The sequence below is a fragment of the Monodelphis domestica genome, chromosome 3 (genome assembly GCF_027887165.1).
Source record: "Monodelphis domestica isolate mMonDom1 chromosome 3, mMonDom1.pri, whole genome shotgun sequence".
Lineage (NCBI taxonomy): Eukaryota > Metazoa > Chordata > Mammalia > Didelphimorphia > Didelphidae > Monodelphis > Monodelphis domestica.
In genome coordinates, this window is record NC_077229.1 from 535443942 (window position 1) to 535516030 (window position 72089).

The 72089-nt window shown below is 37.5% G+C and overlaps 1 protein-coding gene across 6 annotated transcripts; it reads left to right on the forward strand.

Moving 5' to 3' along the window:
* The first annotated feature begins 20508 nt into the window (after positions 1-20508).
* On the forward strand, positions 20509-54117 carry RGMB (repulsive guidance molecule BMP co-receptor b). 6 transcript variants are annotated; one of them, XM_007486584.3, is made up of 6 exons: positions 20509-20768; positions 21032-21219; positions 22354-22450; positions 25661-25905; positions 31005-31513; positions 50900-54117. In XM_007486584.3, exons 3-6 carry the CDS (start codon positions 22446-22448, stop codon positions 51569-51571), a joined length of 1431 nt encoding a protein of 476 aa, XP_007486646.1. In that variant the 5' UTR covers positions 20509-20768; positions 21032-21219; positions 22354-22445; the 3' UTR covers positions 51572-54117. The 6 variants fall into 6 exon arrangements, with proteins under 6 accessions (XP_007486646.1, XP_007486644.1, XP_007486645.1 ...); XM_007486583.3 differs by having other exon boundaries at positions 20517-20768; positions 20967-21219; XM_056825027.1 differs by having other exon boundaries at positions 20553-20768; positions 21109-21219.
* The last annotated feature ends 17972 nt before the right edge of the window (positions 54118-72089 follow it).

Below are 72089 nucleotides of genomic sequence, written 5' to 3' on the forward strand. Positions count from 1 at the left end.
GGAAGAATGATCTAAATTAACTAATTAAATAAAATTTTTAAAAATAATATAAGATTTAACAGTCATAACATAAAAAGAACACAGGACATGGAACACAGCGTTTTCCCTCCTCTTTCTTATCCATTCCCTCCTTTTTCTTATCCCCTTGTCCTCTTTTCTCTTAACCCACCCTTCCTTCTTTCATTCCCTCAGTCCCCCAAGGAGATTCCTAGTCCTTCCCTTATCCCTCCTCTCTTCCCTCCTGTTTCTCTGTAAGTTCTCTCTTCCCTCCTATTTCTCTGTAAGTTAAGAATTTTTTTTATCCTTCTAATTGTATATGTTGTTCTCTCTTTGTCCCAGATCTGATGAGAGTTAGGTTCTAGTATTCCCACGACTTAACCCCCTTATCCTCTTCTCTGTGGCAATTCTGCCACTGATTCTTCCTCCATATGAGATAGTCATTCCATCTGGCTTCCATCTGGTCTATTCCACTACCATTTTGGCTCATTCCATTACATTCCCTGTAAAAATTAAAATTAATCTCAATAATAAAAATATTACATTTTAGGAGATTTACTAATGATCATTAGAAATCAAGGAATAAAGAGGATACAAAATAAAGACCACATGCCTATGGCTGTTTAGCCATTCCAAAGTCTTCACTCACTACTGTCACCATGCTGACAGGAAACTAAATTACAATAATTTGAGGATAAGAGGAAAAGAGAGCAAAACCAATGATTGCTAGGCGCATTGACAAAAAGCCAGTTAGAGGGCAGTCCCCTTTGGCATAAGACTATACATACAAAACAAATGCAATAAACCCCACACAGTTCAAAAGACCACATTCCAAAGTTCACTCTGGATCTTCTGATGCAGCGTGTTGTCTGTGTAGGCATCTTCATGGTGCCTTCTCCAAACAGTTCACTTTCTGGATTCAGAGAGGTATCATGTTTCTTAACCTAAAATTACTCTCAAAAGAATTTAAACTTTGTCTTTTGGAATAATTATACATCCCTCAACCTAGAGTCTTCCATCCATAGCCACCCCTTCAAAATACTCCGGCAATACCCAAGGGTGATAGATAGAATGCTCCCATACTGCAATCAGACAATTCACTCTTTGGGATTGCTTATGATTGATCTTTCATTACCTTTCTGTGTTTCTTTTAGATCAAATTTTCTGCCAAGTTTTGGGTTTTTCTTCAAGAATAGTTTAAACTCTTTTATGTATCCATTTTATGCTTATCTTTGGTGATTACGTTAGTCTTGATTGTAAGCCTAGTGCTTTTGCTCTACAAAATACCATGTTACAAGTCCATACTCTTTTCATGTTGTGGCTGCTAATTATTGTGTTATTCTGACAGTAGCCACAGTATTTAAATTGGTTTTTTCTTGTTATTGTAGTATTTTTTTCCATAACCTTGGAACTATGAAACTTAGCAATCATGTTCCTCTGCATTTTCATCTTTGGGTCTCCTTGAGGTGGCAGTTGGTGAATTGTTTCTATTTCTATCTTACCCTCTGTCTCTAAAATTTCTGGGTAGTATTTGATGATTTCTTGGGTTAGGGTGTCTAAACTCTTTTTTATCATAACTTTCCAGGAGTCCAATTATTCTTATATGGTTTCCCCTTGATCTATTTTCCAGGTCAGTTGTTTTTGTGGAAAGATATTTCATATTCTTTTCTACTATTTCATTCTTTTGATTTTGATTTATTATTTCTTATTGTCTTAGGAAATCATTAGTTTATCCTTGTCCAATTCTAGTTCTTAATATATTACTTCCTTTTGTAAGTTTCTAGGTCTCTTTTCTCCTGTGGGTGATCTTTTTTTCATAATTTTCTTGATTTTCTTGCATTGCTCTTATTTTTTCTAATTTTTCCTCAACTTCTCTTATTTGATTCTTGAGATCTTTTTAAAGCTCTTTCAAAAACTCTTTTTGAACTTATAGCTATTTAAATTTTTTTTTTATTTTTGAAAGGAGAAGTAATTTCAGCAGCTTAGCAGAACTATTTCATAAGGAAACTTCCTTGTTTGTAGCTCTTCAGCTTGCCTACAACTTGAGCTACCTAGAATACAGAACCAGAGTGATTTGCCTGGGGGTTACATATGTCAGTATGTGTCAGAGGTTGGACATGAACTCAGGCCTTTCTGTTTCCAAGGACCAACCTTCTATCTACTATACAACTCTGCTTCTCTGACATCATTATGAACATGAATTATTATGCTGTGATTCCTGCAGGATCACTAAATATATAGAATGATTTGCCATATTGTAAAGACCTTCAGTCTACTAGTCTATTTGAATTCTTGTGTCTGATTTTTGTAGTTGTTTTTAGTCCTCTTCCTTTACTGTCAGTTATCACTTCTTGCTATATAAGTCCTTTTTCTCTTCCTAATTTGTTGCTTCTAGTCTGCTATTGATGTGGGGAAAAAATTCTCATTAGGATTCTTCATTAAACTAAGAGAAAATGAGCATTGAGGGAGGATCTAAAAAATCTTTCCATAGTTAAAGTGAAGCTCATAGATTTTTCTACATCTTTTTTTTGATATTTAGATTTTTGTTCACTTCCAGGTTCTCAACTGGGTTCCAAAAAGTTAGAGGTAAGCTGGTATTGTAGATTCCTCACAGAAAGCTGCTGAGATTAAAGTGATGTTTATTATTATGAAAGAGAAAATGTCATTCAGAGTATAATTTGGAAAGATGACTATCAACTGAAGAGTTCTCACCTTTAAAGACCTTTAAAAGCTTACAATGGGGGGAAGCTGGGTGGTTCAGTGAATGAAGATCCAGGCCTAGAGATAGGAGATCCTAGGTCCAAATCTGACCTCAGACACTTCCTAGCTGTGTGACCCTGGACAAATCACTTAACCCCCATTGCCTAACCCTTACCACTCATTTTGCTTTGGAGTCAATGACTCTAAGATGGAAGGTAAGGATTTAATTTTTTTTTAAAAGCTTACAATGGCATTGCCATCTCTAATCTCCTTCACTTCCAATCAGGGATTTCAAATCAGGGTCTCTCAGGACCAGGCCTACTATATATCCCACTCTGGGTTCTCCGGTATCCTGAAGGGTTTGGTCCTTTCTATTGCCATTTATTCAAATCCATATCATCTGTATTCCCCACACACACACACTTATCAAGAGTCAATGACTAACACTCTAGTTCCATTTAACTATGTAACATCAACAAGAACAAACATATTAAAGTTTCCCCCAGTGACCCAAATCTCAGCAGTGACATAATCCCCCATATACGTAATCCTCCCTATACAAACCCAGTCTCTGGGAAGGATTAGACTCATAATTTAGCTCAGTTCCTAAATACCTAGGCCCAGCAAGTTCATAGCCAGATGCAGCATATTACTGAATGAGTCCTTCGAAGGAACTAAAGTCCTAAAGATCACTATGAAAGATCTTTCCCTGCTCCTCAGGGTACTGGTGCTGGGTGGAAAGCAACACCTGATCTGGATTCTGACTGATTCTTGTGACTTGTGCTCCCAGCCTAGATCTGAGATTCTTCCTACACCTGGAACACAAAAGAGTGTTAAAAGATCAAGAAGATACCATTTTCAGGGGTTGTCTGGTCTCAGAGAGGGAAGAATTTCCAAAGACTCAACTCCCTCTGCCTTTGCCACCCAGTCTCACTAGATAGTCTAAATGAAAGAATCACCAAGTTTCCCAAACATGAATGTAGCAAAAACAAAGACAAAGACAAAGCTGACCAAGGCTTTTTTGACAGTTCTAATGAATAAAAAAATGGCTTATCTCAACTATGTTAATTGCCAATCAAAAATAGTTAGAGTATGTCTAGATATGCTCCATATTCTTGCCAAGACATTTCTTTTAGCTCTACAGATAGCTAACAGTCCATCTCTTCATCCCATGTTTAGCCGACCAGAATGAGTTACAGAATGTCTGTTCGTGCTCCAAAAGAGGGCAAGACATTTTCATTATCATCATACCTTTCCAAAGCAGGTTTCCCAACTTCTTCCACATGGACATGGTCTCCACTTAAACTAAAATGCATTTTCATTTCATTCTCCTAATTTCCTCTTGGAAAATCTGATACTATACCAATTTTCTTCGTTTGCACCGTATGTCTCCATGCTGTCTTTTTCTTATTTGCCCCTATTGTGTTTTTTGTTTGCAAATACTATGTCCAAAATAAATCTAATATACATATTCATTCTTAAAATGCATATAGCTAAGGACTATAAGCATAAAAATTCCAATTCTATATCTTTCCCTGTAAAAGATTTTCTGAAAAATATTTCTTTCCAAAGATTCATTTGCAGAGCCAAGAGGTTACAGGCCCCCAAAAATTTTCTACTGAAATTCCATTTGTTGTTTTTTGCCTCATACAAAGATAATTATTAAAATGAGTTCATTAATAAAAATGTGTTTCTAAATAATGAGCTGTGAAGTCTCTATTTTCTCCTATTTACTTATTTATTTATTCAATAAATAAATGAGTGTGTTGGTGTCCAAGCTTTACAAAGTAATTTGAGATGAATTGACTAGGAAGGCTTAGCCACATGCAATTAGCACCAAGCATAGTACTTTTGTGTGTATTAATTAATAATTCATAAATTTATGGCACAATCAAAAGTCTATTTTTTTAAATCCTGTAACAATTATGCCATAATCTAGCTCAAAATAGCACAGGGTCTTACAGAGTCTATATTGTACTATGAAAATGAAAATGACATACTTGTCAAGACATAGAAAGGAGGGTAAATGATTGGGAAATCCTAAGGGCTCTATCTATCACCTGCTATTCCCAGAACAAAGACCAGAAAAAAAAGGTACAAGGCAGTCATGTAACAGTATCTTATTTCATCATTGAGTTTTAAATGTAAGGTTACTTTAATTTTTTTATCCTTTTGATTTGCAAACCATCTTTGGGGGAAAAGAACAAAAAGAAAGTCCCTTTCATGCAGCATTTTTAATTTTGTGTCAGCACACAAGCACATAAATAAATAAAATGGGCACAGAAGGGAAACTTAGAGCCACAGTTCATGAAAATTGATGATTCTTTATGATAAACCTACTGATGTGGATGCCCAGACAAAAGCTAGAGGTTTCACAGAGAGTAATGGGATTTGGCTGTCATCACCTGGAGGACCAGGAAACATCCATGCCTTAGCAAAGAGGTCCTAGCAGAGAAGTATGCACACACATTCTGCCTAAATTGAGCTTCTACCAGACAGATTTGACTGAGGCATTGCTTTTTCCTTAGTAATATTTACATATGGGTACCTCCAGAATTATGTGCCTCTGGGAACTGAGATTAGACCTAGGATTCCCCATCCTATTATCTGTGTGAAAGGTGACAGTAGTGACAAAAGGATGGCTGCTCCAATGAGTACAGGATATGGCCACTGGTAGAAGTTGGGATTATGAAGGCCATATAGCTAGCTGTTCTGGGCTCCTCTAACCTCATGCTAATCTACCTCAGAGCTCCCTTAGGTACCAGTACCAGTAATTGAATCTAAGACGAGATCCTAACCCGTCTCAGAAACTTACAAAGGCTACTAAAAACTAAATCTTTTTACAAATTCAAGGATCTTTTTCTTAATGTTGGTATAAACATAGATAGAAGATGAAAAAATCGTTTTTATCCAATTTTTCCCTCATCAACATTGACACTTCTAGATACCTTGAATGATGGCACTATCTTTTACAAAGAACCACTATCTTACCTATCATTGTAAATGATTGGAATAGGAAATGTCTTTCTTCTGACTTTAAGTCCAAGAGTCACAAATGTTACAATTCTCCCAGGTATATAAATAATCTATATCTCTCTATCTATATATCATATATATATATATATATGTATATATTCAAATCCACTCTATATGACAGTATTTAATTTAGAGGTTATTCTTTTTTTTAATTAATAATTAAAAATTATTTTGTAAGAAATAAGGCTGGCTCTTAAAGGTCAGTTTGAATCCTGGGATTTCTCCCCACTTTGGTATAGTAGATAATCAGAAGACCTGTTCTTAAGAGGACTCAGATCTATCTTAGGACTTGCTCCAAAGGGAACTCAGTATTACCACAGATTCCTTTTTTCAGTAAACCAAAGGTCCTGAGAGTGGGAGAAAAATTGTGAGGCTTGCTTCCAGGGGTTCAAAGATTAGAAGTTGAATGTTAGCTGTACTGTCAGAGGATCTTCTGGGGGATCATTATCCACCACCTTGTGCTGAGGCTCTAGGGTGGGTGATAAAAGGTTTAGTTTAGCACAGAACCCAAAGATCCATTTGCCACATCATAGATTTCCATAGAGCTTTATGAACCAGAGGCAGCCATACCAACTCTATGCTCTATCATCACTAGGCATGAAAGAATAAATGTCCAATTAAGATTATTCCACCATAATATGGTAGGCAAGTTCCCAATTACTGCTCCTGTTTTTCTTATGATGTGGCAGATGATTGTGAAAGAATACTACTACACCATAAGAAAGGACAAGCAAGTTAAGTAAGATATGTATGTACATCTTTTTGTCAAATGATGGCTTCTCTAATGAGGGAGAGAGAAAGAGAGAGAGAGAGAGAGAGAGAGAGAGAGAGAGAGAGAGAGAGAGAGAGAGAGAGAGAGAGAGAGAGAGAGAGAGAGAGAGAGAGAGAGAGAGAGAGAGAGAGTTAACTGGGTATTTTAATGTAACAAACTAATTAATTATTTTGAAAAAAGTCAGTGTCTGCCAAGGGGAAATTCTTTCCCTTCCTACCTCTTCCCGTATTCTCATTCTAATACAATTTAAGCTTGCTACTCCAGTCAATAAATACCTCCTTTTACTCCCTTATTACATTGTTACTTGGCAATCTTTTCATTCTTTCCTGATTGCTTTCTATTGCAATTTGCCAGAGCATCAAATCCAGGTCTTCTCTCCCCTCAATCCTCTTAAGCCACATCCTCCATCCTCACACCTCAGCAGAATACTGCACTTGCTACTTTATTGAGAAAATAGTGGCAAAAGTTCTCTCTTCTCATTGACTTAAACTTCACAACTCCTTTTATTAATCTATATTCTCTCATCTTTTGCTTCAGTCTCTAAAGAAGAGATGATCCTTAGGAAAAACCTAGTCCAATCCCTCTACTTGTGCTCTGGATCCTACATCTTCCTGTCACCACTAGCAGCTTGCTCCTTTGATCCTAGGATCATAGTGCTGAAAGGGACCAGAGAAGTCATTCAGTCTGCTCCCTTTGTTTTTATAGATGAGGAAATTAAGACCCAAAAAGGTCAAAGTTACTTTTCTACAGTCACACAACTAGAAAATGTTCTTCTTCTTTTTTTTTTTTGCATTTTGATAAGTGTCAAGTAAAACCTCAGGGTTGTATCTTTTATCATGAATGATTTGGAATGAAAATTTATATGATTGTTAATCTTTTTCAATACATCTTTGGAGAGTTTTTTGTTCATATTCTTTGGATAATAATCCATTGAGAAAGGACGCTTGGTTTTTTGTCAATTTACTCTGACAAACTTCTATCAAAAATATTTAATGGAAAGATATTTTTTCCTGTCTGACAATTCCTCTTCTTGTTTATCATACATATCTTTTTAATATATAAGCTTTAAAATTATATATGATTAAAACTGTATATTTTAGCTTTTTTAGTTGCCCCTATTCCTTATTCAGTTAAAAATTCTGGTAGTCATAATCATGGAAGAAACCTCCTATTGTCCCCCAATATTTTTATGGTGTGGTTATATATCTATTTGGAACTTATAGTGATATGTTGTAAAAGATGCTGGTAAAATCCTAATTTCTTCCAAATGACTTCTAGGTTTTCCAGTTCTTGTCAAGTAGAAAATCAAGTAGGAAACCATCCAAAATAGTTCTTATCTTCGTTTTATTGAATGTAAAAGTGTTTCATTATTATTTCTGGGTCTTTCTTATCTAGTCTATTGTACTCAACTATTTTTCTATTTTTAAGTAGTGTCAAATAGATGCCTTGCTTTCCAGGGGAAATTTACTTACAAAATAATCAAGGTGTCATATTTTTTTACCTCACTTATAATTTTTAAAATTTTAATGTATTTATTGTTTATTTGCTTAAAATGCCTAGGTAACTCCCTCCATCCATCCTTTCCCCCCATTAGAGAAGGCACCATTTGACAAAAAATATATGTATATATAAAACTATATCTTGCTTATTTCAATTTATAAGTTCTTTCTCTGCAGGAAATATATACAAGTCATTCTTCAAACAATATTTCTGTTGCTGTGTATAATGTTCCCTAACTCATTTAACTTTTTATAAGTTCATGTGAAACAAGATATTATACATATATGGAAATAACTGAAAGGAAATAGAAATTAAAATACCTTTTTCTCGGTGGTATGTACCTTTACAAAAACTGACTATGTATAAAACAAATAATTTTATAGTTAAAAACAGAAAAATTAAATGCACACTTTTTAGATCATAATGCAAAACAAATTATACTTAATAAGAAACCATGGAAACACAATAAAAATGAATTAGAGACTAAATAACTTAACTTCACTGTTCTACTTCAAGTATACTTTAAGTTATACAAGCCATATGGAGAGTGTGGGGTCAGGGGAATACACCAGCAAAGTGACTTAATGGATCTATGTTCTTATTGATTTTCTAAATTCCTGTGATATATACATATGTGTGTGTGTGTGTGTGTGTGTGTATGAGAGAGAGAGCTGCCTATCATTGCTGCTCATTCTCTATAATTATCAAATGTGCCATCTTTTAAAATGTCCAAGGCAGGGTAAGATGAGAGAATCCTATCCAAACTTCTAGGAGAATTCTACTACATATTTCTCAATGATCATCCATTGAGAGCCAACAACAACAACAAGAAGATATTCAGTAAACTAATAAATAGTTACAGCATAGAGAAAGATGAAAAGCTGCATCAGAGAGTATACATAAAGGGGAGTAAAATATTAAAAGGCTGCAAAGGTTAAAAGGGGACAGGTTGAAAAGAACTTTGAAATGTCAAAAGAAGAATTTATATTTGATTCTGGAGGTAAAAGCTCTACTTAAACTCAATGAATTAGATTTATACTTTAAGAGAAATCACCTTGGCAGTTGGGTGGAGGATGGATTGGAGCTGAGAGAGATATGAGGTAGAAAGACCAGTTAAAATGCTCTTGTGATAGTTCAAGTGAGAAGTGATGAAGGCCTGAACTAGAATTGTGGCTATCTGAATAGAGAGAAAAGAAAGTATAAGAGAGAGAATGTGAAAGTTAAAATGATGTCTTACTAATGGATTTGATATATGAGATAAGAAAAAGCAAGTTATCACAGATGACAAGGTAGTGAGCCTGGATGAACTGGCAAGATGGTGGCACTCTCCAAAGTAATAGGGAAGTTTTAAAGATATAGCAAAAGAGTCTGAAAAAGGTCATACTAATAGTAGAAAAACAAGGAGGGAGTAGTGTCATCAAAACCTAGAGAGGAGTAAGAGCTCAGGAGAAGATAGTGATTGACAGGTTCATAGTTCAAGAAGGGTGAGAACTGAAAAAAAAATTATTTAGATTAGGCACTTGAGGAATTACTTGAAACTTTGGAGAGTTCAGGTTCAGTTAAAGCCAAGTTCCAGAGGGTTTAGAAAATAGCTAGAGGAAAATAATTAAGGAAATGGCTTTCTCAAGGAGTTCAGCTAAGAATGAGAGGAGAGTATAAGATGATAATTAGTGGGGCTGGATAGATCAAATGAGGCTATATTATTCTGTTGGGGTTTTTTGTCACTAGGGTATAAAGGCATGGGGATGTATGTAGGCATACAGTATATGGGAAAATATTGATGCTATTTCATCATCAGGATGATAATGAGGATAATCTGTTACATAATTTAGAAAACTCTAATATCAAAGACACATATAGAGGGGCTTGTCTGGGAAAGAAAAAGGTCCATATTTTTCTTTCCTTGTTCTCTCCAGCTGCAGGAGGGAACAAGGAGATAGTAGAGAGAGATTTCTGAAAAGAAATGAGATGAGGAGGAAGAGTAAATGGAGTAACTTGATAAATTGTCTCGTATGAGTTGAAGTTCCAAACTGAGATGGGGGGGGGGAGGGAGAGGGTGTCTTGGGAGGCTTAAGAAGAGCCAAGAAGATCTTAATATTCACTGTGGAAAGTAGGGTAGCAAATCAATTAGGGAGGAACAGAATGTTTGTCTTGCTCCAGTGAAGGCTTAGTTGAGATTAGATAACATAAATTTGCCTAGTCAGTATAATTTTCTGATTTCCTCAACCTCTGTTCTACAACTTATGAATAGGAGTGAGAAAGATGGATGGTGGGAGTAACACAGAGTTGAGGTTTGGCAAACTATGGTTGATAATACAACAAGGTTGCAAGGGAACAAAGGATAAAAGATGATGTAGAATTGAGATTGGGAAGGGAGGAAATTATAGCAAATAGAAAAACAATGCCCTGAGAAAAAAAATTGAGCTTTGGAAGCAATGAAGATAATGTTGAGGACAAAGAAGGCTAAAGTTCATAACAGCATAAAGACGAAATGGAAAAAAATTATGGTCAGATAAAGGAATTTCAGAGTTTATGAACATAGAATTAGAACCATTTGTTTAAGTAGTTAAAGTACTATGAAAAAGGAGGTCATGATGATTGACTAGATTGAAGAATTGGGAAGTTAAGGTAGTTGAGGGAGTATTCATATATAGTCTAGTATAAATCTAAAATCTAGTAGAAGAGTAAGATCTAAGGAGATGAGAAGATGGTGAACTTATTGAAGAAAAAATTATAATTCTTTAGGGGTGTGGTTTATATAAATAATAGCCACTGGAATCTAAACTGGATTATGTGGAAATTTAATGTTGAATTATAATAGTTATTATGAGCAATATTTCTATGTGAAGCCATTGAATTTCTCAAACCCCAACCTCTGAAGGTCAGGCAGTTCAGTTCTCAAGTTAAAGTAATTATTTTCAGACCCCAAAGTATCTAAATAGGCTGAGATCCTTACCTTTTTAAGGCAGAATAGAGACCTCTACTCTTTATAAAGAATTCAACTTCTCCAAGGCCTTTACAAGCAACAACCTTTTGTCCTTGCCATTTCTTAAAGTAGGAGAAGAGCATGTTGGCCACATTTCCCTAGCTTAGAAAAACTGCAGAGATCCATCCACCTGAGGATTCCTTAGGTAATAGGGAAGGAGCTGAGTTCTCCAAGTCTATCTCCTCTTAAAATACCCATTAATCAGGACTGCCAGGGGAAGTCCAAAGGACACATGATAAGGCTAATCAGAAAGAGGACAACTCTGGTATAAAAAATGGTATAATTGTTATGGTGAAAATTTCACCTTTTTATTGTTGTAATATTGAACAATGGCCACCAAGGAATTTACTTATGAAATTCCTAAAATGAAACACTCAAGTCAGAATGGAGTTTATGGAGGTTTAATCACAATGGGAGTAGGGAAAGGAGAGGGAGAGAAGGAGAGAGGAGAAAAGGGAAAGGGGCTACTCAGCCTCTGACCAAGGCAGAGGGAGTTTTAGGCCCAAAGGGCCAAGGTGGAAAGAATCAGTCCTTAACTCACCTGACCGATCTGAAGGAAAGCTGTCTGCGGGCGTCCTCCCTGTCCAAGCTTCTAACACCAACTAGCATCTCGCTCTCTCCACAGGAAGTGAGCGAATTCCAGAGGCTGTTCCCTATCTCACTTCCTGTGCCTCACAAGTGCCAATGGTTGGCTCTAGTTTGGCTTAGGACAGCCCAGGTGGGCAGTTAGTTATTTCTGATTTGTCATTGACTAGCACATGCCCGTGTAGTGTGGGTGTGCACAATTTTTGGGTGCAATACCAAGATGGAGACTTTTGAAATTCACAATCCCCCCTGATGATGATTGGGGGACTAGTCTCCCCAATTGATCACTAAACATAAGCATACTGCACCCCAAAAATTTCTAACTGTAAGTGTATACAAAAATTTTACCCACTAAGAGGAAAACTATAATAGTTGTAGATATGGGGAAATAGAGGAGAGAGAAAGACAGCAAACCAATGTTTTGCTGGGTGCATTGACAAAAACCAATTAGGGGGCAGTCCCCTTTGGCATAAGAGTGTACATTCAAAAAATGTTCAATCAACCACACCCCAAGGTTTGAATTCCAAGAATTCAAAATCAATATCAAAAAATCAAAAAAATCTATATGTACAAAATTTGAGAAAACAAGAATAAAAAAAAATTTTCCCCCCACAGGCCCCTGTATTAGGGTCCAGTTAAGTAATTTCTAATCCCACAAGTCTGTAGGACAGAATGCAGCAAATTTGCTTACCCATTTGCAGCCAAGGCTACAGGAAGTTGCCATACTATAGGAGAGAAAAAAGGACTAGATTTTTATTTTATATCTAGGGAAGTGTCATTCCCTCGTCTGATTTTACCTTCGTTCTCAGGGATAGAGGGAGCCAGGATGGTAGCCAACCTTTGGTACTTGTCTGTAGGTATTTTCACTAAGAGTGTGGATACAAGGAAGGCCTACATCTTAACGTCTGTCAAGTGTCGCAACCCCGAGTCTCACACTAGGTTCAAGTCCTTAGAAATTGGCTTAGAAATGCATTAATCCTACCTGGATTGGTCTTTGATTTTTAGACGTGTGAGCTCTTTTGGCATTATCCAGGTTATCTCTGTGCTCCTTTTTGATCCCGTTCCTAGAATCAGACACAAACATTAATCATAGTCCCACAACAATTATCAATAAATGGCAGGTTCCCATAGTCTAAAGCTGTTTGGGTGTATATTAATAATAATAGCAAGTGTATATATTTAAACTAACATTATTGTAGAATAAAAATTAATATTGATTATATGTACCTTAAGTACATAGAAATGAGAAAAAGGGAAAAAATAAAATATTGTAAAAAAATAATAATAATAAAATAAGGAAAAGAGAAAAAAGGAAAAAAGAAAAAAATTAAATTTAGGAATTCAATGTGTCAAAAGCAGAATAAAACAGTTCCACTTGTCAATGGGTAGTTATCTCCAATGCATGTATAAGATACAGTCAATCAGTCTCAACAGAAGATGCTCTCTTTACATGAGAGCAGTGAATCCAAGAGTCCTTGTCTCCAACCTTTATAGATGTTGGAGTAGTTAACAATATTTGGAATGGTCCTTCCCAGGAAGGCTGGGTTGCTCCCGTACTCTGGAAGTTCTTTATATACACGTTGTCTCCTGGGTTCAGGTCATGAAGTGAGAAGTCTAGTGGTCCGGCTTGTACTGCAGCTCCGGATTCATGTAGCTCATGCAGTTTGTGCTGTAATTCCTGTATATAGGAAGCAATAGTAGTATCTCCCCTAATAGCGATGTATAAGCCGGGGAGAAAGGTTTAACCTGTATAGGCAGATGTCCAAAAAGCATCTCAAATGGTGAGATGTGTAAGTCTTCTCTAGGCCTGCTTCTAAGATAAAATAGGGCCAAAGGGAGAATTTCAGGCCATTTTAAATGTGTCTCAGTGCATAATTTTCCAATCATAGTTTTAAGTTCTTTGTTCATCCTCTCAACTTGGCCTGAACTCTGGGGATGATATGGAACGTGAAATTTGGGAGTTATCCCCAAGCAAGAATATATCTGGTTTAGAACAGAATCAATAAAATGACTCCCCCTATCAGAATCAATACGTGCTGGCAGGCCAAAGCAAGGAATAATTTCTTTTAAAAGCACCTTAGCAACAAAAGCTGCTGTGGCTCGGGCTGTAGGAAATGCTTCCGGCCATCTGGTCAGTTGGTCTACTATGACCAAACAAAATTTATATTGTCCAGCCTTTAGCATTGTTATAAAATCTGTCTGCAGGTGCTCAAAAGGTGTGTAAGCCAGAGGACACCCACCAAAGGCTTTGCCAAGAAAGGCATGTTGGTTATATGCCTGACAGGTATGTCTGCGGGCGTCCTCCCTGTCCAAGCTTCTAACACCAACTAGCATCTCGCTCTCTCCACAGGAAGTGAGCGAATTCCAGAGGCTGTTCCCTATCTCACTTCCTGTGCCTCACAAGTGCCAATGGTTGGCTCTAGCTTGGCTTAGGACAGCTCAGGTGGGCAGTTAGTTATTTCTGATTTGTCATTGACTAGCACATGCCCGTGTAGTATGGGTGTGCACAATTTTTGGGTACTATACCAAGATGGAGACTTTTGAAATTCACATAACATAATTGTTTGATGTCTTTCCCCACAGAGCCACATGTGATGGACTCCATCCTTATAGATCACTTGCCCCTATTACTAAACAATGTTACATTTAGAGAATAGCCTCATTTTATTTATTGGTTAAAAAATTCTGGGAACTACTGTTTGATAATAACTTTGTATATTTTGAATCTCAAAGTGAATATGGTCAAAGGAGGATCTGAAAATGGCAAAGGAAAGTTTGGAATAGTTCAATCTCCCCTTCCCCTGATCAATGAGTGTGTATGTGGGGGGTTTGGATATGAGAAAAAATGGAGAGATGAACAAAACAGTGTCTTCAGGAGTGGGCCTTGTCTTAGTAAGAACCATAAGGTAGGAGTGAGAAACAAAAAAGTTTAAGATAAGAGGAAGTTTAGTAACTATCAGGCATTCCAGAGGACATAGTGAATGTAGTAGGCTGATCTGGAGTGGGACACTGGGTAAAGGAGATAGGAGGTAGGGTAGAAATAGGTAGGTATAAAGGAGAAACCATTTAAGGATAAGGGACAGGACTGACATGGTAGCTAGGGGTTCAGAATCACTACATTGGAGGAAATATAAGGGAATGTTAAGCAGTGAGTTGGAGCTTTTAAAAGTATTTGAGTTTATTAAAAGGAGCTTTTTAAGAGAAGTATGATTAGACTGTTGAAGATTCTCCTTTGAGGTTCAGTCTCCTGGTCAATGAAAATGTTCTCTCATGTGAGACCCAAGAAGATCTACTAGAGAATAAAGACCTAGAATGATGACAGTATAAAAGGTTTTGTTGATAAGAAAAGTCAAGTGCTGAAGATGGTTCCAATAGGGTAGGAGGCAAGCAGCAAATCTAACATTTCTTATTTTTCGGTGCCCCATTTGTAGCTCATAAGGCTAGAGAAATAGTCAGGACACTAAGGATCTCCCCCACCTTGTAATCAGATAAACCTTGTGTGGCCCATTTTAGGAATTAACCCTGATTTACAGCCTTACAGCAAAGAGCACAGGAGGTTATCCCCTCCTCCTTGCCTTCATCTCACCATTGGAGGGGCCCTAGTTCAGGTTCCAAACTGCTTTTCAGAATGGTTTGATCAACTATGTGTGTTTATTAGTGTGCTTATCTTCCCATAGGCTCTTTCTCTAATTGTCATTTTCCTTTTTTTTGTCACCTTTGTCAATCTGATCAGTGAGAGGTAGAAGAGTGGGGGTTGAATGACACATTCATTTATCTTCTTCTGTGAACTGTCTAAATGGCTTTGGTCATTTATCATTTATTATATTGTTTTTATACAATTGTTTCAATTCTCTTTGTATCTGGGATATCAGACAGACTTTTGGCTCCCCAAAAATGTTATAAAGATTCTCTCAATTCCATGTGATCATCTCTGTACCTTGATTGGTCAAGAACTTTCCCCCTATCCATAGATGTGAAAGGTATCTCCTTCCATCCTCTCTAATTTATTTATGATATGAATTTTCATATCTAGGCTGTGTATCAATTTAGAATGTATTATGGTAGATGGTGTGAGATGTTGATCTAAGCTTAATTTCTCCCAGGCTACTTTCCATTTTCTCAGTAATTTTTGCCAAACAGTGAGTACTTGGTGTCCTTGGGTTTACTGAACACAATGTGACTGTTTTCAATTACTTCTGGACATTGTGTACCTGTTCTGTTCTTTTGGTCAACTTTTCTTCTCTTCTTCCTTCTCCTCCTTCTCCTTCTTCTTCTCCTCCTTCTCCTTCTTCTTCTCCTCCTTCTCCTCTTCCTCCTCTTCCTCCTCCTCCTCCTCCTCTCTCTCTCTCTCTTTTACACACACACAAGATCAAATTATCTTAATAATCACTGCTTTGTAGAATATAGTTTGAGATCTATAGGTGGACCCATTTCCTTCCCACTTTTTTCATTATTTCCTTAGATATTATTGACTTTTTGTTCTTCCAGATGAGTTTTGGTATTATTTTGTCTAATTCTATAAAGCAATCCTTTGGTATTTTGATTGGGAAAAATATTATTATCATCTTATTACACTGGCATGGTCAAACCTTGAGCCATTAATTCCTCTATAAAAAGTGTTTTATAATTATATTCATATAATTCCTCTGCATGTCTTGCTAAATGGACTCAGATATTTCCTACATTCTAGGGTAATCTTGAAAAGCATTTCTTTTTTCTTCCTAATTCTCTTCCTCCTATTTTAATAGTAGTATACATAAAAAGTTTACTATATTTGTAAATTTATTTCATGGCCTGCTACTTTAATGAAGTTATAAATTATTTCTATTCATTTAAAGTTGATTGTGTCCTATAAGTAAATATCTACAAAAAGTGAGAATTTTATGTCTTTTTTACCTATGCTTATTTCCTCAATTTCTTCATCTTATTGCTATAACTAGTATTTCTAAAACTCTGTGTGTGTGTGTGTGTGTGTGTGTGTGTGTGTGTAAGGATCTCAGCTGTGCCAATCCCTTACAGGTCAAGCTTAGCTGAGAGAGCCTGACCTCTCAATAGGGAAATTAGGCTTCCCATTCTCACTGTTCAGGCCCCAATCCTGCCCTACTGCAGGGGCAACTTTTTTAAATTTGGACTCAAGTTTAAGAATTCACTCCAGCAAGAGTGGAAGTATAAAAGGTGTCCTATGTACATAAGTGAACTGGGCAGGGAACACAGAATGATTACAATAGAATCTAGGTACTTATCTACTGTTACTATCTCCTCTACTACTAACATAAAAGCCAGGAGACTAAGATTCAAATCTTATTGGGATGTTTGCAAGGGTTTCTTTTTGAGCATTAATTACCATTTTTCATTTTGTGATTAACATTTAGGAAACTCTTTCCTTTGTTTTTCTTTCTTTGTGTTACTCTTCTGTCTTGTCATTCCACTTCTCTTGTTATTGCAACTTTTCTGGGAGAAGCTACCCTTCTGTTCACATGCCTGTAAAGAGGAATACTGCAGCTGCCTTTCAATAGCTCACAAAGCTCCAAACTAAAGAGAAGAAGACACAAATGTAAGGAAGCTCCAACCCAGGTGCAGATTCACCTAAGAGGTGTTGATCTCATGAGCTCTTGACTCAAAGCCAGATCAGGGAAGTGTCCCCACTTTGACCATACCCTCACATAGTTTAGTGAATTGTTTGAACACTTCAAATCCAGTAGAAAGAGAGGCCTTAACAGTGGGGTTTATCCCTTTTATTAGTAAGCTTAGTAGCCAATGAAAAGTCTTTCTGTCACCACTTGATAAGTAACACTGAATCATTAACTGACAGGAACTAATCAGAAAATGTCTCATACTCTGGAGTAAGTATGGGATAGGGGTGAGGATAGTTTGGAGGTAGGATTAGTTCTAGCACATAGATCTGGATCCTAATTTTCCATGTGCTAGCTTGGAACAGAAATTTAGCATGCCCTAAGGAGAAATCTTAAGGGTAGCTACACTCATTTTATCACTAATCTTACTGGATAGGTAGGCCTGTGATGGTTTTTTTTTTTAATTTATATATATATATATAAAAGTAATTTAATTTATATATATTTATATATATAATTTTATATATGCATATGTATATTAGCTCTAGGTTGAATTTCCTTTAAAATGTAACTTTAAATGTTTAGAAATCTCAGTATTTTCAAAATATATGCAATAGATTGGGGTAACATTAAAAAGGTTGTTGGGGCAGGACTAATGTCTGATCCTGTTTAGGTTTAATGTTGATACAGAATGAAAAATGAGGCACTCATGAGTCATTGAACAGTTTGATATAGGTTTACTTAGCTCTAACAATATTTAGCTCCTAAAGACTAGGTTACCTTGGTTTCTATATGAAAATTCATCAGATCAGTAGGGCTGGATATGATGACTCCTGTCCACTGTGGACATCTATGGAATTTGAGGAGCTAAGACAATATGTAGATGGGAATTTTTATACCCTTAGGTGACATCCAAGAAAGCTGCAATTAAGGAAGGCAAGGGCTAATCAAGTACCTGTGACAGCTTTGTGTGACCTATTTTGGAAAACTAACTTAGGCTGTGAGGATGTGGGGGAGATCTTTGGTAATTAGTCTTATCACATAGGAGTTTGACACATGAAGCAAATTGGAAAACAAAATAAAATTAGAGGTTTCACAATGTTTTCAAAAATTGAAGTGAAACTGTAAAGAAAAAGATTATTTCTTTAAAAGACTTTCAATTAATCAATAAGTCAACAATGATATGAAAATCAAGCACTTCTGAAAATCATTCATGAAAATTCTAAATTAACTTGAAAAGCTGGTGTTGTTTTATGTTTTATAATTTGAATATCTTGAAGTGGAAGTGAAAATAGCTCTTTCCCCCTAAGAAAATAATTAATGTTTTATTTTGAATTGCCTATTACTCTCTGGATATCAGAGCACATCCAGTATAAAACAAAGTATACATCATCATATACATCAGAGGAAGAATGAGGTTACTAGCATAAAGTCTTTGCTAAAGCAGAGACTAAGTAAGTTTTAAGACTAAGTAAAATTTAAATGTGGTTATTTAATACACTTATTTGAGTATTAATACATTTAAGAAACACTGACCAACATTTATAGAAAAGTGGGAAAATTCTGAATATTTGGATGTATTTTTGTGTGATGTTGGCAAAAACTCAACAAAACAGGGGAGTGATGAACTGCAGCTGCATTAGAAAGTATCCTCTCAGACTAGCTTTCTGGGATGGCTTTGAACTCTTGTTTATCATTATTTTATGTACCTTCTTTTCTTTGTGTTGATTGTAGGATGAAGAGAAACATAGGAGAGTAGCCTTTAGGATTTTTAATCAAAGGTACTGCTCTGCTGATTGCTGTAGTGGATTTTTGAAATGGTAAAGCAAGTGGGCAAATTAAAATTCCATGTTCCTGTGGGCTAGAAGCTGAGCTTCTTGAAAAGCTCTGTAACAAGAGCATGTTTTCCATTGTCTTACTGTTACCCTATCCTTTCTGAGAACATCTTCAGTGCACTTTTCTTTTTCCAGTTGATTGACACAAAAAGAGAATATGGAGAGAGACAAAGAAAGACAGAGAGACAGAAACAGAATAAGACTGATAGAGACAGAGAGAAAAAGGTGAGGAGATGGAAGTGGAGAGATGAGAGGAAGACAGAATAAGGAGAGGTGGAGATGTAGTTAGAGACAGAAAAAGAGAGGCAGAGACAGAAAAAGTGGTAGAGACAGAAAGTCACAGAAAGGGAATAAAAGGAAATCATTTTACAAGCTTTAAAGCACCATATTTTTAAGAGATAGGAGAAAAAGTGGTCTCATTATATAGGAATAAAAGTAAGAGCCCAAACGAACTGGAGTTAAAGATAATGAACAATAGGAATGATAACAACTGATAGTGTCCATAGAAATAAATATAGATTAGATAGAAAGATCATATTCTTCACTTGAATTTTTGCCCTACAAATCTCAACATTGTCAGAGTACCCCAGTGAAGAAAGAAACCTACAACGTCTTTATGTGGACAACACCTCCCACCCCAAACATAGTCACTTTAATGGAAAGTTCCTTTTCCTAATAATTCTAGGTTGGTTGGTTGGTTGGTTTTTCCAAGTACAGTTTTTCACGGTTTACCTTGCAACCTAATTTTCCCCTCCCCAGGACCCTTAAACAGGAGGAAGGGAAAAAAAAAAAACCTTGGTTACACGATTAATTCCCACCCTTTGAAATTTTCTAATCTGAGAATCATGGTCTGTGAACTGATTTTATAGTATGCATGAACTTGGAGGAAAAAGCATTGTATCTTTATTTCAATATAATTTGTTGCTTTTGTAATCCAATGTATATTTTTAGGTGCATTTACAAACATTATTCTGAGAAGTTGATATTGCCCGGAAGAGTTCGTGACATAAAAAGGGCGAGTAAGTTCCATTCCTTTCTCAATCTAAAATTTAAAGCTTCAAATCTCTCTCTCTCTCTCTCTCTCTCTCTCTCTCTCTCTCTCTCTCTCTCTCTCTCTCTCTCTCTCTCTCTCTCTCTCTCTCTCTTTCTCTCTCTCTCTATGTGTGTGTGTGTGTGTGTGTGTGTGTGTGTGTGTGTTTGGATCATATAATTTTGAGACTGGGAGGAATCTTGGAAATTGACTAGTCCAACTCCTTACAGACAAATTCAGGCGTTCACACAATCTTCCACACTTCAAAATTTATAAACAATAAAATGATGGAAAGTGATAATAAACCTCTGTCGGGTGGCTAAAGGAAAAGAAACAAATACAGAAAGTGACTCTAAGCAAGGAAACAACTGGAAGAGATCTAATCTGGACCGGGCCATTGTGATCTCTACCTCCCAGCTGGCTTCGGGACTTGCGGACCCCGGGTGGAGGGGGGGGGGGTGAGAAATGGAGGGAGGGCGGAGCGTTTGTTGATTGCTTAAATACTTTGAGGTTGTAACACGCGTAGGTTACTGTTCAGTCCAGGCAAAGGCAGAAACAGTATTATGTTGTGAACAAGTGCCGGGGGTGGGAAAATGCGAGGCGGCAGACTGGGAGGCACTGAATGGTACAGCGGTGAAAGACACCCTTTGTGCAAGTCTTCTGGAAAAAGGAAAGGGGGTTGGGCAGAGAAAAGGAGAGGGGGGAACCGAAGGGCCCCGGTTGCCATGCTCAGCTGATTCCGCCAGATGTGCAGGTACATTCCAGCGGTTACAGTAGCTCCTGAAAGCTCCGGTAGGGGGCCATGTGGATTTCTGGGATGCGAGCGGAGAGAGCAAACCAGCGCACTCCTTCAGCCTTTCTTTGGTAGGGGGAGGGGCCGAGAATTAGGAAGGGGGATAGTTTCTCAGAACGGAGAAGGGAATTAGGGAATTCCCTCCCCTTCTTTATATAGGTGGCTGAGCGATCACGCTGTCATTAAAGGCACGTCCCTTCCCTTTGCTGCTGTGCCAAACACAGGGAGACCGCCAAGCGGACACTGAGAAGGTCAAACCCCGCCTGCTTGGAGGTGTTACAGACCTCCTTACTTTACCTAGGGGAAAGGGGCGCCCGGACCGCGCTCCTTTTTTCGTGCACCGAAGCTGCATGGCTTGTGGCTCATTTTCCCAGCTGGCAAACGTCACCATGAAGACAAGGGAATGCCTGTGGTGAGTTGTTTATTTTGTTAGAGTTTGCGGTGGGGTTGGGGGTGGGGGGCGGTGAGGAACAGACAGCGAATCAAGGGGTGAGTTGGAGAGGTAGTGGAGGAGGGCATTGGGAACTGAACTGTATTGCTCGGCTCTCCATCCCACCAGCGTTGTAGAAATCTGTCAGACCTCAAGTTAGCCGCTCAGAAGAGGGGGCTCTGCTAAAAACTGCTTCCCGTCTGTCTACAAGAATTGCCTCTTTACAACATCTGCAGAGTTGAACCAATTTGATGCATGACACTAGGAGGCTGATATATGGGCATACGACATACACACAACGCTTCACAAAACACACTAGTTGTAAAAGAGCTTGTTCGGGCGGCAGGTTTCCACTGTTTTGATTAGCAGCAGCAGTTCTGGGGCTACAAAGTCAGCCTCTGCCTTTTCAGTTACTTACAAGAAAAAAGGTTCCTGTAAGATGAATGTGTGTGTGTGTGTGTGTGTGTGTGTGTGTGTGTGTGTGTGTGTGTGGCATGTAGGTGGAGTTGATGGAAAACTTTGCCCTATAGGAATCCCAGAAAAAGAGGTGGCGCATGTTTTCTTTGTGAGGATACTTTTCCATATAATTCTTGCAAATAGTATTAACTGATTTGACAGTATTTAACACTCTTGAGGATAAACCGGGGTCTGTGCCCAACATACTAGTCAGTAACCCCAAAGAAGATATTTGATATCCTAATCTTTAGGGCAGGTGGTTTCAGAGCCTGGCCAAACGAAAGCTGGTATTGGGCTCAGGATCACAGTGTAACTGATGGTAATAATTGCCTGGAAGAAAATTCTAAATACATTAGTGAGATGGTAAAGCTTTTAAGGCTTTCTTGGGAGTGAGTGCCTGGCTAATGAGAGGTTAATTTTGTTTCAAAGAGAAGACTGTACTGGTTTCCTGAGATAAATGGTCAGGAAGCACATTACCTCCCTGGCTCTGGCAATGGGCTCCCAAATGCTTTTTGCACCTGCTACTTTCAAGCTCAGTGAGTGGTTGTAAAGATGTTGGGATTCTGTCAGCCAATTTTTGTAGGTACAGATAATGAATCCTTACCCTCCCTCTTCTGGACAGGGTTCTAACTGTTGTTTTATCTATTATCTAATACACAGAGTCAAAAAGTAAATGCCAACATCCAGCTTTTCAAGGATTTTCGATGCCCCTTTGGCCCACCAGGCACCATATAGGACCATAAGGGTTAAAGATGATGTAAGTACCAACACATGGAGAGCTTTGTTTTCTTTTAGAACATTTTATTTTAGTCCATTGACATCCCACATTCAAAATGGTAAATAACAAGTAGGGATGGGGAAATTTGAAAAACATATCATATATACTGTGTCCAGGTCTGATACCCAGCTGCTCTTTCCTAATGTATTGTATTAAGCAGACAGACCTGTGTTGGATTTCTGAAAATGGAGATTATATTAACAGAGGAACAGTTAAGCCATCATGAATGCTTTCAGGAAAAGCAAACCACATTTTGTTTAAAATCCATTAATGCTTCTTGCATGTGTTTGAATTCTACCCAGTTACATGTTAAGTTTATGTTTTCCTGGATCCCTGAATAGTCTGCTACCTTGTTTCCCTTTCCTTGACTAAAAGAAAAAAGGGAAGAGAAAGGAAAGAGAGGAAGAAGAACTAATTAACTGGAGAGATTCCCGAGTTGTAAAATCATTGATTTTAGCATATTGTTAGTTTGAAATGTAAAGTCATTGAATTCTGTTTTTCCTCAGGTTAAAACTGGGGACATTTTTGAGTTTTACTTCCTTAATCCAGGCAGCACATAAACTTAGAAAAGACTGTGTGCCCTTGGATGTCTTAACTAGAATGTTAGAATTTATTGATAACATTTCTAATTTACTGTTCCAGTCCCTCAGCTCACCTAATGCCTTAACACTTGAAAATGGGAACCACCTCCTAGCTTAATTGTAAAAATTAGCATTTCCCTCTAGCCAACTATACACTTATATTGCAATAAAAAGTGAATTGTTACACACATAAATCTTGGGCTTGTCAAATTTTACAACAGAGGAACAATGAAGGACCTTAGAGGAGATGAAATTTTTTCTAAGGAAGTGTCATTTAGTGGCCTTGCAGTTTGCAGAGAGCGCCCTCTATTGTTACCAAACCCTGTCATAGTAATGAAAATAAGAAACTTTCAGGGAGTCATGAAAACACAAGTTATTTTCTTTATTTTTGAATATTAGTTATATGCTGTTGTACCAAGAATTTATGATGCTTATTTTAATTTGTTCTTAAAGTATAAGTTTCTGGATTAAAGGGACAGAACAAATTTTATAAATTGTGTCAGTTTTGTTCAAATATTTCAGAATACTTAATTGTACCTGTTTATCTTTTTTAAAGAACTAAAGGTATTGTTTTGATTTACTTTATCTAGCATGATAACAACTTATATCCTAAAAAATAGTTGTGCCAAGAGAATAAGACTTCAGTATTCAGCAAAATCTTGAAATATGAAATCTGATTCTTCTACCAAAAATCATTTCTCCAGGTGGTATTTAAAGCTATTATTATGTTATAATATAGTCAAAGCTTGAATTATATCTTAGGCAGTGAAGGTTATGTTTACTACTTGACTCACTACGGTGTGTAATAATTATGCAAGGTACAGCTAAATATCGGAGGCAATCCCGTATAAAGGCCCCAGTGTCTTTAAGGAATAAATTGTCGTTGAGGGAGGATGCTGCAAACCCTTACACTATCCAAATATATTTGAATACTACATTATTTAAGAAAAAGAGGAGAGAGGGTGATGTATCCATAACTGCTTATTTCAAATAGTGCAAAAGTTGTGAATCAGGACCTAAGTTGGTATTTTTAAAAGTCAACCAATGTAAAGATAATAATATTCCAGGAAAGAAAGAGAAAGTATATTCAAGTAATTTAAGTAACTTAGCTGGCCCTTCACAACTACTGATAGCAAGGTTGAATTCTATCATCTGATTCCATGAATCTGGTTTTCTCCTTTTTTCAAATTCTCCTTACAAACTGACCTTTTACATATTGTTTTCAATTTAGGGAAAACAGAGATTTAGTTACCATTAAATCGTTTGACTACTAAGGTCTAGGATGCCATAGAAAGTCTAAATTCAGTTATCGTTTAGGCATAACATTTTTGTTTAGATAGCATTTTAAGCAAAATGCTTTCCTCAGCACAACCCTGCGAAGGAGGCCTTTTCCAGATGAAGAAACTGAGGCTATGAGAAGTTGTAACTTGCCCCATCCGTGATTTCATAACTAGTTAAGCTAGGGCTCTGCATTAACTTCTCATTAATCTAAATTACTCTCTAATCGGGCATGTTCAAGTTCGCCCACTGTGGGTGAACTAAGTAAAAACTAACCCTAGGTGCCTGTACTAACCATCTGTCGCTAACTAACCACTAAACCACTGATTTTGATGGTCAAGTCTAGGGTAAGAAACCTGAAGGAGCGCCAAAGGGCGATCGCCGGGGCCGATTAAAACTGCCAGTAAATTCCAAAAGGCGCCCACTGAGACCTTTCCCAGCCAATCGGAGAGCCCCCGACCTGCCAGTCACATTCCGACTAGGAAAAGCTCGTTTTCTTTCCAGCTACGTTCCACTCTCGAGATCTAAGTCGGAATGTGGTATCGGGGGAGGTGATTGGCTGCGAAGGTGAAGCCCCGCACACGTGACTCCATAGCACCGCTCTTTAGAAGCATAGACCGAGATAGGGCGTGGCCGAGGGAGGAGGAGCGGGAAGCACGCGATAGAAAACAAGCGAGTGGAACTTGGGAGGCCGAGTGGGGCCCTCCAAAAGTAAGTGAAAAAAAAGGGACCGGCGGTCGCCTGTTTAGATTCGAGTACGTTTTTTTAAAAAGAGGAGAAACGGTAAATAGAGGAAAGGAGACAGCGAGAGCGATGGCAAATCGTTTCGTCGCACACAGTCCGGGACAACCGTTCTCTCAAGGCCCTAGGCAGGGAGGGCGGGCTCCAGAGGCCCAGAGAAGTGTCGGGTCTGTCTGGGTCGGCCGGCACTAGCGGCCCCAGGGACGCATCTGAGGTAGGAGGAAGGCGCGGATTGGCTGGGGGCGCGCCCGACGTGGGAGGGGAGTGCGGCGCTGAGATTGATTGATGGGGCGGGGGAGGGGCGTGCCGGAGACACCCGAGGGAGGCTGGGGCCCCGCGCGCACACTCGCCCCCCGCGTCCGAGCTTAGCACGCATCCCCTTCCCCAGGCCTCGCCAGATCCCGCGCGCGAGTGGCTTTAGGAAGTGGGAAGGAAGAAGGCAGTACTCATTGGCGTTCTTTGTGTTCTTTTCTCCTCCGCTTGCGATGTTGCCTGGGGCCGTTCTCCTTCTCTGGCGCGCTGCTCGCGGTTGCTACTACTGCTGCTTCTGCGGGGGCGGCGGCTGCCCCACGCCATCGCGGGACTGAAGGAGGAAGAAAAGGAAGCGAGGCCCGATCGCGTGTCCATGCAGCAGTCCCGGCTCCCGGGCCCCCACGCCGCCGACAGAGCCCTGGAGGAGACCTGCATGGACGGGCATGGGGAGAGCTGCCCCTTCTTGCGCCGCCGCCGCCGCCGCCAGGGCTGAGCCGGACAGGCACTGGCTACGTCGCGGCTGGCGCTCGCCTCCGCTTGTCGCCCTGCTGCTCCTGCTCGGCCTCGGGGGACTGCCCGCAGGTACTGAACGAGCCCTGCCCCTGTTGGGGGTGGGGAGACTCCCTCACTTGTGCCTCTGCACCCATTCGCCTGTGCACCTACACCTCACATCCCACTCGCGGCTCCAGTGACAGGCGCGGACTTGCGCGGGAGTGGGCGGGGGGGGGCGGGTTGAGATGGGAAAGGCGCCTTCGCTTTTACTCTGATTGGAGAAGGTCCCCCCACCCCCGGGAGAAGGTGGTAATGGTGTGGTTGTGTTAGAAGTGGGGGGCTACGGAAAAGATTGGATTTCTTTGTTTCTGGCAGAAACCCCTAGAGATTGCAGAAGCTAACTTGTGTCTGTCTGTCTGTCTTCAGGACACCTTGTTGCGGAGCCACCTTTTTTAAAAACCTCGTAGTTGGAGCAACTGCAACAAACTGGTCAAAACATTTGGCGAGTCTGGGAGATGAGCTTAAGATGGCCCCTTCTCTCCCCGCCCTCCCCCCCCCAGCCTCGCCTCCCTCCTTCCCTCTTTGCACAGACCTCTGTGAGATGTCCTTTCGGTGGGAGTCTGAGGGGGCTGGGGTGGGGAAGGGAAGTGTTGCTATTGAGCTTGAGACTAATGCTCGGGATGCTTTATTAAAGCTTTCTGCGATTGTATTTACTGAAAGTCGGGGATCAAATCTGGTTTCCACTGCTGCCTTCTCCCTGCAGGAGAGAAGGCGGCTTGGGTTGTTTCTCTGAATTTGAGGGGTTGGTGAAGCAGAGAGAGCGCACATTTTAACTGGAATGTGGAGCGTGGAGCTTAATCTCATAACCAAAATACTTTTCACCGAGTTCATATTTGAAAGAAGAAAAAAAAACTGGTTTCAAGCAGCCTTCAATCCTCTCCCATAAAATTTGTGGCTATTTTCGGGGACTATGTCTGAGACTGTGAGGTCTATATTTGCTAGCCTTTGTATCATTCAGATTACTCATACCCTAATAAAACTGCACTGTAGCTATTTTGATTTTGAGAAGAAAAGGAAGGAAATCAACTGTAGTGTGCCAGAGTACCTATTAGATTGGTTAGATTGTTGGTCTACGTGTTTAAAATCTAATAAAACTAATACCATTTTGGAAGTGTTAGAGAAGATTTCTTTTGTAGACACTGGTATAGAAAAAAAAATGTATTAAAAACTGGAAAGGAACTCCCTGGAAGTGTTATCCTTTTATTTGAGGATCTTTCCATGTATTTATATGAACACCAATCTAGTGCTTATCTAGTGCAAAGTGAGTATTGTGCTTTTCATGCCACTTGGACTTATGTTGCAATTGTTATTTATTAAGTCACACAAACCATGTTAAAATCGGTTGTCTTGAGTAGTGGGAGAGAAAAGAAATACTTCTTGGATAAGTTGGCACAACCAACTTTGTCTTTTGCTGTTTCCTATTGATGTAACTGCTTTTGGGGGGAGGGGATAGATGCAAACCTTATGTATTTGCCAATTTTCAGAATTAAAATTTTAAATTAGGGCTTTTATTTTTCTTTCCGAATGAAACAAGTGATTGTATAATACATAGCATTACTTGTTGGCCTTCTTTAAAGGCTGTAGTGGTTTTAAAATGATTAGGAAAGCTTTGAAAATGGGTGAGGGATCATCTCAGGGCTTGAATCATTTTCTGTTTGGGCTCAGAGAAAATAAAATAGGGCTAAATGAGTGTTTAACAAAAGGGCAATTTGTGTTGATGTATATGTAAAGTACTACTGCACCAAGAAAATATAAAGCACAATGTGTTGCATAGAGTTGTAGTAATAACTAACTTTATAACTAATAACAACACTTTAAAGTTTGCCATTACTTATATTGTCTTATATTTGAGACTTAGTAAATATTATAGGTGTGGGGTAAATACTATAGATATAATTATTCTACAGCTTTCTTTGCCCCCATCATGTTACAGGTGAATTGAGGCTCAAAGCCACATATTCTGGACATTGTGTCAGAGGTAGAATTTATCTTCCAACATACAGTCCAACGGGCTATCCACTATACCATACTGCTGAATGACATTTAATGTTTTTGTAGTAAATTTAAGTTAGTCTTGTTAGCCTTGGTTATCCTGTGCATTGATAATGATGGGAAACCCTTTTACAAATGTAGAATAGAGCCCTGGAAGGTTATTAAAGAAGGATTATTAAGGAAGATTATATCTCTTGTATTGGCTACAAAAACCTTGATTTAGAAAATTAAGACTTCTTAGTTTAAAATTTTGAAACAGGATTTGTTTTAATTTTTTTAAGGCTCACTTTTAATGCAGCCTCACTTTATTAAGGCAGTGATTGTGTTGAGATTTCTTTGGATATTTGTTTCAGTTAGGCTCAAGTAATACTCTGGGAAAGGATTGTTGAATCCCCTTTCTTTAGTTTGGGCCCTTTTTTTTAAGAGCAGTACTTTTTGAAAATGCAAGGAATGATTTCTGTTCATTTCAGGGATCCTAGTGAAATGCTTTTTGCAGATGGGTGACCATATGTTTTATCACTGTAACCATGGCATTTGCCTCAGTATTCATGACTTAAAAGATTCATTCTTTTTAATATATCTAGCACATATTTCACATGATCCAAAAACCCCATTAGATTTCATAATCGTATGGGTAAATTTGGCATGTTGATTTGTGGCAGTTTGGGGTTTTAATCCTTAGCAATAGGATCGTTTGTAAACATATCCATTAGCATGTTCTTCTCCATTAACTGAAACAAAAATAGGGCAGCTAATCTTCACATTAATAACAAATAACTTGATGGGCAAAATAGTGAAACCTTTACCTGTAAATTTTTAATTTGCTCCCTTGGGAAAGCACAGAGTGCATTATTCACATATTTTTAACAAAGCTCTGCATTTCCTGACTGAGGATCAAATATGGAGCAGCTTGCTTCCTCCTGTACTTCTTGGCTTTCCTTTGCCAGATCTCAGAGACTATTTCTATTTGGCCTTCTCTTGGCATTTTGACAGGAGCTTTACTTTACCACTTATAATAGGAAGGAGTGTGCATTTCCATTATAAATTCATGAAGCCTAGATATTTCTGGGGAATGCTGCAAATTAATCATAATAAAGAAACTTGGGGTGATGAGTTAGATTTATTGGCCTTGAGCCCATATTTCCTTCTCTTTTCCGGTTTTCCCTCCTTCCTCTCCCATTCTACACTGAAACACCAAACAGCAGTCCAACACTATTTAGTTCCTCATCCCTAGGATGGGTGGTTTCTGTTTTGTGTCATTTCACAAAGGGATCAACATCTACCTACTAGCTAAAGAAAGGGAGAGGGGAAAAAATGTAAAGAGGTTAGAAATTTAATTCTTTTCCTTTTGGACAGTTAGTGCATTTACATTTCTACACCACTACTTTTTATATTTTATGACTATTTGAAATAATTACAAGTAAACATATGCTCGACTAAATTTTATGGATCATAAAAAGAACAAATAGGCCCAGTAAGTTTAGCAGAAAGTTCTTGTGCTATCACACAAGTATAAAAACTGGATGTACCAAGTTATCTGAAAACCATATTTTCTTTTCTTTACTTCCTCCTATGCTGTGAAGCCATTGCTTGAGTCGTTTCTACTATGACCACCACTAATATATAAATCATTATAATATCTAATAGGAAAAAATGTGGCCTTGAGTGGAAACTAGAAGGCAGAAAGCACTAGATTTGTTATTAGAAGACTTGAGTTTGAATTTTGGCACTTTTACTTACTATTAATTCTGGACAATTATTTAACCTTTTTGGGAAACTGTTGCCACCTATAAAACGAGAGGCTTGGTTTCAATGGCTTATAAGGACCTTTTCAGCTTTAAATTTATAGTCCATGGTCTTTATGAGGACTGAGAATCTATAATGTTGAACTCAGGTGTCAAGTTCATGCTTAACAAAACCAATCATTCTGAACTTTTATCTTTTAAATAACCTTAACTTATTTTTCAAAAGTCTAATTTTTAAAAATATTTTTAAATTATTTCTTCACAAAAAATTATATCACCAATAATTTATTATGAATTTTTAACATTTTCTACTAGAATATGTGGGGTTCAAATTTAAGGCAGATATTCTAATGTAAGGGCAAATTGTGTGGCTTATTAGGCCCTCTGCTCTGATGTAGCATTTATATTGGAATAGATACTGATTTTGTTCTCTTTTCTTACATGTGCTTTCATAATTGAAGAAAATACAAAGATGCTCTGGCAGTTAGTTTGTGTTTTATGACATATAAACTATTTTTCCTTTTATTGTATTGAAAGAATAATTTTGCTAAGTTAAATTTTTTGTCAATTTAAGAAGACAGTAATTATAGTTACATCTAGGAGTCTACATTTTATATTCATTTTTTTTTTTTGGTTCAAAATTTTAGAAGTATAGTTTGGTCAGTCATTGCCATATGCCTCTATTATAGAGAATATCCTTTGCCTATCTTTTCTTTGTCATTGGACATCTATGGAATAATAAATCATGTGCAAATATTTGGTCCAGAGCATTTGAACTCATGTTCCTGGGAGAATCAGAGAAAATTAGAAAATTAAACTTTTTATCAGTACACTTGTTTATTGAGAGGCAATTAAACTTTCTGAAAGCAGATGATTATAAATTGTGGTTAATGTGGAGTATGTCTACCCTTGGCTAACAGGAGGTCTTTTTTTAAAGACTCAGTACTTTAATTTTCTTGCTGCTAAGGCTGTGTAGACACAAAGGATAATATTGAGTTCAAATTCATTTTGAGGTTTTAAATAGACTATAATTTAGAATTTTTTTCCCTTTGGTAATAATAGATGCTTCTGCTTTTGACGCTGTCATCTCAGGTTGTTTTGCTTTACTTTCTGGAAGCTAATAATTCTTACTTTTTAAAAAATACAATAGAATTCCAGTAGAGAATAGAAAAAATTACATTTACTTAAAAAAAAACAATTTAAGTAAATACTTTCATTTACCATTCTATGATAGCTTCTAAGTCTTGTAAACAGACTAGTTTACACAGTAAAAAGTTTGTCTTCAAACAACTGCTGTTTTCTCAGGGTAGTTTGGTTTGAGAGGCACAAAAGCAAACTTGTATCTGTATTCTTAAAGACTTAAATTATACCTGCCTTTCCTACCCCCTTTAGGTTATTGCCAACAGCCTGCCCAGTGTCGAATCCAGAAATGTACCACAGACTTTGTGTCACTGACTTCTCACCTGAACTCTGCCATTGATGGCTTTGATTCAGAGTTCTGCAAGGCTCTACGTGCTTATGCTGGCTGTACCCAGCGTACTTCCAAAGCCTGCCGTGGAAACCTGGTCTACCATTCAGCTGTGCTAGGAATCAATGACCTCATGAGCCAGAGAAACTGTTCCAAGGATGGACCCACATCCTCCACCAACCCTGAAGTTACCCATGACCCTTGTAACTATCATAGCCATTCAGAAGCTAGAGAACATCAGGGAGGGGACCAGAGTCCTCCCACTTACCTTTTTTGTGGCTTGTTTGGAGATCCTCATCTTAGAACTTTTAATGATCACTTTCAAACATGCAAGGTGGAAGGTGCCTGGCCTCTTATAGATAATAATTATCTTTCTGTGCAAGTGACAAATGTACCTGTGGTCCCTGGATCCAGTGCTACTGCTACAAATAAGGTAAGACTGACTCTTCTTTTCCTAGTCACTTTCTAATAACTTTGAACAATGTGATGGGTAGAATTTGAAGTGAGAAGCCAAAGTTTCAGTTAAAAGGGAGGCATTCTATTCTTGTGTTAGAGTTACTAGGTTCAGTATCAGGGGTGGTCATGATTTGCTTTTTAAAGCCATAAATTGGCCTAACACAAAACTAGGATTCATTGTAAAACAAGTGAGATTAAAAACCAACTACAACAAAAGCAAAGATGTGTGAGGTAAAAATAATAATACAAGGACTAGGCATTTGTAGTTTTTAATCACTGCATATCTGGTTCTTTCTCTATTTGTAGATGTTACTATTGTCTCTTTAGCATTCAAATAACATATCCAAAATATGTGAGTTGGTAAGATTAGATGTTTTATTAGAAATTTAGAAAAGGTAATTCAATGTGGTGGCTATAAGGCAACACTGTTGCAAACTGTTTAGCATGTCTTAGTTATTAACCTAGTGGTGACCAAGGGTAGAGAGTGTCTGTTGAAGTGTTATAATGTATAATCACAAACTAATCTGTGGACCAAACGATAACAATTGAAAGCTTTATCTGGGGAAAGAAGCTAAAAAATTACATTTAGCTTACCCTGACCAGCTGATCCATGTTTTAGATAACTACTAGATCAAGTATTCTTAACCTAATTTGTGTCATGAACATCTTTGGTGGTCTAAAGCCCATAGATCCCTTCTTAAAATGTTTTTTAAATGCATAAAATAAAATACATAGAATTACAAAGGAAATATAATCTTTTATTTAAAAAATAACAAAACCAAGTTCTTGATCTAGTTAAGAACCCCTCATCCTTAGTGTTTTACATAGCATTAAATGGAGACTTGGCAGTTGTCTTCAAAGCATTTGTGCTACTGTCCCTGTAGGAGGGAAGGATTAATAATGTGCTGACTTTAGATTCTTGTATCAATCTTACTCACTATAAGTAAACAAAAAAATTTGTAATTTTTGATTTCTATAAGAAATGATATCCTCAATATTCTCTTCATCTGCTATCTTTGTAGAAGGTATTAAGGATAAAGTATATTAGACATCAATTTTTCAAAACAAGTAATTTCTAAACTGTTGTGAATTTTTTCTATCACTTTCTTTTTCCTTCTTAAAACCCAGTTCCAAGGCAGAAGAGCAGTGAGGGCTAGGCCGTTGGGGTTAAGTGACTTGCCCAGGATCACATGGTTAGGAAGTATCAGAAATCAAATTTGAACCCAGAACCTTTCATCTCTAGATTATGCTCTCTATCCACTGAGCCACTGGCTGCCCCTTTTCTATCACTTTCTAAGAAAATGTCATGTTGCCCTACTCATAAACATTCTGTGTGGCTTATGTTTTTTATATTGTAAAATCAATTTTTGTAGGCATGTTGTAGAGACTGCTATAAAACCCCTGGGAATAACTGGGGCCATCTTTTAGGTGTATCCAGATTGGAATTTGTTTCTCTGAACAAAGATGATCTTTGCTCTGACCTATAAATATTTGCAATTATAGTCTCAGCCAAAACATGAACTTCTTTTTTGGATTCTTTAACCTTATAATAAATCTTAACTGTGATTTTTATATAGAAGTTCTAGTCACATACCTGTTAAGGAACATGTTTGTTATATATACAAAGTATGACTATAAATGAATCCATCTCATTACTTTCATGGTTTAAAAAAAAAAAACTTTATAACCAAAAAGCATTCTTTGATGCCATTGAACATGAAAACTGCAAGAAGAAAATCCCTCCTGGGGTGTAAAAAATCAATCCTGGAGATTTTTTGGTAAATTATTAGAGACTAGAAGATGGCATATCTTGTGTGGAGATCAGCACAGGAATAATTGAGGTATTTAGTTTTCCTTGGTCTTTTGTTACACTGTTGAAAAAATGGTTCTTCACATCTTGTAACCATGCTGTCCAGAAACAAAATCCTCAGTAACTCTACTACAGCCTTCAGTGTATCTCTTCTTAAACCACTCTACAAATCCTATCTCAGAATTTGTTGAGTACATATGCATGTTATGTACAGGCCGGTCTGAGGGAGAAAATACTAGAATACAGCTCAAGGATTTCCTTAACTCAATCTTCTTAATCTCACTAATAGACCAAAACTGCCTTAATTTCAACACTAGAATATATCTCAAAGATTTCTTTAACTTTCCTTGTCAGGACTGACTAATCTATTAATCTCTGGTCAGCTCTATTAAAGAGATTGCTATATTTAAACACATTCTTATTTTTTTCATCCAAAATTGCATTTGATAACCTTTTACCTAGTCTCCCCTCCCAAAAACATATTCTTTAAATAAAAATATATATTATATGGTGGAAAGGATTCCTAAGTGGTGTACTTCCCAATTAGTTAGTGTCGTCTCCACTTGTCTTTGGGAGCAGGCTAATTTAGGATCATAAATTTAGAACTGGAGGGGGCTTCAGAAACCATCCACTTCAACCTTCTCATCTAACAGACAAGAACACAGAGGCCCAAAGACACTAAGGGATATGCTCTAGGTCACATTTGAATGCATATTCTTTCCATTCACTTTTTTATTCTTCTCTCCCTTCAACACCTTCATCAATCTATTTTTCTTCCTTTCCCCCAGAAAACAACCAAAAAGAAAAATCAGAGAATAAAGTTTTATGTAGATTTTTTTTTTTTGCCCCAGGAGGCCCTTTCTAACAAACCAAAATAAGTAATAAGACCTGTTATTTTATGAAGTATAAAATGAATAGATAGCTGAAGGGCAGATAGGTTTGTCCAGGCACAGCATCCAAAGAAATATTTACAGGCACTGGAAGGAAGAGTCATCTAATCCAGGCCCCTCATTTTACAAATGAAGGAATTGAGGCCTAGAAAGCCTGTGTTTTGTCCAAATTCATGTAACTAGCCTGAGTTCTTCCCATCCTACAGTGTTGTCACCATTTGTCATGTACACTTTTTCTTCTTCAACTTTAGAATATGGGGATATATGGTATAGCTTTCTTGGTGTGTTCAAGTTTGTTTTTTTTTCCAAGTGTTTTTTGCATTTCTCCCTCTAGTTTAATAATCCTCTTTTAAGAGGAAGAAAGGTGCTATTCTTGTACACATTTTGTATTTTCCACACTATTAGGAAAGTACTTTTCCAACTAGCAAGGTTCTTGTTCTCTCAGCCCCCTCCCCACCTATACAGGTGGTTGCATGGGATTCTGGCATACCAGAACTTCTCTGCAGAGATCCCTATCTTTTCTGGGCCTTTCTCCCTACCTGTGGCTGCTTGAGATGATTTTAAGCACCCAAGCATGGAGGCAGGGCAAAATGAAAGGTATAAAACTAGAACTTAAAAACTTTCTTGAAGGAAAAACAGTTCTTTCTAATCCAGCTGCATTGGCTCCCAAAAAACTAAACTACCTTGAATAATCGATAGAACTTCTATGGAGGATTTGGTGCTATGGTTCACAGATAAAAATGGGCCACTAAGAATCTCTATAGGCAGCATATTGACTAAGAAAAATGCATATTACCATTTTCTGTGTTCTGTTGTATTTTTATTTTATTTTGCTAAATATTTTCCAATCACATTTTAATTTAATTGGAGCATACTTCTGCCTGTTTGATACCTTTTTACCTTCACCCTTCATACCACAATCTCTATACTTGTATTCATTGTAGCTCTTATTTAGCTAAATTATGTAGGTTTTGTGTCCTGAGTTAAGCAAACCCAAGATAGAATATTAAAATCTAGATTCCCAGGAAATAGACATTAGGTTGAATTATTTATTTTTCAAAATGATAATTATATACTTAAAAAGTTAGAGCAGCAAGGGACCTCTTAAGAACCATATAGTCCCAAAACCTTATTTCTATGCACTGATGTCTAGAGATGTGAGGTGATTTGTCCTTATGAATATAACTGGATCTAAAATCCTGTTTATTAACTTTAAGCCAGGGGAAGGGGGTTTTCCATGCAGTCCCTCAGGAATAGATTCTAATACAAGAGTGTTTGAAATGTGACTCCTCTTCTGGGAATTAGATTTTTATACCATCATTCAGGAATATGCCTGCTTTTTAAACTAAAACATATCTATAATGCTAATTTTCTTTAAAAATCAATTTTCCTGCTCAAACCACCATCCTGGCCTTGTTGATCCTTGCTTTTATGTTTCATTTTTTTCTTTCAGTCATACCACTCCTACTTGTTCTCAGTAAGAAAGGAAAACGATAGGAGCTTTCTGTTGCTTTCCCATTATAAACTTTCTTATGCACTGGATCATTGTAGAAGCTCTAATTCCATGTTAGTTTACCTATTTGGGAAAGAAGTTTGTATTTTTTTGCACATGGCCATGACAGAGAGTGATCATGAGGGAGAGTGATGAATTGCTTCTGGTGAATGGGTTAGCATCTGGATAAGCTGGAACTGTCTTGGTGTGTTTCCTTTTGTCACCTTGTGTTACCAGTTCTCCAAATTCAAGTGGACAGTATAAATCTTTACTACTAGCCCAGAGCTATTGACAGTAATATACAAATTGCTTTTATGTTTAGGAGAAGTTCTGTTTTCTATCTCTGGTCAGTAAAAGCTCTCTCAAATTCTTCCAGGTTGGTCTTTTGCTTTTTTCATTCCTCTGGCCCCTGGTGGGGTCAGCCAATTTTCAGATTAGGTCTCTAACTAGTAATAGCTTTCATTAAGTTCTCCTACAATGCTCGCGCACACACACACACACACACACACACACACACACACACAAGTGGTGAGAAGAGCAAAAATACATTTTAATCCAAATTTGGTCCAAATGAAAATGTCATCTATCTTCCTCCAATCTGTTTGATCTCCTGTCTGTGCTGTATTTGGAAACAGGAAGCCCCTATTCACATTCTGAATGGTACTTGTTCTCTTTTTATGACCATGGAAAAGTTGCTCCATTTCTGTGGTCCTCAGTTGGTTTTTCTATAAAGAGAGGATGCTAATATTATATAAATTTCAAGGGTTTGTTTATAAAATCACACCATTTCAGAGTTGAAAGAGTATCAGTCGTCACTTGGTCCAATCCATATCTGAAAAAGAATCCCATATTCCCAGCAAGGGGTCTTCAAGCCTTTATATTACATCTCCAAGAAGGAGAAACCATTTTCTTCCATCAGCCTCTTTCACTGCTGCTGTTAAAACATCATTAATTACCCTGAAAGTTTTTTAGTGGTTGTGAGTGTCCATTATTTCCCTTGTGGCTCTCCTCTGCATAGAGTATTCTGCTGTATACATGATGCCTTCTTGAATTGCAAGGTCAGAACCAGGGACATGGTTATGTTTCTAATAATTGTGAGGCATTTGATAGCTTTTGACTGTCTTCCTTGTCCTCAAGAGTGGTATAGTTCTTGAGCAAGGTTTCAATATCCCAAGTCCCCTTTTTAACTGAGACTGCCAGATGGGTGCCAACTGTGATGGTGATCCTTTGTTTTACAGGCATATGACTTTGATAATTTGTGTATATAATGGCTAGCTATAGAAAAAGAGCCAGAGTCAGTTTTTTTTGTTGTTGTTGTTGTACGATCAACTCCTTGCTTCTTTCAAAAAGCAAAAGTACATTGTTGTGTTACTGATTATCTATATCTGAGATTTTTCATTACTATAATAAGCATTATATTATAATTTTCATAGTATTATGTAGATAAGATATTTGTCATCATTTTTATCTCCATTTTTACTGAGATACAAAGTGGTTTTGAGGCTGGCCCTAAGGGAGAAATGCAAAGGAAATATAGAATTAGGAGCTATACTGCAATAAACAAACACTAATTTATCTACATTTTTATTTGTTTTATATAAAACAAAGCATCCTTTTATATTTTCCCTTCATCTTTATTAAAATATGCTCAAAATTATGTCTTTTTAAAAATTATCTTTGCATTTCAAAGAAGAGAAAGGATATGAAAGTAGTATAAAATGTGACAAATGAAAAAAAATTGATTTTATGACAAGAATTTTATGTTTGAGTCTCTTCAAAATACTCCCATATTTTAGACCCCCAACATTCCCTCTCAGATTTGACTTGGAAGAAGGGTTGGGGGAAATGGAATCCTAATTATCCATTCCTTAAGTAAAATTAACTCAGAAGCTGCCTATCATAATCTGTGCCCTCATTAAGAGATGATATACCTCTGCTTCCTTACAACAAATACCCTGTCTGCACCACCCTATTAGATTATAGGCAAGAAGCCAGGGCCTGGTCTGTATATAGCTGAAGTTAGAACTTGCTTCTCTGTCATGTCTTCAAGGCTTCAACTTTCTTAAATGTAAGAGGAAGGGCAAGAAGCATAATTGGATAAAGTTACTTCTTTTTAGTTGGCATCAAGCAATATTGAACCAAATGGTTTTATGGAATGTGGGCGGGGTGGGGTGGGGGTGGTGATTGCCTAGTTCAGCCCTGAAAATGCTTCCCTACCTATTTTTTATTTGTTTTGACTGAATGGAACTTCTTCATTTGCCCAAAGTTTGTTGTCCAAAGGTTGAGTCAGTTTAAATTTTGACCTTTTAAAAAACTGCCAGTGAAAATTGTATGGCATGCATTTAAAATATTAACATGGTCAGCCTAGGAGGGATTGGGAGGATGCTGTAGGCCAAGGGACTTATAGTGAAACTTGGTTCTATTGAGGAATGAAGTCTTTATGTTCTGCTTAGAAGGTTATTTTGAAACTGCTAAAGAAAAATTGGTTCTGTGTAGAATTGATATGGCAGCATTTTATAAACTAACTTGTGAGCCATTCTGCATGTTACCTAAAGGAAGGTAATGTTTAGATTTAGGGGTTTGTGTGTTCATTTGGGCATGCCTTCTGCCTGTGAAATGAGAATCCAAAGGACTTAGGAAAAGAAGGACCTTCACCACCCTTGAGTGATTCATGTTACTCAGTGTATCCTACACCAAAATTTACCACCTCTTCTCCTCCTCTTCTCTGGAATGCAATAACCTAAAGTTGCTCTCAAGTCACTGGCCTTTAAAACTATTGTCAGGGGCAGCTGGGTGGCTCAGTGACTGGGAGACGAGTCTGTCCTACATTCATATCAGGCCTCAGACACTTCCTAGCTGTGACCCTGGACAAGTCACTTAACCCCCCTTGCCTAGCTCTTAGCACTCTGATGCCTTGAAACCAATACATTGATTCTAAGTATTGATTCTAAGATGGAAGGTATGGGTTTTTTAAAAATAAAAAAAGAACTGTCATTGACCTTCCTGCATGACTTAAGGCCATGTACCATTCCCAAAGGCACTGCAACTCTGGAGGTGACAAAGGAAGGAACCTCTGTGGAAAGCCTTCAAGCTTTCCTATCTTTTTTTTTTATTCTGAAAAATGTTTGTAACAGACTCAACAAAAATGAATCCCATCCTTCCCCTGTCCCTCAGTTGTTCTAGACCAGCCCTGCACTCTGCCTCCTGAGAGTTCAGCCATAGTAACTTTAAGGATCGGACATCACTCAACAAGTTTTTAATAAGCACCTCATATGTGCCTCATATACAGACCTAGATCATATGTGGCTTCCAGGCTATTCCACTGCAGTTTTTTTAATAATTTGGCTCCCATCAACAGACCACAAAGAGTGGGCCTGGCTAAGGACCAATGTCTAAGCCCCTGATTTCCTTGCCCCTTTCTTTTCAGGCCTTGCTGTAGCCTCAGGTAGAATCTGGGCCTTTGAGGACACCCAGGCCTAGGCAGGGAAAGCTGTCTGCACTTGTCTAGCTTCAGGGCTAACACTTGAGCGCAACTTTGGTCTTTCATGATTCAAGGGTTACAGAAAATAGGAGGGAGACTGGTAGTAAATTTGATGAAGGATTCATGGAATGACACCAATCATTCAAGGGTGGTGGGGAGAGGGGTCCATTACTTCTTGAAGTCTCCCTGGAAAGACTGGTAGCAAGTTCCCTCTGGATATATATTTTTGGTGGCAGTGATGAGAGCCAAATTAGCTATTAAAAATCACAGTAGAATAATGACTTTATGATTCCTATGCTTAAATACATCCAGTAGTTTCTAATTGCTTTCAAAATAAAATATATCTTCTCTTTTTTTTCTACCACTCCCAACCCCCCACAAATATCCAGATCAAGTGTTACCTTCCTTCTTGAAACCTTTCTTGATTCCTTCTCCTCCCCTTATAAAGTGATCCTGTCTTCCTCAAAAGTCTTATACTAGGGGACAGCTGGGTAGTTCAGTGGATTGAGAGCCAGGCCTAGAGATGGGAGGTCCTAGGTTCAAATTTGGCCTCAGACACTTCCCAGCAGTGTGACCCTGGGCAAGTCCCTTAACCCCCATTGCCTAGCCCTTACCACTCTTCTGCCTTGGAACCAATATACAGTATTGATTCCAAGACTGAAGGTAAAGGTTTAAGTCTTATACTATATGTAGTCTCATTTTTCATGTGTATTCACCATATTATATTTTACCTACACTATTTTTTCTTTTGGGGGGGGGGACTTAAACTTTTATTACTAAGCTTAAACAACAAAGTGTATTTCCATACATAAAAGCAAAACATGCAAACAAAAAATTGGATTCTTAATGAAACAATGAACTCTACTTCATACATTTGCTAAATTTAAGTATATAATTCTATATTTTTCACTTCAAAACATTTGTCATGCTCTTTTTTGAGCTCCTTCTATTCCCTTGTGTGAATTTAAAATACTACAATGGACCTTAAGACATCATCATTGTTAGCACTCCTTTCTCCTCCCAAACACAAAGTAGTGGGAGGTCTTGTAACACAAACAAAATTAATCCATAGTGGCCATGTCCAAAAAATGTTGATCTCTTTCTCTATCCTTAGTCCATCTCTTCTGTCTGGAGTCTTGGTTGTTCAATTTATCTTCATTAGTTTCAAAGTTGTTTCTTTACATTATTCTTGTATTGGTTTAAATTCTTGATTCTCCTTATTTCACTCAGTGTTAAGTTCACACTATCTCTTTCATTTCCTACAATGCAATAAAAATTCCATTATGTTCATGTACCATTTATTTGTTCAACCATTTCCTAATTATCCAAGAGGCTATCTAACTACTTCAGAATCAGGAAGTCTTTCTTGTGACTTTTCCCTCCCTAATACTTTTTCCCTCTTAACAATTTTTTTATATTCCCAATAATTTCCTATAATATTTTTTTTCACAGTGAAGTGATACATATCATACATTCTTGAAGAATATTGCCAGCAGAATACAGACTAATAAAAAGAAAAAAGAACACAGACTCTAGCAGGATGGATCTATTTGCCTTATTGTCTAAGAAATGATGGACCTAGTTAAATATAGATAATCTTATCACCAGGAAGTTGATTGAGCACCTGGGTATAAAGGCAAGACTACTCATGGAGAACATTTGCTGTAGAGTTATGACAGATATAGGAGTTACCTATATCTGTGAAATCTTGACTCTTTCAAGTATTGAAATAAGTAACTCATCTATTTAGTGTCTTGAATTCCCTCTGAGATAGTAATTTCTGCATCTACTTTTGATTCCAACCCTCCCATCTTTTCTAGCAAATTGTCAACACAATTATCCTCTCCCTAATCTTCATTCTCCATCTATTAGATTCTTCTCTGCTACCTACAAACAAGATCAAGTCTCTATCCTCAGAAACAACAAGTGCTTCTCAAGGCTGTCATCCTTATAATCATCTCTTTCACAGACAAACTTTGTCCTCTCCACCCCTCCACCCCTGCTTTTACTTCTTTTCTTTCCTCTTATTCCCTTCTTATACTTGAAACTGATCTTTCCAGTGTTGTTAGCTATCTATTAATTGCCAGATCTTTTCTCAGTTCTCATCTTTCTTGACCTTTCTGCAATATTTGATATTGTTTACTATCTTTTTCTTCTAGATTTTTATGACACTGTTCTCCTAGATTTTTCCTTTTAATTGTGTCTGGATGTCCCTCAAGACTATTTGGCCCCGAACCCTTTTCTTTTTTCTATATTCTTACTTGGTGACCTCATCAGCTCCCATAGGTTTATTCTATGGAGATAACTCCCATATCTATATATCCACTTCTTTCTCCTATGCATCACTTTCATGTCTCTAGCCACCTTTAATACTTCAAAGTAAGTGTCCCCTATGTACCTCAAACTCACTGTATCCAAAACAGAACTCATCTTTTCTTCTAGATCTAACTGTCTTTCAAACTTGCCTATTACTGCTGAGAACACCACTCTTCCAGTCACCCAGGATGCCGGATATCTATTCATTTGTTAAATATTCTTGTTTTTACATCCATTTCTTTCATCCATCCCACTACTTTTATTAATACTACACTGGATAAGTTACTCTCTCCTTTTTGGCACTTTCTAGATTAGAAAGAAAAAAAATGATTCTAGTTAGTCTGTTCTTTGATTTATGCATCTCTTCCACTTTAGTTCCTGAATTGGAGCTTTGTGTTTTAACTAGGCTCCACCTTCTGCTATAATTTTGAATGATTTGGTCAGCCTTCTTTGGTTTCACTCTGGGTTCCTAAGTTGTTCTCTACCTCACAGAATTAGGTCCCCTGGATCTTTGAGGTGTCACAGTAATCATGTGCTTAGAGACCTTGTAGCCTTTGAGCCTATGATGTCTAGGACTGGAGACTATAGTTAACATGGTAGTCATTGCCCTCTGCAGGCACTCCTTGAGACTTTCAGGCTGCATTTTTAACTGGCCCATCTCTGGTCCCACTGATAGCCTACCACTTTGTTTGCCTGAACTGACATTGATTTTGCTTTGGGACTTTACTTTACCCTTACATTTCTGGCTGGTTTTATTATTATTTTGTTTTATTTTTATTTTATCTTAGCATTTCTTGGATGGAAGAATTGACTGTAGTTTCTCATTAACTTTAAATTATTTAGTCTGGTTTGAACTCCTGGGTTTTGCTAGGCTGTGTGGAAACTGGGCGTTATGCCTCCATTCAGGCAGCCATTTTGGCCAAAAGTCTGTAAGTTCGGTTATAATAATAATAGTAGCTCACTTTTATATGTCATCGAAAGGCTCACAAAGTACTTTCTTCACAGCAATCTATGTAGGTTGTGTATGACTTGATATTTTGTTATTCATTCCAGTCAAACTGACTCACTGGTTCTAAGAAATGATGCTCCATCTCTTACCTTCATTTTTCTATAATATCTGGAATGTACTCCCTGTTTTCTTTTTCCTCCTACAATTCAATTGCCATCTCCTACACAGGATCTTACTTGATCATTCCCAAGTTATTGGCACTTATCTTCCTGAAATTACTTTTATTTATTTAAACCCTTACCTTCTGTCTTAGGCTCAAAAATGTATATTAGTTCTAAGGCAGAAGAGTGGTAAGGGCTGGGCAGTGGGGGTTAAGTGACTTGCCCAGGGTCACACAACTAGGAAGTGTCTGAGGTCATATTTGAACCCAAGACCCCTGTCTCTAGGCCTGACTCTCAATCCACTGAGCTACCCAGCTGCCCTGCCTGAAATTACTTTTTATTAATATGTGTTTCCTTGGGCTCAAAGTCATGGTAGTATTTCATTGGCTTGTGTTTTAATTCAACTTTATTTTCAATTCTGAATCTTTCTTTTTTTTCTCCTACCCATGGAGAAGGTTAAAAAAAAGGCATTACAGATATGCTGTATAGTCCTGTGTTAGCCATGTCCAAAAAAGGGTAAGAGGAGTAGAAAAAGAAAATCTACTTCAGTCTGTACTCTGATTCTATAAGTGCTCTGTTTGGAAGTGGATAGCATGTTTCATCCTGTGTTCTTTGGAGCTGTGCCTGGTCATTGTGTTGATCAGATACTAAGTCTTTCACAATTGATTATAATTTTTATTGTCTAAATTGCCCTCTTGGTTCTGCTCACTTTACTTTGCATTTGTTCATATGTCTTCCCAGGTATTTCTGAAGCCATCCCCTTCCTCATTTCTTGAGTTCAATAATAGTATACCATCACATTCATATACCATAATATTGTTCAGCCATTCCCCAATTCATAATTATCTCTTCCTTTCTCAGCTTTTTGCCACCACACAATAAATTCTTTTGTACATGTGGGTCGTTTTTCTTTGATCTCTTTGAGATAAAGGCCTAGTAGTAGTATTACTAGGTCCAAGGGTATATACAGTTTTATAGCTTTTGGAGCATAGTTCCAAATTGCTTTCCAGAATTTTTGGATTAGTTTACACTCCCACCAACAGTGTTATTTTCTGACAGCCCCTCTAGCATTTGTTATCTTAGCCAATCTAATGGGCATGAAGTGGTACATGGTACCTCAAAGTTGTTTTAATTTGCATTTCTCTAATTATGAGTGATTTAAAACATAGTTTTATATATCTATTGATGACTTGGATTTCTTCCTCTGACTATTTATCAATTGAAGTATGATTCTTTTTCTTAGGAATTTTAACACTTCCAAATATATAGTATACACATCACGCACACATAGTTTCTAGTTTATAACTATAGTAAGCATGCTTATTTGAGAGAAACAAATTCTCATATTAGCGATGTCTAAAAATCTAGTCTTATTCTTTTCCTCTCTCCTAGTAGAAATAATACCTTTATCAATAAATTTACTACAAAGAATTTTTTGAAGTTTCCTGCTTTTCCTCTAAACTTTTTTAAATTTTATGTAATTGAATTTATCCACTTTACCTCCTGTCTGTCTTGTTTGGTCATGAATTCCTACTATCAATATTAGAAATAAAAATATAATACTTTTAAGAGAGAAACTAATTTTAACTGTTACAGTACCTTTTAGCAAAATGTATTTTCCCATCCGTTGTTGCTTTTGCTTTGTCTGAGATCGTGATTGACATTGATAAATTTGATTGATTCTAAATGCTCTATTGATAGCATCTAGAAGAGTGCAACCAGAATATTTAAGGGCCTCAAGTCCTTACCATCTAAGGATTGATTTTATGAGTTGGAGATGTTTAGATTGAAGAAGAGTGGACTCAGGGCGTCAGAACATAATAACTATTTTCATGCACTTAAAAGTGCGTGAATGTGGGAATTGGATGAGATTTGTTCTCTTTGGTTATAGAAAGCAGAACTCGATAATTAAAAAACATTTATTAAGCTGTTCTTCCAGACACTGTACTAAGGGGTGGGGGTGGGGGGGATATAAAGAATGGTATAAGAGAGTTCCTACCTTCAAGGAGCTCACTATCTGAGGCAGCCAGATGGCATGGTGGATAGAGAGCCAGGCCTGTAGGCAGTACATCTTGGATTTGAATCTGGCTTCAGACATTTCCTAGCTATGTGACCCTGGGCAAGTCACTTGATTCCAGTTGCCTAGGCCTTAGCACTTCTGATTTGAAACAAATACTTAGTATTAATTAAGACAAAAAGTAAGAATTTAAAAATTTTTTTCACTGTCTAATAGGAAACAATACATAAAAAGAAGCTTATGGGAGAGGGGCAGGGAAGTTTTTACCATCTTAAGAGGCATGATTAAGACTTCTAGACAGGGTAAGAAATGATCTGAAGAGGTGTGAATCATGGGAAATGATGAGATGAAGTCCCTGTGTAGTCTTCTTGTAGTAAAGGATTAGGGAGGAGTTCCCCAATGTTCTCCTGTCAAAGAAAGAGAGGGGACTCTAGGAGAGTGATGGTGAACCTTTTAGAGATGGAGTACCAGGTCATACCCACCCCACCCCTAGTGCCTTACTCCAGACAGGGGAGGAAGGAAGTGCTCCTTTTGGCTACTGGGCAGAGGAGTGGGTGATGGGAGAAATGACCTTAGAGGGGAGCAGCCCCAAATCCCTCTGCCTTTCTAGTAACAAATTCTGGTTGGCTACAGCAGGTGTGCCCACAGAAATAGCTCTGCATGACCTTTTGGGCATATGTGCCATAGGTTTGTCATTACAGGTCTAGGGGCAGGAATGTTGAAGAACTGGGAGTTTGGGAGTTGATTTCATCTTGCAGAATAGAGATCATGAAGTGCAGGTCAGCATGGAAATGAACTAGAGCAGGGCATGAGTGGACGTTGGAAATAGTCAAACTTATACTTGATATCAGAAAAAAACTACATAATCAGTAAGAAATTATTAAGCGTTTTCTCTGTACCAGTAACTCCATTAGTCACTGAAGATTAAGACAAAAATGAAGCTGCCCCTGCTTTCAAGAAGTTTAGATCCTAAAATGGGCTCCCTTGTGAGATAGCGGATATTACCACTTGTAGGTCTGGAAAGCAAAGGCTGGTCTTTTCAGTTGTATCAAGTACAGGTTGTTTTTTGAGTGCAGGGTGAACTAGACGACTGCTGAGGTACATTCCCTCTCTGACATTCTCTTGATTCCTTAGGTGCTTTTTGCTTTTTCAGCAGAGGTTGACTTGTATTCCTTCTCTGCCTTTCTGGTTCTCTCTCCTTTCCTCCTTTCTCCTTCCCTCTTCTCTCTTTTTCTTTTCCTCTTCCCCCCACCCCCTCCTTCTTTCTCTTATTTCCCATCCCCCCCCCTTTCTCTCTGCCCCTCTCTTCTTGATGGGCTTTGTGGGTGGTGAAGATCACAGGGAATGAAACATTAAAAATGAATGAGAAGAGCTGGAGTAGTTTGTCTAAGGATAGTCATTGAAAGGGGTGGGGTGGAGGAAGTTTAACAAAAGGCATTGATGTTTTAAATGCACAGCAATAAGATCCATCAATAATAGATGATGTGGCATAGAGCAAATGTGCCAAATTGAGTTATTACAGTATATGGATTAGTTCATAGAGAAAAAAATAAGCTGTAGAGCTGGTGTTAGAGATTCCCTGAGTTCTTCTGATTAAAATTTACAAGAATTATGTTCATATTGACAAAAGCTTTTATAACTTCTACTTGAAAGCATGAAAATCTTTTACTTTAGAAAAAGTTGCAGTTTAAATTTTTTGAAATATTTTCGGAGAAATTACTCAGTATGAATAAATTTTTCTTTCCTTAATTAGGAGAAAATAATTTTCTGATATTCCACCCCTTTAATGATTATGAGTAAGTATATCTTTTCATGAGTGAAATGGAAGCAGAATTGAAGATGCAATTTTATGAAATCATTGATTGAGAGTAGAAAGGGAACATTGAATGTCATCCACTTTATTCCTCCCTGCCTGCCCACAATGCCTATATTTTCTAAATTGGAGGGATGAAATGACTTGCTCATTGTCACAAAGATGTAGTAGATAGCAAAGTAAGGATTCATACCCCAGTTCTCTGATTCCAAAGCCAACACTTTTTTTACGTGACTCAATATTTTTACTGTTTACTCTTACTCTCTAGTCATCTTCATTTTCTCTGTTCATCCTGTAACTTCCTATGTAAACAATTCTGCACTCAATGGAATCTCCTAAAATATTCTCAAGCCATACTTTGGAATATGTTCATCTAGACACTTTTTAGAATGGTATCATTCCACACATGTGTTATGTATGAAGTCACCTTACCCAGTAGAAAACCAGACCAAGAAAAAATCTTGACTGTAGTTTTTCCTGTAGAGATTATATCCCCCTGAAATTGAAAAAGAGACGAAAATTTGTCTTGGGTAATTAGAGTTCTTTATTGGTATAGAAGAGTGAGAATAAAACTTAATATTTTGAACATAATAATTGTAACAGATGAAGATGTGTGGGAGTCTAAATAAAATGTTTTAAGTGAGAGGAGGAGAGAGAGAAAGTAAGTTAGAGTTGTGGGTTTCTGGATTGAAATGAGGGTGTTAATGAATAAAACAGATTCTTGGTTAAGATTAGTGAATATTTCCATATGTTTTATACTGAAGCTTTTGTTTGCCTCTCTCTTAGAAACTGTTATTGAGAGCTGGATAATATCAGTGCTTTTCTTTCTGTCCCAACCAAATGGCTTCCTCTTAGTTTTTCCTAAGGTGAACAAAAACTGCTTATTTCTGGAGATGATGCCAAACTGGTTTAAATTTAGTTTGGTAAACTAGAAAGACAAATTGCTTGGCTCTTTGAAGCAATGTTCATTTAATCGTTGACTGCTGATGGTGTAATTCTTGAGAATAAAGGTAGTTATTATATAAAAACTTCCAGTTCTATTTCTCATGATTGCTGGCTTTCATGTTAACTCCTAACTTGCTCAGGTGCAGAACTAATTTGAGTTGCTCTTTATCATTTATTCTCGGTATCATACTTGTCAAACTTTTGAAAGTTAGAACCAAGAAATTTTATTTTATAGACTTGATAAATGCCTACCTCCACAGATTTTATTTACATATGAAGTTCTTAAGTACAACCAAGTATCTGAAATATCATCTTTAGTGTCCTGTTCCTCTAGGTTGTTATAAGGTGTTGAAATATGAGAAGACTACTAGTGAAATGAAATTGTGGTTCAGGGTAATTGGGGGTGGGGAAAACCCAGCATTTTCATAGTGTATTGTCTGCTTTTGAGCTGTGTTTTTCAGTTCCAGCTGCAGACAGCGGATATGAATTGTAAACCAGCTGCTATGGTACAGCTGGTTCAGATCTGATTTTATAAGTGCCTGAATGAAGCAAAATGAAATGTCTGGAAAATTCCAGTCAGGCAACACCAGTGGGAACATGTGAAATTAAATCGTGTGAGCAAATGTGGGCTTAGTTGGGCAAATGAGGCAAACTTGACAGTAGGGGTGAAAATCTGTACTATGGAGATTGCATAGTAAAATTGCTCCAGTTTTTAAGAACCTTTCTAGCAAAGGTTATGCTTCTGATTTTTTTCCTTAACCTCATTGGGCCTCAGTTTTTCTCATCTGTAAAATGAGGGAATGGACTAGATGTCCTTTAACATTGATTTCAGTGCTAGTTTCTGTGGTCCCTTATGATAGTTTCCCTCATTTGGGGACATAAGGAAAAAGTGGAATAAGATATTCATGATGTTAAAGATTAGATAAAACTTCAGAATACAGTTAATTGGTTATTCAGAATTGATCTATTCTGTACAAAGAAAAAATATACTACATATATGGAACCAGACGACCTTATTTTCAAATCCTCGCCATGCCACTTTCCTTCTAGACTTCATTTTCCATATTGGTGAAATAAAGGAGCTAGGTTAAATTGCCTCCGAGATCTCTTGTAGCTCCAAATCTAGGACTCTAGGATCCTTGTCTTGTGTCAGTCAGTAAACATTTATTAACACCTCCTATGTGAGGCACTATATTAAATACTGGAGATACAAAGAAAAGCAAAAGACAGTTCCTATCTTCCAAGAGATCACACAAAATAAAACAAAAAAAATGTGCAGATTAGATATTTAGGGAATCAATTGAAAATAATCAACAAAGGAAAGGCACTAGACTTTGCAGGAATTGGAAAAACATTCCTCTTCCTTCTTCCTGTTGCCTGTCTTCAGTTTGTTAACAATTCTATTGAAAATCATTTGCTGCTACCCAATGGATCTTCTTCCTTAACTGTGTAATCTCTTGTTTTGTAGTAGTTCAGTTAATCAAGAGTTGGCTTGAAAAGGCAAATGTCCAAAATGAAAGTGATATTCTAGGGAAATGTTTGCTGTAACAAGGTCAGGCTCTTTCTACCCTGCCAGCCTGCTTTGGAAGTATTATTGTTTACTGCTTCCCCCATGGGGATGTGATGGGAAATGTTTCCAACTATCACTTGATTTCTCTTTTAGAAACACATAGTTGATAACTGTTATTGGGATTTCCCCCACTTCAACTCTTAACTTCTAATCTCAATATTTATATTTGGCAATGGATGTGACTCACACTTCTGATGTGGCCTGATCTGATTACTTTCTAGTCTTAAAGGGGAATAACTCCTTATTAGTCCAGCATAGTATTATGTTCTGGCTTTGGAGTCAAGAGGACCAAGGTTTGAATCCTGGCTCTTTCTCTAATTAGCCATGACCTTTGGGTAAACTATTTAACCTTGAAAGGCCTCAGTTTCCTTCTCATTAAAATGAGTGCTTGACAGGTGACCTAAGGAGTAAGGAGGTTCCTGAAGGACTCCTAAAGTCTCCTGTTAGCACAATTAATTTAGCAGATTAGTTAACTGTCATTTTAAGAATTCCTTTTTGGGAGGGGGCTAAGAATGGCAAATAAGTAGGTGGAAATAAAAAGAAGAGGGAAGCATGACTACATTAAGTGGGTTGAGGAGAGAGTAAGAATTGACTCGATAAGAAACAGGCTCTGCACTTTGGTCAGAAGAGTGGGGTGAGGTAGTAGTATAAGAGCTATATGTATATTTGAACTCTAATTTTTGAGCCTAGAAATTCATAATATCTAATAGGATGAAGCAACACGGCTAAAATTTGACATTTTAGCTTAGCACATTTTTGTAGCTCTATTTATTACCTATTGAATTATATTCTTGAAAGCATTTTGGAAAAATAAAGCAAAAACTTTCCTGTGAGTAAAGAAGGGTTCCTAACTGTTGTACTAAAATGACATTGTGAAAGTATCAGGCACAATGAGAATAAATGATTTGGTGTTGAAGGCAAGGGTTGTGGAAGAGGCATGAAGGAAGAGAGAATTTTCATGCATGCAAGATAGAAACTGGGGACCTGATATGCCAATCATGGTGAAAATTCCAAAACAGAATGTTCCCAGGAAAGGCTATTGGAGCCTGGCCAGAGGAGATGAACTGAGGAACTTCTTCTCTGGTGTTTCTGACCAAGGGAGGGTCTGGCTTTTTCTGACCTAGGCAGAGAGAGACCTTTGTGGCTTCAGAGTCTGGATTTGAATTACTCAAAGATTATCCTGACTGGTTTAAAGAAGAAAAGAAGAAAAATACTTGTCCTCCACACTCTCTGACTGTCCCTGAGTCACAGTTGTGACAGGACTGGCATTTCCGGAAATTCTCCTATCCCTCATTATAGATTAGGGAAACCCTCATCCCTCTCACCTCATCTTACCTCAGTTCTCCATCCAGTTGTTCCCTTACTTGAGAAAAGAAGAGTAGAGAATATTTCTCTGAAATCTCATAGTTCCCCTGAGTTACTTAGAAGGTGGCTGACTAAGACCAAGGGAGGGGTATGAGTGAAAACTGGAAGGTGAAGGGATGGGGGGGGGGTAGGAAATATCTTGATCTATTAGCCATCAATAGTGATCAATAGACAACCCCAGAGTAGTCCCCTCTAGTAGCATATCTCTATCTCTGAAGAAGTACCTCTATCTCCATTATAACTAGGCATCCTCAGGTTTCCCTAGCATCTCTCTATAGTCACTCCAGAATACCTATCTCCATAACAACTAGGCACCTTGAGGTTTTCCCTAGAAGTATCTCTCTAGTAAGCCAGAGTATATCCCAGTTTTTGTAAATAGAAATATACTCCATCATATCATTTTTAATACAGGGTACAAGATGTCTCGAGCTACTCCTTCTTCCCAAGTAAATATGATCCCCTGTCACTAATATCATGACTGCTGAGTAGCAGAATACCATGATTCTGTTTTGTTTTGTTTTTTAATAACACCTTTGCCTTCCTATTTTCCACAGGTAACTATTATCTTCAAATCCCACCATGAGTGTACCGATCAAAAAGTGTACCAAGCCGTGACCGATGACCTGCCTGCAGCCTTCATCGATGGCACCACCAGTGGCGGAGATGGTGACGTCAAGAGCCTGCACATTGTCGAGAAGGCAAGTGGCCTCCATGTGGAGATGCACGCCAGGTATATAGGGACCACCGTGTATGTGCGGCAGTTGGGTCGCTACCTGACGTTGGCAATCCGCATGCCCAAGAGCCTGGCTATGGCTTATGAAGAAAGCCAGGATCTACAGCTCTGCGTGAATGGCTGCCCCCTGAGTGAGCGCATTGACGATGGGCAGGGGCAGGTGTCGGCCATCATGGGGCACACGATTCCCCGCACCGCCTCCGCCCAGGCCTGGCCCGACTATACACTGGAGACCGCCACTACCCGATGCCACGAGAAGATGCCAGTGAAAGACATCTATTTCCATTCCTGTGTCTTCGACTTGCTCACCACCGGGGACGCCAACTTTACTGCGGCCGCTCAGAGTGCCTTGGAGGACGTGGAAGCCCTGCACCCCAGGAAGGAGCGCTGGCACATCTTCCCCAACAGCAGGGCCGGGGAGCTCCTGGGGAGCCGCGGCCTGGCCGTCACGCTGAGACTCACGTGCTCGATGATCCTCGTCGTGTTTTTGTAGGGTTGTTTTTTGTCTATAACAAAAGTTTTAAAATATATATTGTCATAATATATTGAGTAAAAAGATAAGAGTATATATGTATATACCATGTATATGAAGGGATGTTTGTCCTGGGACACCCACCAGATTGTACATATTGTGTTGGACTGTTTTTCATGTATGTTGGATGTAGTATTCTTTGATTGTATCAATTTTGTTTTGCAGTTTTGTGAAATGTTTTATAATGTCCCTGCATTGGGACCTGTTAGAAAGCACTTTATTTTTTATATATTAAATATTTATGTGTGTATATGGTTAGTATGTATAGTCCATTCACCCAGACACCACGCCCAGCACTCCCTCTGAAGAAGGCCTACTTAAGGCGCACATATGCTCATCGCTACTATTTTTTTAGCTGATTCTTAGTGCTGTGTTGCCAAGGACTTCAATTTTCACGTTCGAGAAAATCATTCTTTATTTTTATAGATCGTTCATTTAAATTTTTATTTTCATCCTTCTTCCCTCTGTTTTTCACCGAATGATGAACATATATGTTTATCTTAGACTACTGAGGAAGAGAATCCAACTGCCAGTCTTACAGTGATATTTTTGCCATTCTTTAGAAAGAAGAGAGGGGCTCTTTTGATTCAAAATATTTGTTCTCTGATGGACTATCCAATTCTTTTGAATATCTTTCCTGATGTCATCATTTTGTTTCTTAGTTTTCCTGGCCCTCTTTTCCCTTTCCACGTTTTTTCATACATTACCTTCCCCAGTTAGGACTATGTCTATACATAAAAGATGAAATGGAACATGTAAACAGTGACAATACAAGGTTTATGATGCTGACATAGCAAATTGGAGATGGTTTAAATAATAGTTGCTGCCCAGGTCATGCATCAGCTTCCCTTCCAAAACCTTCTGCTGAAATTTAGAAGTAGTCATGTACTGTGTGGGAGCCAGAGCTCTGATTCTTGTCTCTCGATGCATCTGTCCCCTCCCCTTCTACAGCTAAAAGAAAGAGCAGAATCAGATGAATCTTTGAAAGTATAATCTTGAATCAAGTGGAACTAACACAGCTTTACTGCATTTCGATGATTGTAATATACAGATCTGTGTTTAGCTTGTGTTTGTCAGCTGACTGCCTCCCTTTTCTACACAACATTCCCTGTAGGCAACAAATGACCAAGTCTTGCTTTCATTTTTCCAGCTGAGGAAGCTGGCTGTAATTCCACACAGCCACCATCTTGAGTGATTTGAGGCTTCTTTGTCCTGAGAAATGCTGGTTTAATTTAAGGCAGTGATGAGATAGATATCTTTGGCTCCCTGTCAGTTCATGTATCCAAGAGCTTGAAAGAACAAGTCAACGCTAGGTCTGGGAAATTTGTTGAAAAGAATCCTGGCTCTCACATGAAATAAAACAGCTCCAGAGCTAGAGACTACAAGGTTATGGGAACTTCCAGATGAAGAAATTCCCTCTACCAATGCAGGTGAGCATCCTCTCTGCAACTCATAATCTAAGAGAGAGATGCTGTGTGGGGCACTTGGGGGTTATATACTTTGCCTAAGGACACAAAATTATGGTGGACCAGAAGTGAGACGTACATATGCTCAGAGCTAGTTGAATGGAAGTAAAGCTTGAGAGGATCTTAGAATTGTTCAGTCTAGCCCTCTTGTTTTACAGATGAGGAAACCAGAGTTTAATTGCCTTGCCAAAGTCACATAGCTAAGTAATAGAACCAGGGACTTGAACCCAAGTCCTCTGCCTTCAAATCAAGCGCTATTTGAATAAATTTGTTTTAAAGAAAAATATTTATAAATCATAGATTTTGCACAAATCATTATCAAGTTGAAGAAAAGAGCTTTTCTCAAAGCAATAGGTGAGATCCTAAAGGCTTTTTGGACTGAAAGATGTGGCCCTGTTCAGGGGAGGAGTGTGCCTCTATTAATGATTTGGAAAAAGAAAGCTGAGCTTTGTATTTCACATTAAAGGAAAAATGGAAGTGGTCTGTATTCCTGCACTATAGGTAGAAATACCTAGCTGTCTCACAGTATTCTTAGCCAGTTCTCTTGCTAAAATCCTCACACAACCACTTTTCTATAATCCTAGGCCCCACAGATCAGTATGTTTCAGAACTGGAAGTTCTTCCCTAGGGGAAGAGTTTAGTTCATTTAATGCTGTTTCTTCTCTAGGGTTTCTGGAGAAAATGTTAACTTGCACATGTTGGTTCCTGAAATACACCATTAGCCCAAAAAATTCCCTTTCACCCCAAGCCTGTGGGTAGAGAGTCTGAAGCTGGCAAATGGTCTCCGGGGGGAACTCGAGCGTAGAAGGAACACGGATTTTCCACAGATGCTTCCAGTGACTGCCTTAAGAAGCCTTCAATTCTTTTCTATTTCTTTGTGTGTTTGGAAACCCCCACAATGTGTTTGTCAAGACTTTGCAGGAAACTTTTAGATGTGGTTCATGGATATACTAAGTATTTGTGTAAAAGAGTGAGTGTGCAGTGTGTAAATACTTTAAATTATTATGCTAGAAAAATAAAGTTACATACCCTGCTGTGGAATGCTTGTCATGGTTCTAGTGACACCTGCTGAGAATGCAGAGAAACACAGGTGCATGAAGAATGTTTAAAAAGCAGCCTTGCAGCCTATCAGATAACCAGCCACCTCCATACTCAAAAACCAGTGGCATTTGCTTCTTTCTTCCCTTCTTTATCTTCGGAGAGTGAAGTTTTTTTCCTTATGGGGTGGGTGGTGGCTTGTATGTAGGTTTGTTGTGTGTGTGTGTGTTTTTTTTTTTTACAAGTCAGAAGACTGTCAGAGCTGGAAGAAATTATTCATTTCAACTCTTTCCTTTTAACAAATGAGGAAACAGGCAGCAAATATTCTGTGAGATGTAACTTCAGTAAGAATATGGTTCCTGTGCAATTTTTAAAAAAACTTTTTGCCTTTGAATCAATACTATCAGTTCCAAGACAGAAAAAAACAATAAGGGCTAGGCAATTGGGGTTAAAGTCACTTGACCAGGATCACATAGCTGGGAAGTATCAGAGGGCAGATTTGAACCCAGGACATCTAGGCTCCACCTCTGACTGACCATAAAGCCATCTAGCTACCAAAGACTTTAGATAGTTCCTTCATTATAGTATATGTTGGAAAGATCAGTAAGCAAGAACAGAGCTTAAGGATTACCTTTTTTTTTTCATTTTTTCTTAGATGACAATGAATGAGAGATTTGAGTGCAGTCGTTTTGTAAGCTAACAGACCAAGAGGGAAAAAAAAGTTGCCTACAATTAACTTCACAATGTCCTTATAACAAGATTAAAAGGAAGAAAAGCAGTTTAACACATTTAAAATAAAAGTCTGAGAATGTATGTAAATGTTCCAACCCAAGTTCTCCCACCTCTGAAAAAAAGGAAGAAAAATACATTTTCTTTTTTCTTAAAGATGAGACTTGATCACTAGAATGTATGCAATGTTCAGTTTTAAGCGTTTCAGATTTGTTCTTCTATTTACAAGATCTTGCATGTTTTTTCTTCAGTTTGCCTCAGTTCATGTCTTCATGTGTTTCCTTGCAACCATCTCCTTCATGAGCTCTTTCTCCGGTATCCCTCTTCCCTCATCTCCATAGTACTTCATAGCACTCTCCCTTGTTACTTGTGAACATGCTTGACCTACAAATATCTGCTCCTAGAGAGCCAGGCTTATGTCATTCATCTGTTTTTGCCCCAGTAATACCTACCATAATGCAATGAATAGCTGTGGAACGAAGGAACAGAATCAATCAAATATTTTTTTATTACAAATGTTGCTTACTTTTAGCTACGTGCAAGCACGTTAGAGATACAAGACAGTAAACAATAACAATTTCTGCCTTTGAGAAGCTTAACTTTCTACTGGACACAATAGACAAATCGATACAAGATTGTTTTAGGAGAGGAAGAGCACTAAATTTTATTTTTACTTGGTTTTTCTCAGTAAAGATGTCCTAAAATTACTGTCAAATCCCTAATTGTCTGAATATCAAAGCAGGCTTTTTCCTTCATTATTATCCATTTGTATTTATCCGGTGCTTTACAGTCTCAAGATATTTTCCTATATAAGATCTTATCTAGTCCTCTGGGTGGACTGTTAGTGCTATTTCATTTCACAAGTGAGTAAACTTGGGAGTTAAAGTGACTTAATCAAGCTCACACAGTAAATGATAGAGCTAGGATTCAATCTCAGATTCAGTGCTATGTTATTCTGCTTCCATTTCATTGATTAATTCAAACACAGAAGTCATTATTACATCTTTATTGCTCAGATGCATCTTTAATGAATTCCTTTTGAATTTTCAAAGCTCTAAAAATCACCAAGGTTGTCCTATTATCAACTAAATTAAGATAGTAATGTGATATTCATCATAGAAGGATAGGGACTTGTTTTGTGATTATTGGTCTGGGGAACTCCCATGTAAACATAGATGGGGTTTCTTCTGTCTAGGTCTTAATTGTCTAGCACACTGCAAGTTTTAAGTTACTTGCCCACACACAGAATATCAGAAACAGAACTTGAACCCAGATTTTCATCCTTTATCATATACAAAGATAATATAAGTGACTAATGGGGGTGGAGGGGCATGTTCCAAGTTGTCTTTTCAGGAGCACTGATTAAATGTCTTTGCCCTGTTTTTTATTATTCTTTCTTTGTATTTATTTAGATTTAGATTTATTTATTTTTCTTCTTTCTTTCTTTTTAACCTGTGTGTATTTTCCAGATGACTGAAACCAGAATGAAAGTTGGGATCAGTAGCCATGTTGCAGACTGATGCTAAACCAGCTGTATAAATGTGTTCGAAGGGCCTTTTAAAATTTAGCTGGGACAAAGTTAACATCAACCCATTCAGCAGACCACTAGCAGAGAGGGAAGCCACATCAGTCACCTAGTGACTCCCAGCATGATTTACTTATGAAGAGAATTCCTCTGTCATTCAAGACCCTTGTCTCATTGCCCTACAAGAATGTGATTCTTAATTTATTCTCATTCTACCCCTGCCCTCTGTCTTTCCCTGCACTCTTAACTCAGGGCCAGCAAGGATCAGACAACCATTGATCTCTTAAATGAAAGTACTATAGCTCTTACCCCAAGGAGTGTGACTTAGCATGGTTCTCTAATGAATTTAGGATGAAAGGAAAGAAGGAATTAATGGTCATTACTATAAATAGGGAGAAGATAGATTCACCTGTAAAATCAGAGGATAGCAGAATAGAATAGACATCAAAACAAAATGAAAATCAGCCTAAATATTATCTTATGACCTACCTTCTATACTCCCCATTCTACTTCTGGACAGCTCTAATTGTTTTTCCTTATATCAATTTGGAATTTGTCTCTTTGCAGCATTTGACCCTTTGCTCCTTGTTCTGCTTTCTAGGATCAAAGAAAACAAGTCTCTTCCAAATGAAGATATCTGTCCTATCTTCTTTAAGCTAACTGTTCCCAATTCTTTCTTCCCAACAAATCCTAAAATGGTATAGACTTGAGGCCTTTTGCTATCTGAAACAACATTTTTTTAAAACCCTCACAGAATTCTGTCTTAGAATCCATAGTAAGTATCAGTTCCAAGGCAGAGGAGCAGTAAGAGCTAGACATTTGGAGTTAAGTAACTTGCCCAGGCCCACACAGCTAGGAAATATCTCAGGCTAAATTGGAACCTAGGATCTCCCATCTCTAGACCTGGAGCCACTGAGGCTCCTAGTTGTCCCCTCTCGACATTCTTTAACTTATTAAGATCCTTCTTAAAGTATGGCACCCCAAATTGAACACATTAATTTCAGATTTGGCCCAACTAGTGGGACTATGATTATCTTGGCCCATTTCTGTATTATTCACAGCACAGAATCCCTACAATCTGCATTTAAACATTAAAGGGAGACCTCACCTCTAATGAAGAGGAAATTAAGGCAATCATTTAAAATTATTATATAACAATAAATGTGACAATCTAGGTGATATGGATGCATATTTACAATATAAATTGCCTAGATTAACAGAAGAAATAGAATACCTAAACAACCCCCTATCAAAACAAGAAATTGAACGGCCATCAAAGAATTCCCTAAGAAAAAAATCCCCAGGACCAGATGGATTCACAAATTAATTCTATCAAACATTCAAAGAACAACTAATCCCAATATTATATAAACTATTTGACAGGATAAGCAAAGAAGGAGTTCTACCAGATTAATTTTACAACACAAATATGGTACTGATTCCAAAGCCAGGCAGGTCAAAAACGGAGAAAGAAAACTATAGAAGAGTCTCCTTAATGAACATAGATGCAAAAATTTTAAATACAATACTAGCAAAAAGACTCCAGCAAGTGATATATAATTGAAAATCTGTTACCCTAAAAAAGAACTATGTATCCCAAGAGCCTACTGACTTCCTGTCATTACATAATTCCGGTAGACAGGATAAAGGCAGTGGGCATTGAAGCTTTTCGTCTTTTGATTTTTTCATAATGTAGCATTAGCAGTGATGGTGGTAAGGTGGGGAAATTTTGAAAATGGCTAAAGAGTCATGGGCATGTGGCTTTTATTTTGTATCCTCTTTATTCCTTGATTCTAATGATCTTTTTAATAAACCTCATAGAATATTTTTATTATTAAGATATGATTTTAAATTTTACAATGATCAGGAGGGTTATTCATTATGATCAGGTGAGATTTATACCAGGAATGTGAGGATGGTTCAATATTAGGAAAATCATCCACATAATTGACGATATTAATAAGTAAACCAGCAAAAATCACAAGATTATCTCAAGAGATACAGAAAAAGCCTTTGACAAAACACAACACTCATTCCTATTGAAGACACTAGAAAGCATAGGAATAGAAGGGCCTTTCATAAAAATAATAAACAGTATATATCTAAAACCATCAGCAAACAATATCTGCAATGGGGACAAACTAGAAGCCTTCCCAATAAGATCAAGAGTGAAACAAGGATGCCCATTATCACCTCTATAATTTAACATTGTACTAGAAACACTAGCAGTAGCAATTAGAGAAGAAAAAGAAATTGAAGGTATTAAAATTGGCAATAAGGAGACCAAGCTGTCACTCTTTGCGGATGATATCATGGTCTACTTAAAGAATCCTAGAGAATCAATAAAAAAGCTAGTGGAAATAATCAACAACTTTAGTAAAGTAGCAGGATACAAAATAAACCCACATAAGTCATCAGCATTTTTATATATCTCCAACACATCTGAGCAGCAAGAATTAGAAAGAGAAATTCCATTCAAAATCACCTTAGACAACATAAAATACTTAGGAATCTATCTGCTGAGACAAACACAGGAAGTATATGAATACAACTACCAAACACTCTCCACACAACTAAAACTAGACTTGAACAATTGGAAAACACTAACTGCTCATGGGTAGGATGAGCCAATGTAATAAAAATGAACATCCTACTCAAACTTATCTATCTATTTAGTGCTATACTCATTGAACTTCCAAAAAACATTTTTACTAAATTAGAAAAAAAAATAACAAAGGATCAAGGATATCGAGGGAAATCATGAAAAAAAAAATACAAAGGAAGGAGGCCTTGCAGTCCCAGATCTCAAACTACATTATAAAGTAGTGGTCATCAAAACAATTTGGTACTGGCTAAGAGACAGAAATGAGGATCAGTGGAATAGACTTGGGGTAAGTGACCTCAGCAAGACAGTCTATGACAAACCCAAAGACCCCAGCTTTTGGGTCAAAAGTCCACTATTTGATAAAAAAAAAAAACTGCTGGGAAAATGGGAAGACAGTGTGGGAGAGATTAGGTTTGGATCAACACCTCACACCCTACACCAAGATAAACTCAGAATGTGTGAATGACTTGAACATAAAGAAGGAAACTATAAGTAAATTAGGTGAACACAGAATAGTATACATGTCAGACCTTTGGCAAGGGAAAGATTTTAAAACCAAGCAAGACTTAGAAAGACTCACAAAATGTAAAATAAATAATTTTTACTACATCAAATTAAAAAGTTTTTGTACAAAAAAAACCAAGATAACTAAAATCAGAAGAGAAGCAACAAATTGGGAAACAATCTTCATAAGAAAAACCTCTGATAAAGGTTTAATTACTCAAATTTACAAAGAGCTAAATCAGTTATACAAAAAATCAAGCCATTCTCCAATTGATAAATGGGCTTGAGAGATGAATAGGCAGTTCTCAGCCAAAGAAATCAAAACTATTAATAAGCACATGAAAAAGTGCTCTACGTCTCTTATAATCAGAGAGATACAAATCAAAACAACTCTGAGGTATCACCTCACAACTAGCAGATTGGCTAACATGACAGCAAAGGAAAGTAATGAATGCTGGAGGGGATGTGGCAAAGTTGGGACATTAATGCCTTGCTGGTGGAGTTGTGAATTGATCCAACCATTCTGGAGGGCAATTTGGAACTATGCCCAAAGGACGATAAAAGACTGTCTGCCCTTTGATCCAGCCATAGCACTGCTGGGTTTGTACCCAAAAGATATAATAAGAATGTATGTACAAGAATATTCATAGCTGCGCTCTTTGTGGTTGCAAAAAAAATTGGAAAATGAGGGGATGGCCTTCAATTGGGGAATGGCTGAACAAATTGTGGTATATGTTGGTGATGGAATACTATTTTGCTAAAAGGAATAATAAAGTGGAGGAATTCTATGGAGACTAGAACAACCTCTAGGAAGTGATACAGAGCAAAAGTAGCAGAATCAGGAGAACATTGTACACAGAGACTGATACACTGTGGTACAATCGAAGGTGATGGACTTCTCCATTAGTTTCAATGCAATGTCCCTGAACAATCTGCAGGGATCTAGGAGAAAAAACACTATCCACAAGCAGAGGATAAAATGTGGGAGTAAAAACACCGAAGAAAGGCAACTGCTTGACTACAAGGGTTGAGGGGATATGAATGAGGAGAGACTTTAAATGAACACCCCAATGCAAATACCAACATGTAAATGGGTTCAGACCAAGGAAACATGTGATACCCAGAGGAATCACGCGTCGACTATGGGAGGGGTAGCAGGAGGAGGGGGGAGAAAAAGAAAATGATCTCTGTTTCCATTTAATAATGTTTGAAAATGACCAAATAAAATAATGCTTAAAAGGAAGAAAAAAAAAGAATCCTAGAGAATCAACTAAAAAGCTAGTAGAAATAATCAACAATTTTAGCAAAGTAGCGGGATACAAAATAAACCCACATAAGTCATCAGCATTTCTATATATCTCCAAGACTTCTCAGCAGTAAGAATTAGAAAGATAAATTGTATTTAAAATCACCCTAGACAATATAAAATACTTAGGAATCTATCTGCTGAGACAAACACAGGAACTATATGAATACAACTACCAAACACTCTCCACACAACTAAAACTAGACTTGAACAACTGGAAGAACATCCCCTGCTCATGGGTAGGATGAGCTAACATAATAAAAATGACAGTCCTACCCAAATTAATTTACTTATTTAGTGCCATTCCCATTGAACTACCAAAAAACTTTTTTACTGAATTAGAAAAAAACAAACAAAATTCATTTGGAAGAACAAAAGATCAAGGATATCCAGGGAAATCATGAAAAAAAATGCAAAGGAAGGAGGCCTTGCAGTCTGTGACAAGGAAATCACTTTTAAAAGACTGATATATATTAATTTAAGGTCGCCAAGGAATTCAGCTATGTAATTCCTAAATGAAAACTCAAGTCAGCCGTCAACCTTTTATGGAGTTTTAATTACAAACAGGAGGAAGAAAGGAATTAGAGATAGAGAGATAGAGGTAGAGAGAAAGAGGCGAGAAGGAAATAGGGCTTAAATACCCCTTCTGTTTAGGCTGGGCCAAAAGGCCCAAGCCCTTAGATAGCTGGGGCAAAGAAACGAGATCAGTCCCTATTACTCACGTGACCAAAATGGAGAAACAGTCTCAGAGCCCCCACCTTCAGCTTCCTTCAGAGCAAGCTTCTCAGAGCACCCTGCAACCACTCCGACAAACTCCTAAAAAAACCCCTCCTGAGTCTTCAGACCCCTTCTCTCTTTAAGGGAACCATCCAAGTTGCCTCCCCTCAGTTCTCCCATCTACCAATCACTGTCCATCAATTTCCCTGTGCCAATGGAGGCTCTAGCTTAACCCAGGACCGCCCAGAGGTCTCTGGCTTTGCACATGTCTGTTGAAGGTCATATTTTCAAATAATTAAATCTTTGATCCTTTGCTACAGCCCTTCCTAAATCCTGTTAATCTGAGTAGGGTAGAGATTGGAATAATTAAATTTTGATCTATGATGCAGCCCTTCCTCAATCCTGTTAGGACTGAGTAGGGTGGAGATTGATTCCAAGTATCTCCATTGTATCAATTCTAAAATCAATCATGACTCAAAGAAATTCCTGTTCTATGCTTAAGCATAGGTCAAAGTCCTTTCCATTGTTCAGCAAAAGGTTTCTGTCCTAAAGTAATCTTAAGAAGGGAGGAGGGGGAAACTCTCATGCCAATAGGGTTCACATTCCAATAGCCAAGACCCACTATCAATAGGAAATTTTTCAAGTATGAAATTTCCCAATGGTGAAATTTCCAACATTTATAAGTCTAAGAAATTTTGAGGTTTACAAGTCCCAGATCTCAAACTATATTATAAAGCAATGGTCATCAAAACAATTTGGTACTGGCTAAAAGACAGAAAGGAGGATCAGTGGAATAGACTTGGGGTAAGTGACCTCAGCAAGACAGTCTATGATAAGCCCAAAGATCCCAGCTTTTGGGTCAGAAGTCCACTATTTGATAAAAAAAAAACTGCTGGGAAAATGGGAAAACAGTATGGGAGAGATAGGTTTGGATCAGCACCTCACATCCTACACCAAGATAAACTCAGAATGTGTGAATGATTTGAACATAAAGAAGGAAACTATGAGTAAATTAGGTGAACACAGAATAATATACCTGTCAGATCTTTGGGAAAGGAAAGATTTTAAGACCAAGTAAGAGTTAGAAAAAAATCACAAAATGTAAAATAAATAATTTTGATTACATCCAATTAAAAAGGTTTTGTACAAACAAAACCAATGCAAACAAAATTAGAAGGGAAGCAACAAATTGGGGGGAAAAACTTCATATCAAAAACCTCTGACAAAAAAAAATTACTCAAATTTATAAAGAGCTAAATCAATTGTACAAAAAAAAAAGTCAAGCCATTCTCCAATTGATAAATAGGCAAGGGACATGAATAGGCAATTTTCAGTTAAAGAAATCAAAACTATTAATAAACATGTCAAAAAGTGTTCTAAATCTCTTATAATCAGAGAAATGGAAATCAAAACAACTCTAATGTATCACTTCACACCTGACAGATTGGCTAACATGACAGCAAAGGAAAGTAATGAATACTGGAGGGATTGTGGCAAAGTCGGGACATTAATGCACTGCTGGTGGAGTTGTGAATTTATCCAACCATTCTGGAGGGCAATTTGGAACTATGCCCAAAGGGCTCTAAAAGACTGACTGCCCTTTGATCTAGCCATAGCACACTTGGGTTTGTACCTCAAAGAGATAATAAAATACATGTACAAGAATATTCATAGCTGTGCTCTTTGTGGTGGCAAAAAAGTTGGAAAATGAGGTGATGCCCTTCAATTGGGGAATGGCTGAACAAATTGTGTTATCAGTTGGTGATGGAATACTATTGTGCTTAGTGGAATAATAAAGTGGAGGAATTCCATGGGAACTGGAATAAACTCCAGGAAGTGATGCAGAGCAAAAGGAGCAGAACAAGGTGAACATTGTACATAGAGACTGACACAGTGTGGTACAGTCGAATGTAATGGACTTCTCCATTAGTGGCAATGCAGTGATCCTGAACAACTTGGAGGAATCTACGAGATAAAACATTATCCACATTCAGAGGAAAACCTGTGGGAGTAAAACACAGAAGAAAAGCAACTGCTTGAATACATGGGTCGAGGGGATTTGGCTGGGAATGTAGACTCTAAATGAACATCCTAATGCAAAGACCAACAACATAGAAATAGGTTCTGATCAAGGACACATGTAATACCCAATGAAATTGTGTGTTGGCCACGGAATTGGTGGGGTTAGGGGAGGGAGGGAAATAATGTTTTTCTTTTAACCAAGGAATAATGTTCTAAATTGACTTAATAAATTAATTAAAAAAAACAATTATGAGGTACCGTCTCACACCTTGAGGATTGGCCAATATGATAGTAAAGGAAAATAATAAAGGTTGGAGGAGATGGGCTAAAAAAAAAAAGAAATATTTAACAAAATCATAAATGAACATCATCTGTCTCAGAGACTGTTCTCCACTTAAGAGACACAAGTGTCTACTACATATATGTCTATCCACTCTGTCTACTCTTAAAATCATGGTTACAGTGTTTTTTCTTTTAAAGTCCTAATTTATATTTCCAAATAATACCCTAAATTTAAAGCTACTGGATGTCAAAAATCAAACATTATAACACTCAAGGGCTCTACTCACTCCTCCCTATTCACATATGCTTTGCTTCATAGACTCTTATTTAGACTTATAATAGCCTCTTTTTTTGAGAATTTCATTAATTTATGTTTTTTAGTTACATGAAGAATCACAGATACATATAAACTGTGTCTTTTGTGTTTCTATTTATCAGGAGATTCACAAGTTATTCTTCAAACTATTTCTGTGGGTATATATAATGTTCTCTTGGTTCTGTTAATTTGATTTGATAATTTTATATAGATCTTTTCATGTTTTTTTAAAAATAATTTGCTCATCATTTCTTACAGCACAGTAGTAATTAATCATATGCCACAATTCGTTTCACCATTCCCCAATTAGTAGGCATCCTCTCGAATTCTAATTCTTTGTTACCACAAAGAGAGCTACTATAAATGTTAAACATATAGATTCTTTTCTTTTTTCCATGATCACCCTGAGAAACAGATTCAACAATGGTATTGCTGGGCTTAAAGGTATTAAGTGTTATAACTCTTTTTCTTTTCTTTTTTTTTTTTAAATCCTTACCTTCCATCTTGGAGTCAAAACTGTGTATTGGCTCCAAGGCAGAAGAGTGGTAAGGGCTAGGCAATGGGGGTTAAGTGACTTGCCCAGGGTCACACAGCTGGGAAGTGCCTGAAGCCATATTTGAACCCAGGACCTCCCATCTCTAGGTTTGGCTCTCAATCCACTGAGCTATCCAGTTGCCCCCTATAACTCTTTGAGCATAATTCCAGATCGTTGTCCAAAATGGTTGGATCAGTTCACTGTTCCACTAATAGTGTATTAGTGTCTCCATTTTTCCATATCTTCTCCAACATTTGTCATTTTGCCCTTTTATCATTTTAGACAATCTATTAAGTGTGAGATGGTATCTCAGAATTGTTTTGATTTGTAGTTCTCTAATTACTAATGATTTAGAGCTTTTCTTTTTAACATGACTATATATAATTTTGATTTCTTCATCTAAAACTTGTCTGTTCATATCATTTGACCATTTATTAATTGGGGAAAGGCTTATATTCTATAAACTTGATAAAATTACCTATATATTTGAGATATGAGACTTCGCTATGAGAAAGTATAAAATGGGGGCATCTGGGTAGCTCAGTGGATTGAGAACCAGGCCTAGAGATGGGAGGTCCTGGGTTCAAATATGGCTTCAGGCACTTCCCAGCTGTGTGACCCTGGGCAAGTCACTTATCACTAATTGCCTAGACCTTACCATTCTTCTGCCTTGGAACCAATACATAGAATTGATTCCAAGATGGAAGGTAAGGGTTTATAAAAAAAAAATTCCTTCAAATCTTGGTTGCATTAATTTTATTTTTACAAGCCCTTTTTAATTTAACATAATCAAAATTAACCACTTCATTTAACACAATGCTTTCTCTCTCTTGTTTATTCATAAATTCCTCTCCTATTTGGAAATCTCATAGGTAATATATTCCCTGATCTTCTAACTTGTTTATGACATCTCCTTTTATGTATAGGTTATATATCCATTTAGATCTTGCCCTGGTAAGTGCTGTATGATATTGGTCTATACCTAATTTCTGCAAAAATGCTTTCTGGTTTTCCCAATAATTTTTTTTCACCAAATAATGAATTGTTATCCCCCAAACTTAGATTTTTGTTTTTGTCAAATACAAGACTACTATAATCTTTTACTACTGTTTGTTGTACATTTGTTTTGTTCCACCAACTTACCTTTCTATTTCTTAGCCAGTACCAAATAATTTTGATAATTGCTGCCTTATAGTTTAGAAATCTGGTACTGCTAGATGTTCTTCCTTTATTTTGAAAATTTTTTTGTATATTCTTGACCTTTTGTTCTTCCAAATAAATCTTATTTTTTCTAGTTCAATAGAATAATTTTTTTGGTAATTTAATCTGGATGGCATTGAATAAGTAGATTAGGTTGGGTAGAATTATTTAATTATATTGGCTCTACCCACCCATAAACAATTAGTATTTCTCCAGTTATTTAGATCTGACTTTATTCGTGTAAAAAGTATTTTAGTTATGTTCCTGTGGTTCCTAGGTTTGTTTTGGCACAAATACACTAATAGATATTTTATTCTTTCTATGGTTATTTTAAATGGGGTATCACTTTCTATCACTTCTTACAGGTCTTTGCTCATGATAGATAAAAATGCTGATTTATGTTAGCTTATTTTATACCCTGCAACTTAACTAAAATTATTGATTATTTCAATTAACTTTTTAGTTTAATCTCTAAAATTTTCTATATATGCCACCATATCAACAACAACAAAAAAGAAGATATTTTTATGATAGGCAATGAATGACTGGATGTGAGGGCCAGGTCTGGGGTTAAACCCACAGTTACAGCCAAGGAGAGAGAGAGAGAGTCATCTTAATAGGGAGGCCAGCTCCTTGCAAGTGAAAGATCGTGAAATCAAGAAAAAGATAGAAAGACAAAGAGCAAACACCTGCATGACTGGGAAAGATAAGCCAAGTGGGTAAAACACATAGCACAAAGATTGTGGCCAAGTCTTCCATTTATTATGACAAAGAGAAAGGCTTTTATAGAAAGTAGAGAATAAGCATTGCATCATATAAGAGGCATATAACTTTCTCATAGAATATTGTTTATGAAAAGACTTTACCCATAACATTTTCTAAGGCATCTCTACAAACCCAAGCAACTGAGGAACATAACTTGGGAGTTTATAGAAATCAGGGAAAAAGAGAGTCTGGGTCATTTGGTCATGACATTACAAAAGCTTCTTTGGTCATCAAAATAATGGACAACTTAAGGATTAAGGAAGTTTTCAGGAGAAGTCCTTATTTGGGTTATAGCCAGACAATATTTTTTGAGCAGCTATTTTGAGATCTCGGCCTTGCCATGAAATCCCAGGCAAACTCATAAGCATGTCTTTTATGGCTAGTTTTCCTCAGTGGGTCTGATTTGTCTTTAGGTTCTTTCATATATCCTCACAGTTTTATTACTTCATTGTCCATTCTGATTCCTTTAATTTCTTTTTCTTATTTTCTTATTGCTAGTTTTCTAATACTATACTGGATAATATTGATGATGATGGGTATCCTTGTTTCCTTCCTGATCTTATTAGAAAGGCTTCTAACTTATCTCCATTACAAATAATAATTGGTGATGGTTTTAAAGAGATATTCTTTAACATTTAAAGAAAAAAATCTATTTATATCTATGGTTTCCAATGTTTAAAAAAAAAACAAAACCTTACCTTCTCTCTTAGAATCTGTTGTAAGGAAACTCCTTTTATAACACAAACATGGTACTAATTCCAAAACCAGGCAGGCCAAAAACAGAGAAAGAAAATTATAGACCAATCTCCCTAATGAATATAGATGTAAAAATCTTAAATAGGATACTAGCAAAAAGACTCCAGCAAGTGACCAGAAGGGTCATCCACCATGATCAAGTAGGATTTATACCAGGGATGCAGGGCTGGTTCAATATTAGGAAAACTATCCACATAATCCACATCAACAAGCAAACCAACAAGAACCACATGATTATCTCAATAGATGCAGAAAAAGCCTTTGATAAAATACAACACCCATTCCTACTAAAAACACTAGAAAGCATAGGAATAGAAGGGTCATTCCTAAAAATAATAAACAGTATATATCTAAAACCATCAACTAATATCATCTGCAATGAGGATAAACTAAATCCATTCCCATTAAGATCAGGAGTGAAACAAAGATGCCCATTATCACCTCTATTATTTGACATTGTATTAGAAACACTAGCAGTATCAATTAGAGAAGAAAAAGAAATTGAAGGCATTAAAATAGGCAAGGAGGAGACCAAATTATCGCTCTTTGCAGATGACATGATGGTCTACTTAAAGAATCCTAGAGATTCAACCAAAAAGCTAATCGAAATAATCAACAACTTTAGCAAAGTTGCAGGATACAAAATAAACCCACATAAGTCATCAGCATTTCTATATAATTCCAACACAGCTCAGCAGCAAGAACTAGAAAGAGAAATCCCATTCAAAATTACCTTAGACAAAATAAAATACTTAGGAATCTATCTCCCAAAACAAACACAGGATCTATATGAACACAACTACAAAACACTTTCCACACAACTAAAACTAGACTTGAACAATTGGAAGAACATTAACTGCTCATGGGTAGGATGAGCCAATGTAATAAAAATGACCCTCCTACCCAAACTCATCTATCTATTTAGTGCCATACCCATGGAACTTCCAAAAATTTTTTTTACTGATTTAGAAAAAACTATAACAAAGTTCATTTGGAAGAACAAAAGATGAAGGATATCCAGGGAAATAATGAAAAAAAAATACAAAGGAAGGAGGACTTGCAGTCCCAGATCTCAGACTATATTATAAAGCAGCAGTCATCAAAACAATTTGGTACTGGCTAAGAGAAAGAAAGAAGGATCAGTGGAATAGACTGGGGGCAAGCAACCTCAGCAAGACAGTATATGACAAACCCAAAGATCCCAACTTTTGGGACAAAAATCCACTATTTCATAAAAACTGCTGGGAAAATTGGAGGACAGTGTGGGAAAGATTAGGTTTAGATCAACACCTCACACCCTACACCAAGATAAATTCAAAATGGGTGAATGACTTGAACATAAAGAAGGAAACTATAAGAAAATTAGGCGAACACAGAATAGTATACATGTCAGACCTTTGGGAAGGGAAAGACTTCAAAACCAAGCAAGAATTAGAAAGAGTTACAAAATGCAAAATAAATAATCTGGAATACATCAAACTAAAAAGTTTTTGTACAAACAAAACCAATGTAACCAAAATCAGAAGGGTAGCAACAAATTGGGAAACAATTTTCATAGAAACCTCTGACAAAGGTTTAATTACTCAAATTTACAAAGAACTAAATCAATTGTACAAAAAAATCAAGCCATTCTCCAATTGACAAATGGGCAAAGGATATGAACAGGCAGTTCTCAGCCAAAGAAATCAAAACTATTAATAAGCACATGAAAAAGTGCTCTACATCTCTTATAATCAGAGAGATGCAAATCAAAACAACTCTGAGGTATCACCTCACAACTAGCAGATTGGCTAACATGACAGCTATGGAAAGTAATAAATGCTGGAGGGGATGTGACAAAGTGGGGACACTAATTCATTGCTGGTGGAGTTGTGAATTGATCCAGCCATTCTGGAGGGCAATTTGGAACTATGCCCAAAGGACGATAAAAGACTATCTGCCCTTTGATCCAGCTATAGCACTGCTGGGTTTGTACCCCAAAGAGATAATAAGGAAAAAGACTTGTACAAGAATATTCATAGCTGCGCTCTTTGTGGTGGCCAAAAATTGGAAAACGAGGGGATGCCCATCAATTGGGGAATGGCTGAACAAACTGTGGTATATGTTGGTGATGGAATACTATTGTGCTAAAAGGAATAATAAAGTAGAGGAATTCCATGGAGACTGGAACAACCTCCAGGAAGTGATGCAGAGCGAAAGGAGCAGAACCAGGAAAACATTGTACACAGAGACTGATACACTGTGGTACAATCGAAGGTGATGGACTTCTCCATTAGGGTCAATGCAATGTCCCTGAACAATCTGCAGGGATCTAAAAAATACTATCCACAAGCAGAGGATAAACTGTGGGAGTAAAAACACCGATGAAAAGCAACTGCTTGACTACAGGGGTTGAGGGAATATGACTGAGGAGAGACTCTAAATGAACACTCTAATGCAAATACCAACAACAGGGAAATGGGTTTGAGTCAAGAACACATGTGATAACCAGTGGAATCATGTGTCGTCTATGGGAGAGGGAAAGGTGGTGGGAGGGGGGGAGGGAAGGAAAAGAAAATCATCTTTGTTTCCAGTGAATAATGTTTGGAAATGACCAAATAAAATAATGTTTAAAATTAAAAAAAAAAGAATCTGTTGTAAGGAAAGTGGTGACATTCGCAGAAAAGTGGCATGAGATCAGCAGGCATATTCTGGAACTTTGGAAGGAGTTTAAGCTGAGATCTAGATAGTTGTTTTTTTTTTTAATCTGGTCAATTTAGAACATTATTCCTTGGTTACAAGAGTTGTATTCTATCCCTCCCTCCCCAATCCCGATCATTCCCATAGCCCATGTGCAATTCCACTGGGTATTTACATGTGTCCTTGATCAGAACCTATTTCCATGTTGTTGATGTTTGCACTAGGATGTTCATTTAGAGTCTACATCCCCAATCATATCCCCCTTGACCCATGTAGTCCAGCAGTTGTTTTTTTTTCCAGTGTTTCTATACTCACAGTTTTCCCACTAAATGTGGATAATGTTCTTTCTCATAGACAATTTCCATTTAGGGGGGAAGGTTTTGGTGCGTTTATTTGTATTTCTTCTTCTATTTCCTCTGTAGCCTGGGTTTTTCCTCCCTAAAAATTATCCAGGGTCAACCCCTTCTTCTTGTTTTTCTTGGTTTGGGGAAGTTGTAGTTCCTGGGCATTGTTTACCATTACTGTGGTAGTTTTCCCTTCCTTTTCCAGTTAGAAATCTGAGTGAGATTTATAGGCTCCCTGTGTATGGAGCTAAGGAGCAAGGATTTTGACTGAGGTCAGCTCTCGAGTCTGCAGCTTCTGTTGTTTGCTGCCCCTCTCTGTGCTATCTCCCTTCTAGTGCCCGTGGTCTGCGCTCCTCAGCCTGCTGGGCCTCAGGTCTAGCTGCTCTCAGGGATAGGTCCTCAGTGGTCTCAGTCAGCTGCCAAGGACCCAGAGGTGCCCCTCACTTGCTCCAGAGGTACCCCTCGCTCACTCACTGATTCTAGTGAGCACTGGCTCTGACTCTGGCTCCATAGGTGTGGTGGGGGAGAGTGGATCAGCTCATGTTTTGGTGGAAGCTTTTTCACCCACTTATGATGTGGAAATGCCCAAATACCATGTACCTTCAATGCTGCGCCCTACTGTAGAGTCCCTTCGTTCATATGAATTTGGGGTGGGGTTTTTTGGGGGGCTTTTTGAGGTAGTGTGTATTGGTAGGTGGTGAGTAGAGGAAGAATCCTGCATCTAGACTGCCACCATGTTGACTCAGAAGTCCTCTGAGGCCAAGATAGTTAGGAGGCTCTCTGGAGAATCTCTGGAGGTGTCAGCTGCAGATTTCTTGGTGGCTATCCTTTCCTGATTCCTGGTTTGCTGTATTTCCTTTATTTATTAAACCCAAACTGTCCTGTGATTATATATTGTCTGTGTTTATTAGCTCAGAGTCTGTCTTCCCTGGGCTTGTCTACCCTTCCCAAACCAGATTACTGGTCCTAAAATACCATCCCCTGAACCTACCAATTATCCCAAATAGTCATATCAGTTTCAAAATAGTTATATCAAATTACTAAGTATTGGTTCCAAGGCTCACCTGGGGTTAAGTAACTTGACCAGGGTCACAACTAAGAACTGTCTGAGGTCACATTTGAACCCAGAACCTCCTATCTCTAGACCTGGCTCTTTATCCATTGGGCCATCTAGGTTTTGCCTCTCTAATATTTTAAAATAGGAATAAATGTTGTTTTTGTCAAAAGCTTTTTCTGCACCTACTGATATAATCATATAATTATTATTACTTTTGTTATTGATACAATCAATTATATTGATAGTTTTCCTTATGTTAAACCAGTCCTTCATTTTTGGTATAAATCCTATTTGGTCATAACGTATAATCTTTATGATACATTGTTTTAGTCTTCTACCCAGTAGAAATATTGATTTGGTATTTTTGCATCCATATTCATAAATGAAATTGATCTATAACTTTCTCTGTTTTTGCTTTTTTTCTGATTTAGGTAAAAGCACCACATTTGTTTCATAAATGGAATTAGATAGGACTCCTTAAACTATTATTTTGAATAATTTATTCAATATTGGAATTAGTTGGCTTTTAAATGTTTGGTAGAATTCACTTGTAAATCCACCTGGTCCTGATGCTTTTTTCTTAGGATGTTCATTTATGGTCTGTTCAATTTCTTTTTCTAAAATACGTTTATT

What these genes read in the sequence shown, in the direction of transcription:
- RGMB (XM_007486582.3), top strand. An exon ending in CCTCGGGGGACTGCCCGCAG is followed by an intron (nt 25,906 to 31,004) that starts GTACTGAACGAG and finishes TACCCCCTTTAG; the next exon opens with GTTATTGCCAACAGCCTGCC. An exon ending in GTGCTACTGCTACAAATAAG is followed by an intron (nt 31,514 to 50,899) that starts GTAAGACTGACT and finishes TATTTTCCACAG; the next exon opens with GTAACTATTATCTTCAAATC.